We start from the raw sequence: 72089 nt of genomic DNA, 5'->3' as shown, positions 1-72089 counted from the left end.
TTGTGTGGGTAGGTCTAGCGCCCACAAAAGGAAATGGCCCAAAACACAACGTGGACACATCACATTTTTTCACAGAAAACAGAGGTGTTTTTTACAAAGTGCCTACCTGTGGATTTTGGCCTCTAGCTCAGCCGGCACCTGGGGAAACCTAGCAGACCAGCGCATTTTTGAAAACTAGACACCTAGGGGAATCCAAGATGGGGTGACTTGTGGGGCTCTTACCAGGTTCTGTTACCCAAAATCCTTTGCAAACCCTTAAAATTCGAACAAAAAAATATTTTTCCTCTCATTTCGGTGACAGAAAGTTCTGGAATCTGAGAGGAGCCACAAATTTCCTTCCACCCAGTGTTCCCCCAAGTCTCCCAACAAAAATGGTACCTCACTTGTGTAGGTAGGCCTAGCGCCCACAAAAGGAAATGGCCCAAAACACAACGTGGACACATCACATTTTTTCACAGAAAACAGAGGTGTTTTTTACAAAGTGCCTACCTGTGGATTTTGGCCTCTAGCTCAGCCGGCACCTGGGTAAACCTAGCAAACCAGTGCATTTTTTAAAACTAGACACCTAGGGGAATCCAAGATGGGGTGACTTGTGGGACTCTGACCACGTTCTGCTACCCAGAATCCTTTGGAAACCTCAAATTTTGACCAAAAAAACACTTTTTCCTCTCATTTCGGTGACAGAAAGTTCTGGAATCTGAGAGGAGCCACAAATTTCCTTCTACCCAGCGTTCCCCCAAGTCTCCCGATAAAAATAGTTCCTCACTTGTGTGGGTTGATCTAGCGCCCACGATAGGAAATGGTCCAAAAAACAACGTGGACACATCACATTTTTCCACAGAAAACAGAGGTGTTTTATACAACGTGCCTACCTGTGGATTTTGGCCTCTAGCTGAGCCGGCACCAAGGGAAACCTAGCAAACCAGTGCATTTTTTTAAACTAGACATCTAGGGGAATCCAAGATGGGGTGACTTGTGGGGCTCTGACCAGGTTCTGTTACCCCCCAGAATCCTTTGCAAACCTCAAAATTTGACCAAAAAATCACTTTTTCCTCTCATTTCGGTGAAATAAATTTCTGGAATGTGAGAGGAGCCACAAATGTCCTTCCACCCAGCGTTCCTCCAAGTCTCCCTATACAAAATGGTACCTCACTTGTGTGGGTAGGCCTAGCGCCCATGAAAGGAAATCGCCCATAACACAACGTGGACCCATCACATTTTTTCCCAGAAAACAGAGGTGTTTTTTACAAAGTGCCTACCTGTGGATTTTGGCCTCTAGCTCAGCTGGCACCTGGGTAAACCTAGCAAACCAGTGCATTTTGTAAAACTATACACCTAGGGGAATCCAAGCTGGGGTGACTTGTGGGGCTCTGACCAGGTTCTGTTACCCAGATTCCTTTGCAAACCTCAAAATGTGACCAAAAAACACCTTTTCCTCTCATTTCGGTGACAGAAAGTTCTGTAATCTGAGAGGAGCCACAAATGTCCTTCCACCCAGTGTTCCCCTACGTCTCCCGATAAAAATGGTACCTCACTTATATGGGTAGGCCTACCGCCCACGAAAGGAAATGGCTCAGAACACAACGTGGAGACATCACATTTTATCACAGAAAACAGTGCCTACCTGTGGATTTTGGCCTCTAGCTCAGCTGGCACCTGGGTAAACCTAGCAAACCAGTGCATTTGTTAAAACTAGACACCTAGGGGATTCCAAGATGGGGTGATTTGTGGGGCTCTGACCAGGTTCTGTTACCCAGAATCCTTTCCAAACCTCAAAATTTGACGAAAAAAAACCTTTTTCCGCTCATTTCGGTGACAGAAAGTTCTGGAATCTGAGAGGAGCCACAAATTTCCTTCCACCCAGCGTTCCCCCAAGTCTCCCAATAAAAATGTTACCTCACTTGTGTGGGTAGGCCTAGCGCCCATGAAAGGAAATGGCCCAAAACACAACTTGGACACATCACATTTTTTCACAGAAAACAGAGGTGTTTTTTACAAAGTGCCTACCTGTGGATTTTGGCCTCTAGCTCAGCCGGCCCCAGGGGGGGGCAGAAATGGGCTAAAATAAATTTGCCCCCGAACCCCCCGGGGAGCGACCCTTGCCTACGGGGTCGCTCCCCCTACGTGACATTGGCACATAAAAAAAGATCCCCGGTGCCTAGTGGTTTCTGCCCCCCTTGGGGCTGATTTACCTAAAATCGGCGATCTGCCCCCGAGGGGGGCAGAAATGGTCTAAATACAATTTGCCCCCCAGGGGAGCGACCCTTGCCTAACGGGTCGCTCCCCATCTCTAAAAAAACAAACAAACAAACAAAAAACACACCAAAAAATTTGCCCTGGCGCCAAGAGGTTTCTGCCCTTCCCTGGGGCAGAACGGCCTAATAACAATAGGCCGATCTGCCCCCAGGGGGGGGCAAAAAATGGCTTAAAATAAATTTGTGCACCTGCCTCCGTCACCCCCCCGGGGAGCGACCCTTGCCTACAGGGTCGCTCCCCTTGCGTGACATAGGCGCAAAAAAAAAGATCCCGGTGCCTAGTGGTTTCTGCCCCCCTTGGGGGAAGATTGACCTCAAATCTGCCGATCTGCCCCCGAGGGGGTCAGAAACGGTCTAAATACAATTTGCCCCCCAGGGGAGCGACCCTTGCCTAATGGGTCGCTCCCCATCTCTAAAAAAACAAACAAACAAACAAAAAACACAAAAAAAAAATTGCCCGGGCGCCAAGAGGTTTCTGCCCCCCCGGGGCAGATCGGCCTAATAACAATAGGCCAATCTGCCCCCGGGGTGGCAGAAATGGCCTAAAATAAATTTTTACCCCTCCCTCCCTCACCCCCGGGAGCGACCCTTGCCTATAGGGTCGCTCCCCTTGCGTGACATTGGCGCAAAAAAAAAAGATCCCCGGTGCCTAGTGGTTTCTGCCCCCCTTGGGGGCAGATTGACCTAAAATCTGCCGATCTGCCACAGAGGGGGGCAGAAATGGTCTAAATACAATTTGTCCCCCAAGGGAACGACCCTTGCCTAATGGGTCGCTCCCCATCTCTAAAAAAACAAACAAACAAAAAGAAAAAAAAATCGCCCTGGCGCCTAGAGGTTTCAGCCCCCCCTAGGGGCAGATCGGCCTAATAACAATAGGCCGATCTGCCCCCGGGGTGGCAGAAATGGCCTAAAATAAATTTGCTCCACCACCCCCCTGGGGAGCAACCCTTGCCTACGGGGTCGCTCCCCTTGCGTGACGGCACAAAAAAAAGATCCCTGGTGGCAGATTGACCTAAAATCGGCCGATCTGCCCCCAAAGCAGACAGAAATGGCCTAAATGCAATTTGCCCCTCCAGGGGAGGAACCCTTGCCTAAGGGGTCACTCCCCATCTGTAAAACAACAAAAAAAAATCCCCGGTGCCTAGTGGTTTCTGCCCCCCTTGGGGGAAGATCGGCCTAATTAAAATAGGCTGATCTGCCCCCCAAGGGGGCAGAAATGGCCTAAAATAAATTTGCCCCCCAGGGGAATGACCCTTGCCTAAGGGGTCGCTCCCCTTGCGTGAAATTCACGAAAAAATAAATGCTCCCTGGTGTCTAGTGGTTTCTGTCCCCCTCAGGGGCAGATTGGCCTCATAAAAATAGGCCAATCTGCCCCCAAGGGGGGTAGAAATGGCCTAAATATAATTTGCCTCCTATGGGAGTGACCCTTGCCTAAGGGGTCGCTCCCCACCTCTAAAATAAAAACCTAACAAAAAAAATGTATCCCTGGTGCCTAGAGGTTTCTGCCCCCCCCCCCCCCCGGGGCAGATCCGCCTAATAATAGGCCCATCTGCCCCCAGGGGGGGCAGAAAAGGCCTTAAAAAAAAATGCCCCCCTGGGAGCGACCCTTGCCCAAGGGGTCGCTCCCTTCATGCCAATTTCATTAAAAAAAAAAAATCCCTGGTGTCTAGTGGGCGTTTCAAAAGCCGGATTGCTTTACAATCCGGCTTTTGAAATGCAGAGAGAGACTTCAAAGAGAAGGAAATACATTTCCTTCCCTTTGAAGCCTCTCTGGGCCTCCTCCATGTGATTGGAAGAGAAATGCAAAGCATTTCTCTTACGATCGAAGGAGGAGGCCTCTGTGACAATCAGCGCATTGACGTCACGGGGGGGTCGGGGGTGGAAGGGGAAGGTCTTCCCCTTCCATCCCTGCCTTGTGGGGGTGGGGGGGAACCCCTCAGAGGGAGCGCTAGCGCTCCCTCTGGGCTCTGTGCACAGGACGTAATGGTTACGTCCTGGGCACACGAGCACTGTGCCTCAGGACGTAACCATTATTTCCTGGGCACAAAAGGGGTTAATCCTGCATCGCTCAGTGGTTGAGCCAAATCCATCCATGAGTGCATCCTTCAAATTTTTTTTGTTATTAGCATCACTTTCTCTGACAGTAAGGAGCCTATCCATACCCTTACCAGTGAAATATAGCCACAAGATAGCAGCCATCTGCATTTGAGGGACCAACTGTACCATACAGGTCCTCTCAAGTGCAGCAAACCACTTATTAATGTCGTCCCCCTCCTTGTGAGGGGAACTATCTTATGCAGGTTTCTGGAATCTTGCTCTCTAACAGGATTACTATCAAAAACACTGCTGCTGCCACCATAGGGAACTAACAGCAGCCTCTGCCTTTCCCTTTCCACATCCAGAGATTATCTGTCTAAGGCTAGCTGCTGCTGTTTAAGCTTCAGCCTGGCCTCTTCCAACCTCAACTTTCTGAGTTCCGTTTCCATTAAGTTATCCTCAGGGTGGGAGGCTTGAGAGTTGTGAGACACAGAAGTTATGTGGGAATTGGGAGAATTGGACCTGTCCCTAACTGACTGGACCCTAGTAACCTGGCCTTTAGCAGTGAAAGGTGCCCTACTAATGTGTGACCCCCCCTCCCACTACAAGTGTCACTAGGTGGCCTGCTAGCTGACAGGTCCTTGGAAGAACCTTCCCCAGCAACCTCAGGGGACTCCTCTGAGTCTGACTGGGTGGTACCCCCCACCTCTACCTTCTGATCCTGTGATGGGCAATACTGGTTCTGGTCACTTTGTAGGAGAAGGCTGAGGAGAAGATCTTTTGTAGGATTCTTTCCAATTGCTAAACCTCTTTCAATGCAGAGACCCCTCAAACATTTAAAGTTTAGATTCCCATATGTTGCCTGGACTGTGAGAGTAAGCTCTACTACAGACATGACAGAAAAGGTTTAGGACAGAGAGAGAAAAAAAGTTTTAGAACTTTAAAAAGAACAGGGAAAAACCTTTTCAAACTTTTGAAAACTTTTGAAAGTTTTCAGAAACTTTTAAGAAACTTTTTAGACGTTTTTAGAGAAGATAAGTTAAACTGTTTAGGTTACTGTGTATATTAAGTATTTGGAATATGTTTTTCCTATGAAAAGCACCAATGACAAAGTGGTAAAGCAGTTACAAGTACTTATCCCACCGCTGCACCACCAATGTAAGAGGACCTGAGGACCTGTAAAGTGTTACACCCTCTCCCTTTGGAAATAGGTGTGAAGGGCCTGAGAGGAGTAGCCTCTCCTGGCCTCTGAAAATACTTTGAAGGGCACAGATGGTGCCCTCCTTGCATAAGCCAGTCTACACCGGTTCAGGGATTCCCCCAGCCCTGCTCTGGCGCGAAACTGGGCAAAGGAAAGGGGAGTGACCACTCCCCTGACCAGCACCTCCCAAGGGGAGGTGCCCATAGCTCCTCCAGTGTGTCCCAGACCTCTGCCATCTTGGATGCAGAGGTGTGAGGGCACAATGGACACCTCTGAGTGGCCAGTGCCTGCAGGTGACATCAGAGACCCCTCCTGATAGGTGCTTACCTTTCTCTGTAGCCAATCTTCCTCTGAGGGCTATTTAGGGTCTCTCATGTGGGTATCTCACCAAATAATGAATGCAAGAGCTCACCAGAGTTCCTCTGCACTTCTCTATTTGACTTGTGCCTTGGATTAGGTGTGTGTGTGTCACCCTCGCTACCCGTTCCCATATGGTATGTTGTATGTTCATGGGTATATTGACATTTTACAACAGTGACAGGTAAGTGTGTATACTTATGGTTGTTGTCGTTGTCACCGGTTCCAAAGTCATTGAGCAAGCAAGAGCAGCAGGAAGATGTGTAGTTCAGGTTCCATGGTGGCTCCAAATGAGTATGGGCACCTGAAGGTGAGAGTCTCCTTTTATGCAGTTGGTTTTTGCCCAGATTTCTGTGGTGGTGTGACTGTGGCGGAAACCCTGGTGGAGTGCAACCTGCTGGGAACATGGTCTCAACCAGCGTGCAGGTGGGTACTGTCGTCCGTGGTGGCCTAACCGCACTGGTGGTGCAAAAGTGGTTTTGCTCTATTCTGTTTGGAATACCACCATAGTCATAATTTGGAGGACTTCTCCGCCAGCCTGTTGGCGGTAAGACTGCCAACATGGTGGTCCTCAGACCACCAAACTTGTAATGATCACCTTAGTGTCCAACACCTTCCTCAAATTGGTTTAGATTGGAGTGGGCATAGTAAATGTCAACACTCAAGTGTCTAACACCAACCCTAAATAGGGTTAGATTGGAGTGGGAATATTATAGCTTTCACCCCTGTAGTGTCCAATACCTTCCTCAAAGTAGAATAGATTGAAGTAGCAATAGTAAATGTCACTCCTTTACTATTCAGCACCTTCTACAAATTTGGTAAGATTGAAGTGTGAATAGTAAATGTTGCCTGTTTAGTGTCCAACACCTTCCCCCAGATGGGTTAGATTTGAGTGGAAACAGTAAATGAAACCCCTTTAGTGTCCAACGCCTTCACCAAATTGGTATAAATTGCAGTTGGAATAGTAAATGTCCCCACTTACTGTCCAGCACTTTTCTCAAATGTCACCCCTTTAGTGTTCAACATTTTCCCTGGTTGGTTTAGATTGGAGAGGGAGTTGTTAATGTCACCCTTTTCGTGATCAATACCTTCCCCAAATTTGTTTAGATTTATGTTGAAACGGTAAATGTCACCTCTTTAGTGTTCAACAACCTTCCCTAAAGTCATACATTTTTGGAGTTGAAATAGTAGATGTCTCCTCTTTACAGTGCAACACCTTCCACTAATTGCTTTAGATCTGATTGGGAATAGTAAATAGCACCCTGTTAGTGACAAACAACGTCCCCAAATTGGTTTAGATTAGAATGAGAATAAGAAATGTCACCCCCTTAGTGTCCACCACCTTCTCTAAACTGGTATAGAATTCAGTACAAATTGTATTTTTCACTCCTCTAATATCCAACACGTTCTCTGAATTGGTTTAGATTGAAGTGGGAATAGTAAATATCAACCTTATAGTTCCCAGCTCCTTCGAGCAAATTGCTTTAGATTGGTGTGGAAATAATAAACATCACCCATTATAGTCCAAAACTGTGAGCATCTGGCCTGGATTGTAGTGGGTACCAAAGGTACTTACACCTCATACCAGGTTCACTGATCCACCTTAGTGAAATGGAGGCAGTGTCTAGCAGCTTAGGCTGTCTAGAGGTTGCTGTAACAGAGCAGTCAAGGCTTAACTAAGAGACATGCAACGCTCTTGCAATACCACTATAGTCACACAGTACTTATACACAAGAAAGACAATACTCTGTGTTACCAAAAATAAATGTACTTTATTTTATTGATACAAGCCCAAAAATATCTTAGAGGCTATACTCCCTCTGGAGGGGAGTATTATACACAATATATACCCTAGTAACCAAAATCAGGTAAGTAAATAGTCATAAAATAGTGCAAACATTGAAAAACACAATAGGTTGCAACAGGACTAGGGACAACACAAACCGTATACTAAAATAGTGGAATGTGAATGTTGGTTTCTTCCCTAGGCAAGAGTAGTGTATAGAGGGATGCTGGAAGTGTAAGAAAACACCAACGTTAAGTAAAATACCCCACCCCAGAGTCCAGGAAAACAGGAGTAAAGTACAGCAACTTTCCTCAGAACACACTACAAGTCGTGGTAAAGGATTATGCAAAAAACAAGCAAGACTGCAAGAAACCAACAATGGATTCCTGGGCCTGAAGTCCTGTGGAGAGAGGAGTCCAAGTCCAGAAGTCAATGAAGAGTCCAGAAAGAACAGGAGCCCCTGCTAACGTGGATGAAGGTGCAAGGGTGGATGTTCCGGTTGGAAGTAAAAGTCAGAGATGCACCAAAGAAGACAGCTGCGGGTTCCTGCTTGGTGCAAGATATGTCCCACATCGAGTCGTTGGATGCAGGCTGGTTATCATCATTGGATTCCACCAACAAGCCTTGGCTCACACAAATGTTGTGGTTGACAGTAAAAGGCGCTACCTGGGCCCAGGAGGGACCTGGGGGTCTCAACGCAGACGGGGAAGTGAGGGGGGCTCTCAGAAAACCAGGCAGCACCCACAGGAGTCCCAATACACGGGGACAAAGGAGTTGAAAATGCAGTTGTTGCAGCACTACACAGAGGGATCCCACAACACCGGAGAACATCTCAGGGAGCTGAGCGTCACAGGATAGAGTGCTGGGGACCTGGGCTACCCTGTGCACAAAGGATTTCTGTACGAAGTGCACAGAAGCCCATGGAGCTGCAGAACACACGGTGTACATGGGTACTGCCTGGCACAGGGAGGCAAGCCCTTACCTCCACCAAATTTGGACAGCTGGACCTTTGGACAGTCAGGATCACTTTGGTCTACCACCTGTGTTCCAGGGATCATGCTTGTTGACAGGAGAGGAGTCCCAGAGTACCAGTTGTCATTGCAGAGAGATGTCTGCTGAAGCAGGGAAGTGACTCTGTCACTCCATGGGAGATTCCTTTGGTCCTTCTGGTGCTGAATATAAAACAGGCAGTACTCAGAGCATGCACAACCTTGAGATTGTTGCATTTGCTGGCAGGAACTGAAGTTGCAGTGTTGTAGTAGCCTTCTTGGATACTTTGTTGCAGTTACATTGATCCTGGAGCAGAAGCAGAGGATGCAGAGTCCTGGTGGAGTCCTGCAAACCAAATCTGAGGAAACACCCAAAGGAGAGACCCTAAATAGCCCTGAGAGGGGGATTGGCTAACTAACCAGGTTTGCACCTATCAGGAGGGGTCTCTGACGTCACCTGCTGGCACTGGCCACTCAGATGCTCCCAGAGGGTCCCCACACCCTGTAATCCAAGATGGCTAACCCCAGGGACACTCTGGAGGAGCTCTGGGTACCACCCCTGGGGTGGTAATGGACAGGGGAGTGGTCACTCCCCTTTCCGTTGACCAATTTCACACCAGAGCAGGGACTGAGGGTCCCTGAACTGGTGTAGACTGGATTATGCAAGGAGGACACCGTGTGTGCCCTTCAAAGCATTTCGAGAGGCTCTGGGAGGATACCCCTCCTATGCCTGTAACACCTATTTCCCATGGGAGAGGGTGTAACACCCCTCTCCAAAAGGAAATGCATTGTTCTGCCCTTCTGGGACTGAGCTGCTCAGTCCCCAGGGGGGCAGAAACCTGGCTGTGAGGTGGCAGCAACTGGGGCTGCAGTGGAAAGCTCAGAGAGCTGGTTTGGCAGTACTGGGGTCCATGGTGGAGCCCCCAGGGTGCATGGAATTGCCCCCCCATACCAGAAGTGGATTGGGGGTACAATTTCTCAGTTTTGACACCTCACATGGCCATATTCGGAGTTACCATTCTGAAGCTACATATATGTATTGACATATATGTAGTGCACGCTTTTAATGGTGTCCCACCACTCACAAAGTCTGGGAAATTGGTCCTGGACAACGTGAGGGCACCTTTGCTAGTGCAAGGGCACACTCACACACAGTAACCTTGCACCTAGCCTTCAGTAACTGAAGGTTTAGACATATAGGTGACTTATAAGTAACCTGGAAAGAGAAAATGGCTGTGAAATAGTGTTTTCACTATTTCAATCAGGCTACAGTGGCAGTTCTGAAGGAGTGTTTGCATGAGCTCCTTATGGGTGGCAAAAGAAATGCTGCGGCTCATAAGGATCTCCTGGAACCCCAATGCCCTGGGTACCTAGGTACCATATACTAGGAACTTATAAGGGGGGTCCAGTGTGCCAATCTGGATTGGAAGATGAAGTCACTAGGCTATAGTGACAAACTTGGAACAGCAAGAACATAAGCACTGGAGTTCTGGTTAGCAGGACTCCAGTGACACAGTCAAGCACACTGTCAACACAGAAAAACCTACTGTCATATAGGCCACAAACTATGAGCACTGGGGTCCTGACTAGAAGGATCCCAGTGAGACAGTAAAAACACATTGAGAAACAGGTGGAAATTGGGGGTAAGATGCCAACAAGGGTGGTACTTTCCTACAAAAACTTTCTTAAAAATCGTTCATGTTGAGGTGTAGTCATTTATTTTTATCATTTTAGTCCAAAATCCTTTGTTTAAAAGTTATTTGTACGTAGTAAATTGTTGTCTAATTTAATTAGTATTGTTGGTATTTAATATAATAAAAATTGTATTTTTGCTTGTAGTAGGATTGTTAAATATAAAGTATTTATAGAATTGTAATTTATAGAATAAAGACGTAACACATTTTGTTTCTTTTATTTATGTTATCGAAGTTTATTTAATGTATGTTTTACATTTGTAAATATATAGATTTTAGCTTATAAAATTGTTAAATAATAATTATAAATTATATTTAATTAGCATTGTATGGTGCGCATTTTCTAATTGTTTCCCATTGTTTAACATTTTTAAACATTTCTTAAATTGTTTTATACAAATATTTCTAACATCATTTTAACATAAGTTTATCTAATTCATATGTTACATTTATTTAACATTTATTGTACAACATTTTTTAGGTGTTTTACATCTTTAATAATTGTTTAATTTTTTTTATACATTTAAGGAACATGTTTAACTTACTTCCCATTCATTTCATTTAACTGCCTTTTTTTTTTACTTTGTAATAAATTTGTGTCATTTTTAGTCCATTTTCCTAGATCCAGGTTGCAGTAAAGTGCTGCTGATTGTCAGAACAGGTAATTCATTTTATAACAGTTGTGAGAGCAGGGGGGTAGGAGGGAAGCCTAAAAGTTTGTTTCATGCCCTCATCATGACTTCGGCAGTCTTTTCAAAAGACCGTCGAAACTGCTGGTGCCGAAATACCGCTAATCCTGGAGGTCTTGAGACTGCCCTACTATGTTTGATCTCCGACTTCTGCCTGAAATCGGGTGGAATTCTGAGACCCGTCGTGCTGGCCGTCAGCAGTACTGCCACTGGTGCCACCACTCCAAAAAGAGACCGCACACCAGATTCCAACCCGTAATATGGTGTCCAGATGGCGAGGCGCTGCCAGAGATGGAATCACCAGGACCTGTCCACTCCTGATGACCTCCTCGACGGACGAGGTAAGTAAATCATCCGACAGGAGAGGGGTGTGTGTGTGTGTGTGTGTGTGAGTGCGTGTGTAAATTTCATGAATGCAGGGGAGGGGATGTTTGTGGGTGTGTGTCTGCATGTGTTAGTGATTGTGGATGGGGTGAGGGGGTGAGTGAGTGTTTGTGGATGGGTGAGGGGGTGAGTGAGTGTTTGTGGATGGGGTGGGGGTGTGAGTGTTTGTGGATGGGGTGGGGGTGAGTGCATGAGTGCATGTGTGCGGGTGTGAGCGACTGAGTGTGTGAGTGTGATTGAGCAGATTGAGGGGTGAGTGTGTGTATGCATGTGCATGTGTATGTAAGTGAACGGGGAGGGGAGCACATGTTTGTGTGAGTGAATGGGGTTGGGGTGCATGTTTGTGGAGTGAACAGGGAAAGGAGTGTGTGTTTGTGTGAGTATTAATGGGGAGGGGTGCCTGTTTGTGTGAATGAAAGGGGAGAGTGAGTGCATGTGTGTCAGTGGATGGGGATAGCAGGTGAGTGCGTTTATGTGTTGCAGAGGGAGAGTGCGTGAATGTATGTATGTGTATGGGGGAGTGAATGCATGCATGCATGCAGTGCAGGGTGTGGAGGGGGAGTGAATGCATGCGTGTATGTTTTTTTTTTGTTTGTCAGTGTGAATGGGTGTGTATGTCACATTTGCGTGGGTGAGTGGGGGTGTGTTTGTGTGTAGAAGTGTGTGAGTGTACGTGTGTGGGTATGTGGATGTGTGTGTGAGTGTATCCTGGCAACAGGAATGCTTATTCCTGTCCCCAGGGTGCAAGACCGCCAGCTTTTTCTGGCGGTGCGACTGCCAGAAAAATGCTGGCGATCTCCCGGCTCGTGATACCGCTAGCCCTATCACGCCATCTGCCGGGCTCACCTCCAACCTGGCAGAACGCGGTAATGTTGGGGGACAGGTTGAGACTTGGATGTTTGGCTTCGTCCAAACTGACAAACTCCTAATTTGGTGATATTCACTGCTGGCCCGTTGACGGTTACACCGCCACAGATGCCCTGGCAGTCTTCGGACCGCTAGGGTTGTGATGAGGGCCTCAGTATTGTTTGTGTTTATTTTGTAGATTTAGTTCTATTATTTGTAGTTTTTTTCATTACATTATAATTTTTGGTTTTTGTTAGAAATTAAGTTTTTGGTTGGCAGTCAGGTTACCCTCTGTCCAAGCAAGAAACCTCACTCTAGTCAGGGTAAGTCATACACAGTCCAAATTATCCTGTGCCCACCCTCTGGTAGCTTGGCAAGAGCAGTCAGGCTTAACTTAGAAGGCAATGTGTAAAGCGTTTGTGCAATAAATCATACAATAACACAATATAGCACCACAAAAATACACCACACAGTGTTTAGAAAAATATATAATATTTATCTGGGTATTTGCAGGTCAAAACGATCAAAGATGCAATATGAATTTGTAAAGATATCACTGAAAAGTGATATTAAGTGTCTTAAGTCTTTTAAAAAGTAAACAAAGTCTCTTTCAAGCACAAAGTACCTGGTTTGTAGTGGAAAATCTCCACAGAGGGACTCAGAAGAGGAGATGCGTGGAAAAATGGTGTGTGCGTTGGTTACGCCCCTTCACACACGCAGTTGCCTCTTTATTTTTCACTCGGGGAAGACGTGCGTCGTTTTCCGGCATGCAGACCATCTCCTTCTGTGGATCGCAGGATTACCAGATGTCCCAGGGTCTGTGTGTGGATTCCTCTGCTTGTTATCCAGCTGCGCGTCGTTCCGGGGGGCTGTGCGTGGAATTTTCTTCGTCACGGCAGGCGTTGCGTAGATTTCCTCTCTGGAAGGCCGTTGTCCATGCGAGGCCGTGCGTCGAAGTTCCGGTTGCACCGCAGGTGTCGCGTTGAGTGGCATCTTTCTGGATCGGCGTGCAGTGATTTTCTCACCGCGGAGCAAGCTGTGCGTCGAAATTTTCAGCGCACGAGGAGTCCAAATGAAAAAGAGAAGTCTTTTTGGTCCTGAGACTTCAGGGAACAGGAAGCAAGCTCTATCCAAGCCCTTGGAGAGCAGTTTTGCAGCCAGACAAGAGTTCAGCAAGGCAGCAGGCCAACAGCAAGGCAGCAGCCCTTTGTAGAAAGCAGACAGGTGAGTCCTTTGAGCAGCCAGGCAGTTCTTCTTGGCAGGATGCAGGTTCTGGTTCAGGTTTCTTCTCCAGCAAGTGTCTGATGAGGTAGGGCAGAGGCCCTGTTTTATACTAAATTGTGCCTTTGAAGTGGGGGTGACTTCAAAGAGTGGCTAAGAAATGCACCAGGTCCCCTTTCAGTTCAATCCTGTCTGCCAGGGTCCCAGTAGGGGGCGTGGCAGTCCTTTGTGTGAGGGCAGGCCTTCCACCCTCCCAGCCCAGGAAGACCCATTCAAAATGCAGATGTATGCAAGTGAGGCTGAGTACCCTGTGTTTGGGGTGTGTCTGAGTGAATGCACAAGGAGCTGTCAACTAAACCTAGCCAGACGTGGGTTGTAAGGCACAGAAAGATTTAAGTGCAAAGAAATGCTCACTTGCTAAAAGTGGCATTTCTAGAATAGTAATATTAAATCCGACTTCACCAGTCAGCAGGATTTTGTATTACCATTCGGGCAATAATAAATATGACCTTCCTGCTCCTTTCAGATCAACAGCTGCCACTTCAACAATGTATGAGGGCAGCCCCAATGTTAGCCTACGAAGGGAGCAGGCCTCACAGTAGTGTAAAAACAAATTTAGGAGTTTTACACTCCCAGGACATATAAACTACACAGGTACATGTCCTGCCTTTTACCCACACAGCACCCTGCTCTAGGGGTTACCTAGGGCACACATTAGGGGTGACATACGTAGAAAAGGGGGAGTTTTAGGCTTGGAAAGTCCTTTTAAATGCCAAGTCGAAGTGGCAGTGAAACTGCACACACAGGCCTTGCAATGGCAGGCCTGAGACAAGGTGAAGTGGCTACTTAAGTGGGTGGCACAACCAGTGCTGCAGGCCCACTAGTAGCAGTTAATCTACAGGCCCTAGGCACACATAGTGCATTCTACTAGGGTCTTACAAGTAAATCAAATAGCCAATCATGGATAAACCAATCAACAGTACAATTTACACAGAGAGCATATGCACTTTAGCAATGGTTAGCAGTGGTAAAGTGCCCAGAGTTCAAAAGCCAACAACAACAGGTCAGAAAAAATAGGAGGAAGGAGGCAAAAAGTGTGAGGATGACCCTGTCAAAAAGCCAGGTCCAACAGTTTTCATATGCTATTTTGATGATGTATCATTGTGTTATGTTAAATTGTGTTATGTTACTTATATTTTGCCTGGTTGCAATAAGTGATGGTAAATGCTTGATGAATTTATGGATGTGCTATGTGTTGTTACTAAGATATTCAATGTCACAAAAGAATTTACTGATGAGTCACTTCCTGCCTTGCAAAATTGTTTTCAATAAATATTGGAAAGTAGTTTAACAACAAAGAAAGTATTAATCACTTATCTTTGCAAACACGCCTAAAAATGTATCCCGACCTCTAGACCAATCTTGTTTTGCACTATGTATTGAACCCAGGTCAGGTATGGGTGATTGGGTTTTCCTCTTCTATACACAATGGAAAAGGTGCAGCACCATTGTTCCGGACTCATAATAGAGCTGGCAGAAATGCTGCCGTGCCCAGGGTGCACCTGCACCCTTGAAATTCCACAGCAGTCACTGCTCATTTCAAAGGTGCTGAGCAGGGATACCCCTGCACTGCCTATGCCATTGTCATGGACAGTGCAGGGGCCCTCCTGTAGTCCCATGCACTTGTTCTCTGCCAGCTTTTTCATGGCAGGAGAACCACCTTGAAAAGGCTGGTGAAGAACAAGGTTGTAATCAGCACGGTGACACTGATTTCAGCGCCGTCGTGGCTGATTACAACCATGACCGCCGTCATAGCATCGGGATCACTGACCCTGATGGAGACAGTGGTCTTTTGGCGATCTAACTGCCAAAATAATAATTTAATGATCGTACTGTCAAAACCACGGCAGTCGGACCACCACCACAAGTTTGGCGGTCTTGTGACAGCTAGACTCATAATAAGGCCCTAAGTGTGATGTATACATATTTCTGAGAATGTTGTGTATTTTGCAGATGGGTTTTCTTGTTTACTTTACAGGGTATTGTCTACAAATGTGTTCCATGGGCAATGGGAGTTACATTTTTTTAAAGAGGAGATCACCTTTGGTTCATAATAAACCAATGCTTTTTACTATGATTTCCTTTTTTTCTGGTTTCCTAGAGTGCTTCTTTTATTAGAAACCTTTTTGGGTTTCTTATCCTCCCTAGATACTTTGAATTCCTTTGTGGGATTTCTATTAGATTCATTTTATTTTTCACATTTTTCTTTGTTTTTTTTGGACAATATTTCTCTCGTTTTTGGTGGATTATTATTTTTGATTAAGTGGATACAGAAGAAGATCTGCAGCTACAGTAATCTACTCCTTTGTTGTTTATGAAGAGTTTGACTTTAAATTGTAGCATGTCCTATATTCTTTTGGTTTGTTAGCTAGGTTTAGGTGCAATTTGGTTAACAGATGTGCAGATATTCGTAGCTTTGCTCTGCCTCGTGTGGGTTGGAAAGCATTGTGTCATCCTTCCACTGAGTTGCTTATCTTGGCTTGTTGTGCCAAAGTGCTGTAATCGACATTCCACCATGCTATGTTGAATTTTGGTTGTCATCTATATCCAGAGCAATGCAGTCTATTAACCCAAGTGTCTTAAAAACATCCAGTAGGGCTTTAGTTTGTATTCATTTTGTTGGTAGATTTGGCTTTCTATCAGTAAATTGTAGTGTTTAGAAAAGGCTCACACTATCATGTTTTTATTTCAAAGGCAATTTGCTGTCTGTAGAATATTCTACACTTACCTCTGATTTTTGGAGGTGTCGCCATATGCTTTGATTGAAATGACAGTACAGCCTTGTATGTCTGTGTAGGGGTAAACTTTTAAAATCAGTTGGACCACGGCTTGCTCAACGTCTATGATTATTATTTGTGGGCATTAGTTATTTGTTTTATGTTTAATAGGATTTAAACTTTCATAGTAAGTGCTGCTTTCTTCATTTGGTAGTAGGGCATATATAGAAGGGTCATTATTAGTGGAGAAGTGTGGCTCAATGGTTAGAGCGGCAGACCCTGAAGCAGAGATCTGGCTCAAGACCAGGGTTCAAGTCCCGCTTCGGCAGGTCTTGGGCTCAATTCCCCTTGACCAGATAATTCTCGCCTCGGTGCCTAATCTAATTCATGGGTCCCACTCTGCAACTCTGGGCAATAGCTTGCTTAATCTCCACAACGGCCCCAACAGCGCTTGGATGCCTGGCTTCACCCTGGGGGTGCTCAGGAGTGGGCGCCTCACAGGGAAAAGCCAGGAGGGGTTCCATAGCGGTATGAGTACAGCGCCTTGAGACCCTAACGGGTGAGTAGTGCGCTATACAAGTGCTAATTTACATTTACATTATTGTTTCAGTGTTCAACATGTATGGTATAGACCTGAGTGAATTTTTGGGGACTCATTTTGAAGGTCCAATCCATCATCCAGGTTGGACAATGGCTTAGTTTTACAAAGATATGTGCTATACGGACTGTTACAATTCATCTTTCTTTGTGTAGATTGTCAGAAAAAATGAAACGTTCCTCATTATGTTACATTATTAAATGTTCAGACATTTCTACATCTTGGAGTCTTCTAGGGCCAGAAGGAGTATCACAGGTGCCTTTTTTTAGGTTTGTGCAATTGAACATTTTAAAGTGGGTACTGGTGGTAGTTGGTCTCTGATGTGTCCAGGCACTGTGGACATTATTTCCTTTGGGATTTTGGTTGTGGGTTCCTGGGAGCCAGTTCTTGTCTTTCTTCTATAATGCAATACCACCCCTTTTTTCAGTAACATTTAGGGAGTGGTACTGTTCTCTTACATGAAACAACATCCTCTTTTGCATTTTACATTTTCTGTTGATGCACTTTCTTGGTTGTAGGTATAACCCATATAACTTAGGGCCAGATGTAGAAAGCTGTTTGCATGATGCAAACTGCGAAAATCGCAGTTTGCGCCATGCAAAAAGCCTTTTGCGAGTCACATTCACAATTTGCGAGTCGGTACCGACTCGCAAATTGTGAATGCGACTCGCAAATAGGAAGGGGTGTTCCCTCCCTATTTGCGACTCGCATCGCTATGCTAAATTGCTTTGTGACCGCGAATGTGGTCGCAAAGCAATTTGCAGTTACCACCAGTCTCACACTGGTGGTAACCCATTCGCAAAAGGGAAGGGGTCCCCATGGGACCCCTTCCCCTTTGTGAATGTTGCTAAAAAGGGTTTTTCAGAGCAGGCAGTGATCCAATGGACCACTGCCTACTCTGAAAAACCGAAACCAAAAGGTTTTGTTATTCTTTTTATTTTGCAGCTTGTTTTTAAGGAAAACGGGCTGCAAAATAAAAAATAAAAAAACTGCTTGACTTAAAAAGCAGTCACAGAAATGGAGGTCTGCTGACTTCAGCAGGCCACCATCCCTGTTAGTGCAGGGACTCGCAATGGGGTCACAAAATGCGACCCACCTCATTAATATTAATGAGGTGGGTCTTTGCGACCCCATAGCGAGTCACAGACTGTTTCTGAGACACCGTTCTGCAACCGATATTGTGACTTGGAAATTGCGAGTCGCACCGACTCGCAATTTCCGAATCGCAATATCGGAAATTTGTATATCTGGCCGTTAGTGCCTAAATATGAGTTTGGCAGTCCTAGGACTGCAAAACTCACAGTGGCTGTCAGACCACCACAGTCCTGGAAGTCCAACCACCTGATTGCGATTCTGGCAGTGGGATACCCAGGAGACCACTGCCTCTTCTTGGATCAGGGATCTGGACTAGTTGGCTGCAGTAAAAGTCCTTGTCAGCGAAGGGGGTGCTGAGTTCGGCACTGCTGTGCTGATCATGACTTTCCTTTCTGCCAGGCTTTTCATGGCGGGGTCCCTGCCATGAAAAGGCTGGTGGAAAGACAGAGTTGGGGGCCACGGGGGTGTTCTGAACTTCCCACAAGCCAAGACAAATGGTGCTGCACTGTTTTCACCGGGCTGGCAAGCAGAAATGTCCTAATACAAGGTTTCCATCAGTCAGCCTGGTGGACACATCGTAATATGACAGTGGTGAGGCTGCCGGCTAGACTTTCACCTCACCACCGCCATATTGGAGTTCAGGCAGTTCAACTGCTGAGCTCGTAATAATTGCCTTAGTTAGTGCTTTCCTTTCTGCAATGTTATATACTCAGCTCTCTCTGTCATTGTATTTGAAAGTAGTGTAACAGCATAAATAATATTTAAAACTTTGCATGTGTGTTACTTACATGCAAAATGTTTCAACTACTTATATTTTGTATACCTACATGAATGTTCTTTTTAGATGTTTCACTCCAGTTTGCTGCTTTTCTTTTAGGTGTGTTCTAATGTGGACCAGGTCCTTTCTTTTCTGTTGGATGAAAAAAACTCAGATTCATTTTTAAATGTTAATTCGATGGTAGTTTGTGGAGGTTGAGGTTGTTAGGTTTAGGGCGCGAGTTATAGTTATCTTAGGGCACAAGTTATAGTTGCTTGTAAGAATACTATCTATAACTGCAGAATTTCACTGGTTTTGCACAAGTATATTTAGAACCTAACTATAAAGTCACTATAACCTTTGGTTTTTCAGTGATATGTCTGTTTGGCATTGTTTGACGAATCTTCAATACATTTTCCAAAACAAGTGGCTCAGTGAATCTTGTTGGGCACAGGAAGTTCTGAGGTAATCCATCAAGTGGGGACCAAGAAAATGGGGGCTCAAAAAATATTGCTTTTCCCATGTTAATTCCCATATGACCTGTCAACACATCTACAGCCCGAACCACTGGATGGAATTACATAGAACTTAGCAGAAAGCTTGCTGCCAGTATGCAGACTGTGATTTTTGTTACTTGGTGTAAATGCATTCAGTAGTTTAGGAGACATTTATGGGCAAATAAATGTGGATACCTCTGGCCACAAATAATTCACAAAAGTTGTGATTTTTGGAAAATATGTGTGCGAAAAGAAGCGTTGCAATTTGCTGACTGCAACCTGACTAGAAAGTTGTGACCGTCATTTTATTTCACAGGACAGGGTCCCAGGGTGTGAACATTCAAATTGAAAGTGGCATAAGGGGTCAGGGTGAAGGTACCCTGACCTCAGGGGTGTTATAGAGGTGTGATATTGGGGCCCATTATGGATTCAAAATACCTTCATGTTACCATGTGCGGTGTTCGTGAAAATTCACAAATGTTTGCAAATTATTTGCAAAATATTTGCGAATGTGAAAAAAGTTTAAAACAAATACACTGACTCATTCATACACTAATTAATTCACTCATACATGCAATCAGAGACCCATGCACCCACTCACACATCCACTCAGACCCACTCATAGACTCACACCCACTTTCAGACCTACTCAGACACTCAAGCACCCACTCACAGATTCACTGACAGAGACAGGTCCTGTGGCCAACCTGTGCTGTGCAGGGCCAAAGGCCATGAGTAGCATGGGGTTGGGTGGTTATAAGGGCTTGGCTGCAAGGCCTGGTTGGCCGAAGGCCATGCACGGCTGGTCTTGGAATAACGTATAGTATTTAAAATTACTTTACATTAAAAAACCCATAGAAATTCACTGAAAAAATACAAATGTTCCAGGGACGTTATAGTTAGGTTCTGAATTTACTCGACAAAAGCATGGAAATTCACCATTTATAGGTATCTCAAATAACTATAACTTGTGCCCGAAAGTAACTATAACTCGCTCGCTCGCCATGCAGTGCTAACTACCCCACAATTTGGGGTACTCATGGCATGTCTGATAACATCATTGATAATATCAATGTAATATTTGCAGTGAATTTATATATGAAAAAACTGTGTACAGCTGACAGACATTGCCACATTAGACACACCTGCAAGGACACTAGAAAACACACCCCTCCACAGACCACAGTCCTTTGCATTTACACAAGACAATAAGGCCTGAGCACCTCATTTTGTAGAATACATAGATTAGGGACCCTTTTTTCACCATCCCACACACTTTTGTCTATTACACCTTATTGCACTTCCTCTGTTTAGTAAGTAACTGTCACCCTTTTTTGTTTGTTTCACCATGTCACATTAAAAAAATCCCAATTTTTCTGAAGATGAGTTAAGAGTCATGGTGGATGAAATTATAAGATTAGAGCCACAATTGTTTGGAGCAAAAGTCTAGGATACTACTCTCAGTAGGATAACGGAAATGTGGGACAGGATTGTTGACAAAGTAAATGCTGTAGATACCACCCTGTGCACAAGGGAAGATATCAGGAAGGGGTGGAATGACCTCAGGGGCAAGGTGCATTCTCTGGTCTCCAGGCCCCAGCTGCAGGCCAAGAAGACAGACAATGGTCCTACCAGTGCCCGATTACATCTCTTTCCCTGAGAGGAGACGGTATTGGCCATCCTGCATCCTGAGGGCTTTACTGGAATACCTGGGGGAGTGGAGTCTGGTTAGTCACAACACAAAAAATTTCACCAATATGTCATGCATGCTTATAGCTTACCTTTTGCCTCATTTACTGGTACTTCACTCACTACCCCAGTGTTCACGTGTCCAGAGACCTCTATTGGACACCTCACAATTGAAGTGTACTCATCTGAGGAGATGGCATTAGTATAGTGCATGTAGTACGTGCACTGACATGACTCCCACTCCAAGCAGGCACTGTTCCTTTAACTTCAATCACCAGAACAGTGTTCACTTGTCCAAATACCCCTGTTTGTTTAATATAAATTTAAGGGCACTCTTCCAATTACCAGCAGAGTGGTCATATGCCCCAAAACATCTGTTTCACAATTATCAATTGCAGTGTACTCACCCGGGGGGGGAGAACATTGGTCAAATGTGTGTAGTAGAGAGAATGACATGACTGCAACTCCCAGCAGACACTGTTTATATAACCCAAATAACCAGCTCAGTGTTCCCTTGTCCAAGACCCCTGTGTGTCAACTCCCAAATTAAACTTGCTCACCTGTGTAAACAACATTGGTCTGGTGTGTAAAGTAGGGGGAATAACCTGACTGCAACTTACAGGGGGCACAGTTTTTCCTGACTACAAACACCAGAACAGTGTTCATTCATTGAAGACCACTGTTTGGCAACTATTATTGTTGGTTTACTCAGCTGGGAGGATACCATTTGTTTAATGTGTCACCTGGGAGCGACCAAAACACAAATCATGCTTAACTCTGCAATGTGTATGGCTACCTAGCTCCATCTTGACCTGTTAATCCAAGATGAAACTATTGAGTATAGGAAGAACACTTACCAGTGTGCGAAATAATTCTCCCAAAGGCCTAAAGATGCATAAACAGAATGGTATTGGCAGCAGACACATTCACACTGCACTGACCACATGATGACTCTAGTCACAAATACAACAAACCCCTGGGTCTGCCTGCATCACAATCAACTAGGCCTCAATATGGCTTAGCCACTGTCTTGCATGCACTGGTGGCAAGATGGCATTCTCAGGCCATCCTCCCAAGGGCTAATGATCTGTACATTTCAGCAGCTGATTCAGTCAAAAAACTCTAGCAGGCAACACAAATGTCATGTCAATAAACCAATACCATGGGCATTTGCCACAGTAGGACTAACTGCAACTAAACTTTGTACAATGTCTCTACTTAGTGTAACACTAAACTGTTGGGGGGTAGATGTTATGATATAACCGGTAAAATTGTATCTTTCATATCAGCAGGTCAAACTGCCACAGGGCACACAGAGGCCATAGAAGAGACTGCCACTACCCCCTGGATGAAGCCTTCAGTGAAGAAGACACTCCTGGACATCTGGATGTGGAGGACAGTTCTGGCCCATCTGAGCAACCTGGTCAGACACCCACAGTGAGTCTCATTGTGTCCACATCAACATGTCCCAGCCCAGTTGCCTAAACATCACAGGCAACCAATTGTCCCTCAAACAGTGTACTAAGCACAGTGCCTACTATCCTGTGCCCCCTATCCCTGGATCCTGCAACACATCAGACAATGACGTTCCAGGACCCAGTGGGGAAGGACACCCTGTGGCAAGGTCATGGGGCCATGGGTGTACGGTGTGGGAGGAATGATGTGGGCCAGCGAGGTGAGGCCAATGGGGCTTCTCCTGTCAGGACACTATAACCTACATCTTGGGAGTCTATTAGGAGACCCAAGGTGTGATGGGATAGGTCTTGACCGAACTCCAGGAAATAAAGCAGCTACAGAGGGACATACACAGAGACATATAAGAACAGATGGAGGCCCACAATACTAGCATAGCATTCCTAACAGGGGTGATGTGGGACATACACACAGTCCTGAGCAGGGCTTTTGAAAACCAATCTTCCCCTTCCTTTGGCTCATCAACACCAGGCACATTAACATTGGTGCCAGCCACTGGAAGGGAGGCCGTGCCAGAGGGTGAAAAAGTCCCAGACATTATTGCTTCTGTAGCAGCAGATCCCACCACACGCAAGCAGAGACATCCAGCAAAGAATCCAGGCGGAGCAAATGGCAAGACACCTAAAACTGCCAGCAGTGACCTCTTCCTAAAGGAACTTCTTTGTGTGCCACATATTCATACTGTTGACTAATCGTCAACCATCGACCAGTTCCAATGGAAGGAGTGCTCTGGACTTTGGACTCCCAATCGTGTTGCATCTCCTCCAATTGTTTAATTCACCACGACTGACACCTCCACTTAACTTTTTTGTTCCTTTCTGTCCAAATTGTATTTCTTACATCAACAGTGTAATAAATTCACCCATCACAAACTCATTGTTTGCTTACTTAATTTTTAAATTTTGAAAAATTAGAGATGTAAGACCATGTGAACCTTATGATGAAGACACAAGCTACTTGTGCAAGGAGGAAAATAATATAGGTATACAGTGTCCTCCTTAGAATTACAATCATTACACGCAACAAATTAGTATGTGTCTGGTCACACCAAGCATTTTATTCCGGTGTACAGCACATAGGCTGCCTATATGTCTGGGCGTCTTGAAACACAAATGTGTGATTCATACTGAGTCAAAGTACACATTACAGGGAACAGCCCCCCAGACCACGGATGGAAGGGATTTGTCAGACATTGTCCTGTAGAACAAGCAAACATTGGAGTGGTTGATCTCAGCAGCTTGAGCCTTATCACATACCACAGCAAAGTAATTCAACATCACATAATCCAAGATACAGACAGATGGCAGTACAACAGTACCTGATCACAGGCCCTTCTTAATCCAATGACCATGCATCTGGTGGTATGATACAAGCATGGCATTGTCGTGATACAGGCACTGTGGCCTACAGGGATTAAACAAATCTATAGCTACATACAGGTCACACAAGAATAGTGTTTAGCCAATGTGAAGGGAAAATGACTTGTTCACAATCTATGACTACATATTTCATGCCCACATATTGACACACATGATGCAATTGGCCCACCACAGCACACAAAACAAGTCCATTGTGCACTTCTGACCTTCCATCCAAACACTGTTCGGGCTGTCTTGCACAGGTCTCATACACCCTAAATCTGTCACCTACTTTAACTAGGACAGTCCAATTTTGAAATGCCCACATGAGCATGTCATGGTAAAGGTTCTTGTACAAAGACAAATCAAGGAGTATAGGCTTGAAACAACACCTATTACACAAATCACATAGCAAGCACGTGGAAGTGAAATTACATTGCAAGGAAACTGAGCAAAATCATCAAGGTGGGGATATGTCAAGAGCTACCTCATCAAGCAGCCTTTGGCTAAATATTGCAGAGTATCGGCTCCCTAGTTGTTTCTAATACACTCAGCTCCACACATTCTCATAACTGCAATTCAATGTACAGTCACAGTCATAAAATCACATGACATAATTACACTCATGAAAAGTAGCCACAAGTCAGCTGATTTCTCTTCACCACTGTCATCCTCACTTGACATTTCAGTAGTCTCACCCAGTGGTACTGCAGGCTCACTCTCCTCTAGGATGTACGGGATATTCCTCCACAGGATGATGTTATAGAGCATGTAGCATAACATGGTGATCTGACACACCTTTCCAGGAGAGTGTAGGAGGGCTCTAACAGTCCTGTCCAGACACCAAAATCTGACCTTCAGATTCCTTAGTGGCATCAACAGCAAAGGTCAGTTTGGATATGCTGAGTCTCCTGTTAAGGAATGGGACATATGTGCAACAATGAGTCAATGACTTCATGGTTGCCTCACCTGACATGGCACACATACAATCAGGACAGATGAGACTTACCAACGAGCCAGGCCCTCTCTGGGTACAGTTTTGACATCTGCAGGGGTATGGTGCTGTTTTGCATTATGAAAGAATCATGAACTGAGCCCGGATAACAGGCACAGTAAGTGAAATGTAGAGATCTACCAAACAGACAACTTGAACTTTGATGGAATGGAAGTTTTTTCAGTTAACATAAATCTGTTTATTGGCCTGTGGTAGCACCAAGCCAACATGTGTGCCATCAATGGTTCCCACCACATGTGGAAGCTGCGCAAAACCATAAAAGTCAGCCTTCACATGGACAAAATCCTCACGTCAGAGAAACTGGATTTAGATGTCAAGGTGTTTCAACATTGCTGAGAAGACATCCTTCAACATTGGACTGAACATAGGTTGTGACATACCAGCAGATAGGGCCACTATGTGTCGGAAGGACCCTGTAACTAGGAGGTGTAATACTGACATGACTTGTACAATGGGTGGTACGCTCATTGGATAACTAATAGCTGGTATCAGATCTGGCTCCAACTAACAACATAAGTCCACTGGTGTTTGACTATCCAGGTGGCAGTACATGATGATGTGCCTTTGTTCCATTGTCTGAAGGTCTTGCACTGCACTGTAGACAGAAGGTTATTGAATCCTCCCTCTCACTGGGTACCTATGTATTGCAAGACATGCTTTCTAACATTAGTCAGTGTGTCCACAGCAACATACATGATGCATGTCAATGACACAATGTGACAAAGCATTTCTGACTGTATAGACACGACACACAGTGAACATGACACCTGCCAGCTACACAAGGGTCCCATGTGACCCCCATGGATTTTAGCACATGTGTCCACAACATGGATTTAGATGAAATTCAAAGATCTACTACACAATTGCCCCTCAAAATGTGACTGTATATCCCACCCACCAAAATGACCGCTGGCAGTGGTGTACTGTGCCCTGCTGTTAAATAACTTCTGCACCCTGCAGCATACTACAATGGTTTGTTGAGCAGTAGGACCTACATGACAAGACAGGATAAGGATGTTTGTGAGGTACAAAAAAGTGTTTTGTAGGTGTGATACATTTTATAAACTTCAATGCAGCATTTCAGGCTGCCAAAATGGTGGATGCCTGACATACTCCACTGGACATTAGGAACCACCCGCAACACCCATGGAAGTCATCATGGCAGTAGGCGGTTGCAACCGTGGCAGACACAGTCATAATTTAACGCTGTTGCCAGTGGCAGTCGCGGGCCAATGGCTGTATCTTCCAGTGGTGATAACCACATACGTGGCAGACGTGACAACCTTTTTCAGCAGATTCACTCACTTGACTCCTGACACTGCTGCCAGCAACACCTCTATTACCTGAGCTGCTGTCTGCTGCCTCTGGGAGAAATTATGCCACATCCAGAAGGTGATAGGGCCACTGCCTTATCTCCAGAGGAGCTGTAGAGGCTAGTTAATGAGATCCACCCATGTCTGAACAGCTCAGTGGCTCACCAGAGTAGCAGATAGGTACCTCATGTGCACCATTGTATATGTACTTCATCATCCTTTTCCCCCTCACAGGCTATATGTGCCCCTTTGTGCCAGTTAGGCTTCTTGTGTGCCTGTTGTCTGCTTGGCATCATTGGTATGTAGAATGGGCAGGTATTGATGGCCAGTGCCATATGTTAAGTTCAGTCACATTGTGTTTTGTGAGGTTTTAGGGGCCTAGATTGTTCTTGTGTTGGATGCACATAACTAGGTAAGGAGATATTACTGCCATCCCATTACATCTCTTTCCTCATGATTGTTGTAAATGTTGGACAAAATGTATGGGCATGACATCATTAGCTCTGTGTGTGCCTTGTATGAGTCATTTGAGTAATGTGTATAGTGCCAGAGATCTTTCAAACCACGTCTGGTGTTTGTAAACTGTTTTCTGGAAGGCATATCATGACTCACTGTGCCCTTCAGGTTGCCACAGACAACACATGTCAAAATGCTGATGGCCACATGATGTACTGTCACACATGGAAGTGATGGGAATGGAGAGTCATGTAGGTTCTGTATGATCAGCATGCAGAGACCAGGGCCTGTCAAATGCATCTCCCAGTATGGGACCTAGTTCAGGCTGTAGGAGTGTCACTGTGGCTATGCAACTGTGACACTTTGCCCGCTCCCTGTACCCCAGCAGATCCTTGCATGTGGCCAATATGATGCTCTAGTGCAAAACCTGCCCTGATTCCTTCATTCCTTTGACTAATTTAAGAATGTTTAAGAGGTAAATAATTAATCTAGTCCATATGTGCATTTTGCATTATTGTCAATGTGTGTCTTAGGCTCATGAAGGTCCCTTACTCCCAGAGCTCTGTTGTCACCTTCACACAGGTCATAGTTGTCCTGTACAGGCTTATTGTATAAATGACAGTCCCACAGTGCAGACAGTGTGTTGATTCCATATAATGTGACTCAGAAGCTTGGTCACATAGCAGAAACTGTACAATTCACATTGTTGTATGTTGGATGCCATCTCTGTTGTATAGACACTGCTATGTGGTAAAGGTGCATACTACAGAATTCACCCCTTGAAGTGCCATAAGTCTACATTTGTTATTCCACATGTCTACACATGGACAAGGACGAGAACACTTTCTGTTCCCACCATGCAAGCCCCTTGATTGTTACTCAAGTGTAATGAAGTTTATACTGTGGCAGTTGCTTGTAGGGACTGTATGCAGTGAGTCAATCTCACAGAGTGTGAGTGTGTTGGTCCAGTCAGGCCTAATGAGAGGAGAAGCCACACAGGCATATAGTGTTTCATTGTAACTCACAAAGCAGTACAACTTGCTGGAGGCGGTGCTACCTTGATGTCAGTAAGCTTGCTTAGTCATTGTAGGCCATGAGCAGGTTAGTGGATTAGTCTGCAGATGAAAATACATATGTCTGTAGTCATTTCCCTGTAGTTATGGGCTTGTGTGTTTCACAATTGTGGAGTGTTAACAAATGGAAAAGTTCTAGCTTGGTGTTTCTGACATGCATGTGACTCAACCATTTGTGACAAAAATAATGATTGTAATCTCTTGTTTTGTCGTTTTCATCCATGCTGGACAACACCCATCAAAGAAAGGAGCTATGGAGAGCCATCGCCAAGAACGTGCAGACCCTGGGGGTCCACAGGTCGGCAGAGCGCTCAATGTCACAAGAGGTGGGAGGAACTGAGATGCTGGACCCAGAAGATGGCTGAGGTCCAGCTGGGATGTCCTCTCAACGTGGGCGAGGTGCCCGTCGCACCATGACCCCACTAATGGCCCACATTCTGGTGGTGGCCTACCCAGACCTTGATGGACGTTTGAGGACACCACAGCAGATAGACGGGGTGAGTATAGGGCACATTCTTGCCTGTCGCATTGCCAAGCTGATGTGTTAGGTTTTGGTAGCTCCCCCTGATGATTAGGGATGTGACATGTGTAATGCAGTAGATGAGGCATTGTTTGTGTAGGCATGTCATGTGTTGTACACTGATGTGCCTTGCCAATTGGTCCAGGGACCTAGGACGCAGTTGTGTTCAATCCACAAACAACTTGTTCTCCATGTACAACCTATAGCTGTGATTAATCACGTTCTGTGTGTTGCTGTAGTGGGTGTAATATCTATGCAGTAGACCACTACTCCTCAGTGGTACAGGCCAAAACAAAGGTAGTGATGGATCACTGTCCTCAGCCATGTGTCTGGTAAAATGAGGATATTGGCCTCTGCCACCCAAAGGCTACTTTTCGTCATCAATTGACGGGTGCTGGTGCCTTGCTACTGTATGTAATGTGAAGATGGCCATCATACATCTGTCACTGCATACATTTTTTTGGGGTGCAGCTATAGATCACTACTTTCCCATGGTAACTGTAGAATGTCCATTGACATAAATGATGTGCCATCACTGTTGCCAACAGTCCTTGTGCCTACATGTCAGCATGAGTCCCTTTCTCTTTAGAAAAACATTTGTAAGCTGCTGTTTCACGTATGATCTACCTGTGTTGAGGGGATAATTTCAGTATGTGCATGCCAACATGTATGTGGGATAAGACATTTACAATGGGGGTACATTTCATGTTGTGCCACAGACAGAAGTGTATCACGACTGATCACTGACTGACACATACCCTCACCCATCAAAACATGACATTTGGCATGTAAAACTGCAGTACCAGTGAGGTACATGACAGGCAGGCCTAGAGATTTTTACCCACAATGTGCATTTCCATGTCATTGATGTAGAACCATGTATCAAAGTGATTTGCACATGTAAAATGGGGAAGGTTTGTAACCTGACTGTTGTCATGCATCCTGGAGTGACTTGCAGTTATGAAGGAAACACGTGTGATTGGGTACAAGCATTCATCCACATACATCTGGGTTAGCATGACCAAAATGGAGACATTGGTGCAGCTTCCAATTGGGCAATATGATGAGGGTCTTCTACAAGTACTTGCAAATCTCTGGGTATCTCCAACATTCAAGGGAGTAATGGTGTCGACTGATGCACTTAGAGTATGTCATTATAAGGGGTGCTAGACATTAGTGGTGATTTCCCTGGGACTTGCTGATTCATTGCGTTGTGGATTTTAGAGAGATATGTCCCTGACATTTTGCCCATTTTGTCTACAGTGTACATTTCCATGCCAAATGTATGGCATATCTGAGCAACATTAGTACTACCTCCAGGATTCCACTGGGACAAATATCACTTGGTGAAATGTGCTTTGCAGAACTGTTTCCAGTGTGACATGAGTATTTCCATGTCGCCTCCTCCAGGCTATTGTACTATTGTCAGCAACATGTTGCGGGAGCATCAGTTCTTATTGTTGTGTCATTGTTGTGTACGTGACAAATAGATGTGTGCATGATCTTGTGTGGGATTGTATGATGACAGGTAAGTGATGAATGCTCCATGAGGCAAAGCATTGAAGGCGATGAGGTCTCCTACTTGTTCAATGGTTACTTTGATTGCACAACTTCAGCCATGCCATTTTAGTTGTCTGAGATCCTGATTTTTCTATGGGCAACTGTTGACAGTCCAGATGGCATGCAAGTATATGGTATGGTACATGTATGGGCCACTTCAGTGGAGTTTGTTGCTGGGGACAACTTTATATCAGGGTAATGTCTGCCAATCAAAACTGCTGTTCAAGTGTGATCATGGACATCTGATGAACCTATTTCTCTTTGTCTTTGTGGCATCAGCCCAGGGAAGTGAACGAGACAGGACACAGCAGAGTGGGGAAGCATTATGCCACGGGACCTCGGGTCAAGACAACACCAACACAGAGGGACTCAGTGGTCTGAGGGTGAGGGGAGTGCCATGGGCAGACCATATATTCAGCCTCGTCATCATTGAATTCTTCCTCCAGTGGCCACTCCCTAGGGATGGTAGATCCATTGAGATGTCCCTGTGTACCATCTAGTGCTATCGCCACCCTCCCTGTTCCTCTCCACCCAGTTGGCTGTGCCCGTTCACCTAAGAGGGTGGGTGTCTCCTTTGCCCCAGGGAGTCAATAGCCCCAGGAGGCTATTGACTCCCTGAGAAGTATCTCTGTGGGTCAGACAGCCATTCTGAATGCCATCCAGGTGTTGTCCACCCAACTACAGTACACAAATGTATTCGTGGAAGGCATTCATAGTGCACAATCTGACCTACAGTGATCTTTCCAAGCTCAGGCCCCCACATTGATGGCAGCCAGTCATCCCCCACCTTCCATAATGTGTGGTCGGAGGAAACATAGGCTCCACCAGCCTGTTTGTGCTGCCTCGTGACCATGGCGTTCTGTGCTGCCTGGCAGTTCCCGGCAGGACTGAGGCAGTCTTTGCTCCATAGGCCTGCATGACTCATAATATGGCGGTCCCACTGCCAACCCGACAGCTGTCAAACCGCCAAAGCGGTCCACTGAACAGAAAACTTGTAATGAGGCCCCATATAACCGAGCCCCAGAGGTTTTGCAGCATTTAGCTTAAGAGGTGTAATCAGCATTGTGCTCCATTGCCAGCATCTCTCAGAAATTCCATTGTGATGTAATCACCTGTAGGTCTTCCTGTCTCCCCAGGTGAAACACAAGATAGCTTCTTGATTTGATCCATCTACGAGCCCACTCTGATATTATTTAATACAAGTTTGCAAACATTATAATAACATGCCAGCCCTAATAACTTCCAAATCAATTTATAATTGGAGTATGTAAAACCAACCAATGTTTTTTATTTATTTTTACTTACTGTCTTAAAATGTGAATAGTGCTTTATATTTCTGCTTCAGTTGCCTCATGGGTGAGACTATATGCATAGATGTAGCCTTGATGGATATAGTATTTATTAAATCATAAAACGGATTTCCCTTTTAACCTCTGTACATCCTAAATATATTATCCGTTTTCTAGCAGCGCAACCACATTCATCTGACATTTACAATCCAATGGCAGGATAGCGCCAGTTGCTCTGTAATTATTGAGGTTGACTTAATACCCACAACAGTATGATTAACATCCCTAACAAGAACAATTTAAACTTAGTTAAATGATTGACTACAACAGTGATGGTGCTAATATCTTCCTAAGCACTAACCAATGTAAAAATTATTGAAAATTTCATACGTAAATGTACAATCAATTATCGCTTGCCTGGCGGACATCTCTTTGCATTCATTTGAGCCTCTGCAGTTGCAGCAGTTCTAATGAAGCCACTCGTCCATTGGGGAATGCTTGCAATGTTAGAAACTCCTGCACAGCAAAGAATTGCGTTCTGCAAGGATAAACTTCTAAAGCACTATTTTTGGGGGATTTTAGACATACAGTGAGCTTTGTCTCTTTGTATGATTTCTCTAACACACTACCATATCTCACATGGAGGTCCTGTTTAGGGAAAAAAAGTACTGGTTGCCCGACACTAAAAAGAACGGGGTGATAGTCACTATGACCCTAACAGCCCTGTAGCACACCGGCCACCAGGTCACAGGTGTCCAAAGGCAGAGCCTGCTGTGCTGAGGATCCTGCATCAGAAACCCTGCCATTCCTCTTCCTCTGAATGGGGAGAGGTAACTTGTGATTTTCTTGAAGTGGCATTTACATTTGGCAGAAACGTTTTATAGAATATTTTTTTTTAAATGTATTTTTACAATCTTTTTTATATGTGGCCCAACGATAGTTATAGCCATCTCAACAGGCCTCATCCAATAGTAACAAATCATAAATGAAAATACATACCTAAATACATACCTAGATGGGCTTTGGTGTTATACTTCTTCATCCATTATTCCATTCCTTACATTCTTTGTCTTTGTCTCCACTTGCATGTTTAAACTATGTATTCAATCTAGAACAATTCAAAGTCAATAGAATCTTTTCTTTGCATCAAATCTTATTTTCCAGTAATGTGCATTAGTAATAAAAACAGTTTCTGTACCTTCTCTAAATTATATGAAATGGTTTAATCTTTGAAATTCAAAACAATGTAAGCATATGCTTGTCATGTTTAAGTAGTGGCTTTTTGGGCTCCTTTTTTGTTGTTTGGCATTTTTTTGCAATAAACAATATATAGTTAACTATTGCACCAGCTTGTCAACCTGACACATTGGCTTTGCCACTGATTGTTGTAACAATGTCAATGCATTTACCATGATGATTGCTTCACTCTGTTTTTTTTTTTATAAGAGATTGTCATAGATACTTTTCTTTCCCTTCACTTTTTTTAATTTCCGTGTCTTGTCGATGTTTCAAAATGTTTGGTCACTGATGTGACCCCCAAAATCCATTCCATTTGTCCAATCCCTTTTACTCTTCCAGGGTCTTCCCTCTTTTTTATTCTCATTTCTATCTTGTTTTTTGGAGGGGTATACCCTCAACTATCCTTCACCCTTTGTTTTTCAAAATTAGTGTATTTCTCACTCCCGTATATTTCACATTTCCAATTTTGTGGTCAAGCCCCTATGCAAACCAACCCTTTCCTACCTTGTTTTAATTAATATGACCTTGTCTTCTTACTTCTGTTTCCCTTTTTCCTAATAAATCTGTTCTGAGGTCATCATTTTTTAGCTTTCTATATATGTGTTTTTAATAAATGTACATTATTTTTTACCTGCCCTTCATTGTTTTTTCAATTGTTATGCTGTATTTAAATTATGTATTCTTTTACTTAGTCTGTGATTTTACATTCACATCTATATGAAACTGTATTCTAGCATTTCACCCATATTCTGTTCAAACACAAACAATTTTGGTTCAGCTCCCTGTAATTTCAACTGCCCTTCGTATAGGAGCCAATAAGGCTTTGTCCTTTATTGCTGGCTCTTTTCACTTTATATTACCAGCTCAAGCAACATCGCATGATTGGCTGTGTCTGACAAACACATTTTCAGTGGCAACAATCAGTGTTTTTTTCCTTCGCACTTCATCTCCCGTATTCTGGTAGTGTGTGGCCACCCACTCCATTATGAATAGCAATGAAAATGTAGAAATTACAATGTACAAATAGACAAATTATCTATTTTCAATTCCAACTGCAACCACACTCATTACTATGTGTATCTCTGTGTTCCTTGCTAACGCATGTCATTCACAGTCAACCAGGAACTTCACAGCTAATTTGGTGACTAAATCCAACATTCCTCTTTATTACGTACACAACAATAATCGTTATTTTCCAAATCCTCATAATTTACACTGCCTGTCAAAACCTTCATGCAACTTGCCCAATACATGGATCAGAACGTTAGTTTCGAAAATAATGTGACTACTCAAAAACCCTCATCCTTGACGGCCAATAGTGGTACTTATGACACTGGAAAATGTCTTTCATTTTATCACTTATGACCACTTTGACCTGTCCACAGCTATCAACATCTTGTACTGCTGATGGATGGGTTCTTGTGCAAATTAGATCCATTTTCAGATGCTTACCGTTGTTTTTCATGCTGTCCATTGCTTTTTTTGATTTCCATGTAGATTCAGATCCTTGGCTCTTGGGGTACCCCTACACTGAACCAGCCTTCATTTGTGTCTTAATACACATATCTGCCTCACTGCTTTTCAAAAGTGTCTTCAGTGCCTGCATAATAGACCAAGAACATCCAGGTATAGCTGTGTGGTGAAAGCTCTGAACATTCATACAAAACCATTTGATCTTTTGCAGATATCTAAATATTTAGTTCATACTAAATCACTGTCCCACTGCCCTCTCTTCTACAAACTTGTTGTATGTACTTAATCTACTGAGCCCCCCAAAATGTGGACTATGCATTGACATTTTGTACAGTTTCTTCTAGAGACACTGCCAGATACTAATACATCCTTAATCCAAATGCAAAAAAGTTACCCTAGCCTCTCATTTGTTTAGCATGGGGAATGTGATGTTGGAAGCAATACAAAAATGGCACAGAGATAAGAAATAAGATCTTTAAGGTTGGAAAGATATAACAAATTGAATTGTGATAATTCAATATTTCCTCTGTAAATTATTGAATATCTTTGAGAATAAGGGCCTGATTTAGATATTGGCAGATAGGTTACACCTTCACAGTGGTGACGGATATCCCTTCTGCCGAAAGCTAAATCCCATAGGAAATAATGGGATTTGGATTTCAGAGGACGGGATATGTATCACTGCTGTGATGGAGTAACCCCTCCGGCAATATTTAAGTCAGGCCATAAGTCTTCACAATTATAAATGTCGTTTGTGGCTTTTTTCTGGAATATGTTCACAGCATAGACCACATAAAAACACAGTATTTCAAATGATTGATATTTATTCTGATAATTTCATCCCTTCAGTGCTGCCATCAGCTAGTGGCCACTGCTGGAGCGTGTTTCAGGAGAAACTCTGGTGCAAGTAATGGAGGCTTTCTTCTACCTACTTCTTTGTGAGGGTCAAAGACGCATTGCTTCCTCTTCAGCCCTCAACCCCTCTCCTCTCTACCGGTGATGCCCACATGCAATGCAGCACACTGATATCATAGATGGGAAAGTGAAAATCCGTTTGTGCCAATAGTGACCACTGGTTTCACTTCCTGATTGGTGCTCGACAGCATAACTCTGCCTTCCCTTCACTAATCAGTGTGGCAATGATGGGAATGGGAGAATTACCCCCTTACTGCAGTCTCTCCCTAGCGGAACCCTGCTTGAGAGGGCTAACCCCAGCCAGAGATCCACTTTTCAGATGGGAGGCACAAAGCTCACTAGACAGCAAGGATTTCAAGATGGCACAGGGCATTATTTCCACCTCAGAATGTGCAGTGGTTGTCTGCCCCTTTTGGAGATAGGTATGCCAAAATGGGTTGTTTGCCCCTAATCTGATCCTCAGTGAGTAGAAAGTGAACTAGTCACCAGAGAAATGTGGTTTACAAAAGGTGTAGGGGGCTGACTGTGTTCCCACCCCAGAATGAGCCCAACAGTCTTTCTGCCCCACTGTAGTTTGATTAGGGATTCACCACATTCCTGCAAAAAGCACATTGTACACTATGGATACCTTTTTTTTTAGGAGAAACAAATTGGGGTGAGGGTGGGCAGCCCTGTAGATTCTGGGCCTATTCATCACCTTTCCCCCACCCTTAAAGACTTTCTACTCATCTGTGGTGCAGATCATCCCCATCTCGATGGCAAGTGAGAGGTAATTTTGAATATTATGAGTGTAGTTTTGACATATGGGCCAGCAAAGTGAGGGTGAATCCAAACTTCTTTGTAATTGCCATGTGGAATGACTGCACTATTCAGATCCATGCTGTCTATGTTGCATTTTAGAGCTCTTCCTGCTGCAGATGGTTGGCACACCCACACCAGTGGGGAATTATTTGGTAGGAACTTTGTGCATCTAAATAGATTCTAGAACATCATTTCGCAGAAATGTAAGGAAAATATATGTTTTACCAAAGTTTGTTGTTTGGGCACTGTGGCCAATAAAAGAGGGATCTATGTGAATCCTAGACACTCCTGGATGCATAGTTTTCAGAAAGCAACAGAGCCAAGGCCCAAACTCCACAAGTACCAGATTGCCTTAAAATAATTTCAGTGAAGCTTTTTGATCTGTTAATGCTGTGTTTTAAGGCCTTTCCTATCATGGAGCTTAGCCCAGCCACACAAGGTGGGGTACTCCTTTTATTGAGAGAATTGTGGACTGCTGGGTGGGAGGGATTAGGTGGATCCCTGCAGCCTCTGGAACTTTCTCTCACAGAAGTGTGAGTGAGATGTGTGTTTTTAGCCAACGTTTGTGGTTTCCAATCCCAAATGGGTAAGAAAACATCATGTCTTGTCATGAGTCACACCACCTAAACTACCATAGTTTTTCAGAAATGTGTGAGCTTGGTAGGTTTCTCCAGGTGGTGGGTGAGATAGCTCCTAGGTTCTGCAGCTATCAACATTGAGAAAACAAATGTAATTTTACTGGGTAAAATATGATGTATTAAGGTTACTTTTTGAGATATTTTTTCAGAGGCATTAAGCCCAGCCACATAAGTGGGGTACCATTTTTATTGGACGATATGTGGGAACATAGAATAGTATTTGTTATTAACAATTCTCATCATTTTTGTTTTCCAAATTTTACCTAGGTTGCAGAAAATAAGATATTTTGCAAAATTGAATAAATGTTAATATTGGTAAAGCCACATTTAAAGTTTTTCAAATGGTCACTGTCCCATTGGTGATTTGTGCTTGTTGGTGGTCTGTTCCTCTTAGAACTTCAAACACATTTTTGATTTCTGTGTCATTTTGTTTGTTAAAGTTTACTTTCGTTTTCAAATTTGGTTTGGGATTTTTTATGTTAACTTTTTTTTACTGTTTTGGTACTGCATAAATACTGTACACATTGCCCTAAGTTAAGTCTGTCTGCCATAGCTACCAGGAGGTTGAACTTAGGTTCCTTTGGCACATTAGGATTCAACCCAACAATGGTTGTGATTGTTGCTTTATTTTTGCAGTCACTCACTCTTCACAATAATCCAATTTTACACTTAGGTGTCAGCAAACACATCAGAGCTCTTGTTCACAAGAACGTACGTTACCCCTTGGAACTGGGACAGGAACATTTGGGCTGCCAAAGTGCAGGTTTTGGGATGAAGCTGTCAGGAAATGCTGACATTCAGTCTCATTGCTGCACTTAAGTGTCTAGCTCCAAACCTATAAAGGAAGGAAATCCAGTTCTGGCCTTGTCAGAGGTGAGAAAACTTGCTACTCCAGCTGTTGGAGGTGAGAGACATTTTATGGTATAGCTACTGGGATGTTTTACAGTGAAACCACAGAGGAAGTGCTAAAAATTGACATGGCATGGATTGAGGATTAGGAATTATCCAATCACTGGCTACTGTACAGGATGAGACTGTCACCTCACCGCCACCATTCCTTGACCTGGGAGAAAACCTCTGGAAGAAAGGAAGACTCCAGACTTCTGCAGGCATCAAGGGGATTTTGCTCTTTTGGCTCAAGTTGTTGGACGTCTGGTGTTGCTACAGGGGCATAAAAGCAGAATTGTCCTGAAGAAGGCCAAGTTAATACCTGATACTGAACTCTGAGAGGGCACTGCCTGGGGCGATACCTGGTGCCTGCAAAACAACTCTATGGAATATGGTGCTGAGAGAACAGGAGTAGTTTTTAAAGAAACATTTCAGATTATTGGTATAGCAGGAAGCAAAGGCTCAGAGACCCCCTTCACACAAGGATCTGGGTCTGTGGGCCCTCAGAAGACCATCAAGAAAATTGGAATCTACCAGGGTGGAAGATTACTGCCTTTGTCACTAATTCTGGGCCTCTGTAAGGCAGGACAGTTTGATGGTAAATGTTCCTTATTTTCAGTTCTGGTGCAAGAGCAGTCTGTGTTTGTCTTTTTCTGACAATGTACATAGACTGAAACCGAACTTTTATTGTCTGTTGTTCCAATTGGCACATTTTGACCATTTCCCTTAAAAAAATCCATATTTCTGGTTCTCCTTACCCTATTTTGATTGCTTTTGTGTCCTTTTTAAGCTTTATTGTGTTGTTTTCTTGAATGTAAGATGTCAGTTCTGCTTGATCTTTATACACATTTGTTTTGGAGATTGCCAGCTACATCTGCCACAGATACCAGGGTTGAGCAGAGTTTTCCTGGAACCTGTTGAAACCTAACTAGGACATGTTTGTTAAATTGGTATGGGTACTTTGTTCCAAGATTAATAACTTACTTTCTGAAATATTGCTTTGCCCCCTTAGTAGCTTTGTAATGCTTTCTTTTCCATCTACAATGACGTTTAATTCTATTATTTATGATATCAAGCTATTTCCCAGAATTTTTATATTATATGCATTAATACACAACATGATCCACAGATTAAATGTTCTGTTTCTGTCCTCATCAAAAATTTTTATTTGTCTCTGTTTTTTCTTCGCTATTCCCTCCTTCGTTCATAAAAACAGAAAATGCTCAAATTATTTTAAATGTGACATATTATTAGCTGAGTTGTGTTTGGTATAATATCGACCTTTAAATGCTGAACTTTTAAAGAGCCTAAAAATATGGTGATTAATTGAAGACATGTCCTGCGGTCATGCATGTCACAAGATTTACTATTGATTGCCAAACGTGGACACATATGGGCCTTCATCAATAAATAATTATGCTGCAGGCTTCAAGCTGGCTGTCTTGCATTCTATTTGTAAAAGTTACAATTTTAAAGGAAGAAGCATTTGTGAAAAAACGTTTTTTAAATGTCCTAAATTGCAATGTTCACATTATCAGAGAAGTGGCAGTCCAACCACCACATCTGAGCTGGCAGAAAGGGAGGGATATAAGCCTGAAAGTCACCTGTATTCAGCTTCACACATCCTGTGCTCCCATGGAGCCAATCGTACTCTCACTTCTGAGGCTTGTGCTGTTCGATTATGCCCAAAATGGACACCATCATGGATGCAACCAGTGGTAAGCTAAACACCCATTTCCATCAGTTACACAGCAAATAGATGCCCGCCACGGACCTGGTATGGTTTTTGGAGCCTGTGGGCCAAACATATTTTGTAGGCTCCTGTTCGGAGTTGAACTCAATGTATGACCCCATCACAGCTCTTTGGCCAGGTCACTGACACTGCACAGCCACACTCTACAAAAGTTGATATCTGTGTACATCCCATAATTAGGGAAAGCGATGTGTTTATTACATTGTGTCACAAAACAGCAACTCCTCATCAATATCAATTAATCTAAATGGCATTTTCTCATTACTCGCACATCACTGCCTGTTGTGCTACAAAAGATAAATCTGTATTGATGTGTCATTGAACTGAAACACACCTTCTCTGCTAAATCTCTGTAATGGACTTCCACATAACACCCACATGTCAAAATAATGTAAGGTAACTGGGATGCAAAATAATTATTGTCAGAAACAAAGATCACAATCCATAAAAAACCCTGCAGAATAAATATGCCTCTACGAGGTGCACACCAAGAAGGCTGGTCTCCTGGGCCTCATTCAACTTTGCAAATGCTTCAAAGCCACTATTTGCATAGGAAATGTGGCTTAATGTATTTCAGGGACAACCTATAGTATAACCAAGTGTCATGCGTATGCTTGAAAGGGGTAAGTGGAAGTCATGAAAGCAAATACAGCAGTAACAGCCTGTGTCACACATTTAGATAAATGTACACAAAGATATGACAATTGAACATCTCCCTTGTATGGAGAAACAAATCTTTAGCTTGCACACATTAAACAAATGTCCAACCTACATCACGGGGAGAAAAGTAACCCAATAGATGTTGACATTGGCCAAGATGACATAATCACCATATGAAACACCATTCAATGCAATGTCAGCCCGGACTGGATTACATCCCACATATCCATCCATTGAACATTTCCCCTTGTCCTGGGTGACTCCAGCACTTTTTCCACGGTCAGATCAAACCAACTACCAATTACATAAAATGGATCATCAATCATGGTTAAACAAACACAACTGTAGCCATACATCCCAAAGTATCTATGAACACCAAAATAGTAGAAAAGTAATGGCAGGACCAATGTCTATGAAAACTAACTACTTCTTTTTGATTGAAAAATAAACACATATAGTCAAGGCCAATGGCCAGTCCAATAATCTAAATGTAATTCAGCACACTGATGTGCCACTAAACATGTCTCAGAGAACACTGCCATGGGAACCTCCATAGGAAGGACCATCTAGTGGGCAGTCCAGGCACCTCAATGATGCCCTTCAGGGGCTGGGATCATTTTAGGGATGGGTGGATTTAGGTTTTTGTTTGGAGGGGGGATGGTCCTGACTCTGAGAAGGGTGTCATTTCTTTCTTTAATTGGGGTATGGCAGGGTTCAGTGGGGGGATCAGGTTTCACAAGGAATGCTAGAAATGGGGTCTTTGGTTGGCAGTCAGGTTACCCCCTGTCCAAGCAAGGTCCCTCAATCTAGTCAGTGTAAGTCACACACAATCCAAGTTATCCTGCACCCACCCTCTGGTAGCTTGGCACTGAGCAGTCAGGCTTAACTTAGAAGGCGATGTGTAAAGTATTTGTGCAATAAATCATGCAATAACACAGTATAACACCACAAAAATACAATAAACAATGTTAAGAAAAATATATGATATGTATCTGGTTAAATGCAGGTCAAAACGATTAAGATTTGATAAGTACACTTTGAATTATCACTGTTGGAAATGATAAAAGAAGTCTTTAGTCTTTAAAAAGCAACAAATGTCTCTTGCAAGATCAAAGCACCTGGTTTGCGTACACATTCTCCGTAAGGGGCCGCTGAGGAGTTGTGTGGAAAACAGGGAGGTGTGCGTCGATTTTTCTGGTGCACACAGACGATGCATCGTTGAGTTTTCACGCAGGGCAGGCTTTGCGTCAATTTCCGGCATGTAGACTGTGATCCTCTTAGAGTTATGGGGTTTTCAGACACCCCGGTGATGATGCATTGAAATCCTGGGCATGCTGGACGAAGTGTGGAAATTTCTGCTGCACGGCTGGTGATGCGTCGATTCCGCTCAGGAAGTCGGGCTGCGTCGTTCCGGCTCAGCTTTGCGTCAATTCCGTGAGCCTTGCGTCGAAGTTCCATCGCAATGCTGGTGCTGCGTCGATCTCCACTTCAGGGAGACGGGCTGAATTGTTCCGGTTCGGCGTGCAGTGATTTTCTCACCGCGATGCAGGCTGTGCATCGTTTCTTGCAGGCTGTGCAATGTTCACCGGACTAGGAGTTCTTTTGCAGGATGAAGTCTTTTTGGTCCTGAGACTTCAAGGAACAGGAGAAAAGCTTTATCCAACCTACTTCCAAGTACTTCTCAGCAGAGCCAGAGGGCAGCAAGGCAGCAGTCCTTAGCAGAAAAACAGTCATGTGAGTCCTTTGGGCAGCCAGGGAGTTCCTCTTGGCAGGTTGCAGATTCTGGTTCAGGGATTCTTCTCCAGTGGTATCTTGTCCAGAAGTGTCTGAGTTGGTAGTGAACTTGACTAGGTTCCTCTTTGCAGGTTGCAGATTCTGGTTCAGAGATTCTTCTCCAGTGGTATCTTGTCCAGAAGTGTCTGAGTTGGTAGGGGTGACATGTGTAGAAAAAGGGGAGTTTAAGGCTTAGCAAGTACTTTTAAATGCCAAGTCGAAGTGGCAGTGAAACTGCACACACAGGCCCTGCAATGGCAGGCCTGAGGCATGGTTAAGGGGCTACTTATATGGGTGGCACAACCAGTGCTGCAGCCCACTAGTAGCATTTCATTTACTGGCCCGGGGCACATGAAGTGCACTTGACTAGGGACTTACACGTAAATTGAATAAGCCAATTGGGTATGAGCCAAGGTCACCATGTTTTAAGGAGAGAGCATATGCACTTTAGCACTGAATAGCAGTGGTAAAGTGAGCAGAGTCCTAAAGCCAGCAGAAATGAGGTCAGAAAAAAGAAGAAGGAAGGCAAAAAGTTTGGGGGTGACCCTGCAGAAAGGCCATTTCCAACAAGGAAGGAATTGGATGTGGAAGCAGAGGGTTGGGGTGTGGACAAAGTCTCTTTGGCTTTGGGGTGTCTTTGACAGTGGTAAGAGCAAACAATAAACTTTCTTTTGGAAAATGGGTAGGGTGTCCAGGAGTGATTAGGGGTTGTGAGGTTGAGGAAATTTAATTGTCAGGTGTGGGGGTGTGTATTGTTGGTGCTGCTGTCTTTGTCTTTGTGCTGTCTTTGTGTCTGAAATATGAGGTTTGTGTTTTGTAGGTGTTGGTTGTGTGGGTGAGTGTGGGCATTTGCCTTTTTAGTGGTGTGTGATGTGGATGTGTTGGGTATGCTAGGAGTGGTGGATGGGTCTATTGGTGTAGGTGTGGTGACTTGGGAGTGGAGAAGTGTGGCACAATGGTTAGTGCAGCAGACCCTGATGCAGAGACCTAGCCCAGGACCATGGTTCAAGTCCCGCCTCGGCAGGTCTTGGGCTCAATTCCCTTGAACCAGATAATTCTCACCTCAGTGCCTAATCTAATTGATGGGTGTAACTCTGGGCAATAGCTTGCTTAATCGCCCCAACAGCGCTTGGATGCCTGGCTTTACCCTGGGGGTGCCCAGGAGTGGGCACCTCACAGGGAAAAGCCAGGAGGGGTTCCATAGCGATATGCGTACAGCGCCTTGAGACCCTAACGGGTGAGTAGTGCGCTATACAAGTGCGACGTTTACAGTTTGGGGTATTTTGTGGTGGTCGATGGATCTGTGGTTGTGGTGTCTGGGGGTACGGTGGGGTAGATGGGTCTGTGTTTATAGGTGTGGCATTTGAGGGTATGGTGGGGTGGTGAATGGGTCTGTGGGGGTGGTATTGGAGGGTATAGTAGGGTGGTGGATGGGTCTGTGGGCTTGGGTGCAGTATCTGGGGGTATGGTGGGGTGGTGATGATTGTAAGAGGGTGGGTTTATGGTGAGTGGTTGCACACTTGTGTCTTTTGTGGTGTTGTGTTTTCATGTGCTGCTTGGGGCTGCTGAGGTGTGTGCCTGCTTGTGTGTGAGTGTGATTGGGACAGGTATGGGAAAAAGGAAATAGGATGGGGAAGACTCAGGTGGTGGGGTTGAAGTTTGGGATGGGTGAAACTTCCATCCAGAGCCTGAGTCTGAAAAGTTCTCTGTAAGTCAGGCGTAGAACTGTAGATACCTTCCAGGTAGGCCACCATCTGTTGCTGATGGCTGTCCTGCACCTGGAAGGTTCTCAGGAGGTCAATAGCCTCCTCACTCAGGACAGCACGGGGAACAGGGGCGGGGGTAAGGTGCCTGGAGCGAAGGAGATGGCTCCTATTGGGTAAGTGGGCCCAGCCAACTAAGTGGGCAACAACAGGGAGGGTACAGATGGTAGTGTGATTGGCGGAGAAGGTATTGTAGGGACTGGTCCTGTATGTCCCACCACCACTAGGGAGTGTCCACTGGAGCTTGATTCGGTTGACGACAATGTAGAGTCTGTGTCCTCCATGGCACTCCCCTCACCTTCTGGGCCACTAGGTCCTCTGTGTCTGTAGTGTCACAACCGGAGGTACCAAGGCCCGCTACTTCAGGGTCATTGAAAGTGCCAGTACATACTTGACCAACAGCTTGGATCACAGAACCTTACTGTAATGTACAGTAGACCCCAGCTATAAGGTCCACTAAAGTGGATCCAACATCAGCAAGGTCACATGCATGCATACTACATGACCTGTAAATAGTTGCCCTACAGTTAAGTCAGAATCACAGACAACTCCAATTGCATGACTGAAGTTGTGCAATCACAATACCCATGCATCAAATAGGCAATCTTGTCACCATGAATGGATTGTCTCTTGCGCCATACCTCATTAACCTGATGTCATTAAATTGTATGGCAATTCCAAATGTATTCCTACAGATTCCACGTAAGGCTATGCAAATAACAAATGTTCAGATACCTACTATCTCATCATGATGAAGCAATGGTCAACTAATACAGCTACGTCATAGCAAGATGTGCAGTACCCGGAAGAAGGTGACATGGAAAAACTCATGTCAGACTGTGGAAACTTCCCAATGGTAACTTCCTAATATGTCTATCGTCAGAATAGTCTCTAAGACGTTCTACTAATGTAACTGTGCTATATAACACATGTTGCTCAGAAACGTTCACTGGAGACAATGTGGGCAAAATATCTGGGAGATTTGTCTACAAATAGCCGAAGCACAATAAATCAGCTAGGCCTAGGGAAATCTCCAGTATCGATTGATACTGGTGGGAACACCATTCTAATATTGCATAGCTAAAACCCAATAGTTCATTGAATGTTGTTGAGGCTCGGTGAATCTCCATTACCTGAAGAGGTGGTTTAATGTGTTTCTCAATGGTAAGGCACATCACTGTACCTTATTTCATGTAAATGCAATTCCACTGTATTACTGAGTGTATACACTCACATATTATTTCTACATATTTGCATGTCACTCCCTGATGCATGTCAACAGTCAGTTAATGAACCCTCACCAATAAATATGTGCACATCACTTAGCTTAATAATTCTGCATCAATGGCATGGAAATGCACATTGTAAGAAATTATTGCAGGCCTACCTGTCATGTCCTTCATTGGTTGAGCAGTTGGACATGACTAATAACACTGAGTAATGGCTTAGGGTATGTGTGACACACTCCTGTCTGTCTCAACACATGAACTGTATACCCATCACATATAGCTATTTTAAAATACATTTTAGTATGCACACATATGTGATAGAATCAGACTTCATCCTATGAAAGCAGGTTGATCATGTTTGAAACAGTAGTGTAAATGATACTACAAAAGTGAAAGGCTCACATACCAACATGTAGGCACAAATACTGATGGCAACAGTGATGTTAGCCAACTCATGTAACTGTACATTCCCCATTTACCAAAGGAAAGTATTGCTCAGTGACTGCACTCAAAGTGCACTGAATGCTATGTCAGATGTATGAGGGCCACCATCACATGAGAGACAGTAGTTAGAAATCAGCACCCAATACAGTGAAGACAAGTTGCCTGTTGGGTACAAATGCCAATATACTCTCTTGAGCAGACACATGGCTGAGTACAGTGATCAATCAGCTCATGTTGTTTAATGTTGTGCGTGACATAATGAAGACAAGTGGCCTGTTGAGTACAAATATGTCTAGTAAAGATAGTTTATTGGTATTGGACTGTATTCAGTTATGTCTTCAGTTGTGTCCCTGGTCATTAGGACAATAGGCAAAGCCCATCAGCATGCACCTACTACCACACCTACACAAACAATAACTCTTCTTGTGCATAGCACATGGGCCACCTTAAATATTAATTGGGAGATCGCTGCCTCTAACACACAAAGGGGGTCATTCTGACCCCGGCGGGCGGCGGGAGCCGCCCGCCTGGAGGGAACCGCCAGAATACCGCTGCACGGTCAAAAGACCGCCGCGGGTATTCTGGGTTTCCCACTGGGCTGGCGGGCGACCGCCAAAAGGCCGCCCGCCAGCCCAGTGGGAAACACCCCTCCATGAGGATGCCGGCTCCGAATGAAGCCGGCGGAGTGGAGGATGTGCGACGGGTGCAGTGGCACCCGTCACGTATTTCAGTGTCTGCAAAGCAGACACTGAAATACAAAGTGGGGCCCTCTTACGGGGGCCCCTGCAGTGCCCATGCCATTGGCATGGGCACTGCAGGGGCCCCCCGGGGCCCCACGACACCCCTCACCGCCATCCTGTTCCTGGCGGTCGGAACCGCCAGGAACAGGATGGCGGTGAGGGGGTCGGAATCCCCCATGGCGGCGCAGCAAGCTGCGCCGCCATGGGGGATTCCCAGGGCAGCGGAAAACTGGCGGGAGACCGCCGGTTTTCCTCTGCTGACCGCGGCCAAACCGCCGTGGTCAGAATGCCCTGCGGGGCACCGCCAGCCTGTTGGCGGTGCTCCCGCCAACCCCGGCCCCGACGGTCCTTGACCGCCAGGGTCGGAATGACCCCCAAAGTCAGCAAAGTAACATGTATGAGTCTGCCCAGGACTCACCCCTTGTAGCTACTGTGATTCCCTCAACTGCCCATCAGCTCTGGGTAGGCCATCGCCAGTATCAGGGCCATTAGGGGTGACTGGGTCTGACGCATGCCCCGTCCAAGTTTGGAGGACAGCCCCAGCTGGACGTCCGTGATCTTCCAGGTCCAGCTTCTCATGTCCTCCCATCTTTGCTGGCATTGGCCACTGCACCGGTGATAGACCCCCAGGAACCACACCTTCTGAGCGATAGCTCTCCAAATAGTGTGCACATATATGTTGTAGACACATGTGTAGACAACAATGGTGATTATAGCTGGATCTTGGATAGTAGACAATTGAAACGTGAAATATGTGTAATGTTTTTTCAGCCAGTAATGTTTTGTTACATGACTTTTGTCTTACTCATCATATACGTTGCTCTGGATACTGTGACTAAGGCTCCAATTTATTTGATTCCACACATAGGTACCCTGGGGGAGGGAGGAGATGGCAACATCCAGTGTACCATACATTTCCAGACCTTCAGACCATGGAAGTAAGGGATGTTATTAAAAAGTTTTGTCTGAATAGGCAGACAACACTAAATTTATGTTGTAAGTTGGAGCCAGATCTTATGCCACAAAACACTAATACAACATGTATGCCACTTGAGGAACCAGGAAAGATTAGACCCCCACCCGGGGTCTCCTTAGCAGCGATGGAGGGACACGCTTTATTTCCTCAGGGTCAATTTAGCAGAGAGTTCACAAATCAGACGGAGTCACCAACTGGAGGAATAATGAGAAGTTTATTACATGGATTATAGCTCGAGCTAATACAGAGTCCCAGGACAGTCAAGTGACTATCCTACGGAGGCTGCCCCTTCACTCTGGGGCCCCCAACCTTAAATACACACACAAAACTGCTTAGTCAGAGGACAACTCCACCCCTATCGTATTCAAGGTCCTCTGCGGTCTTCAGAATATTTCAAGGATACACGTGTGGTGGGAGAAGGTACAGATGCAGCTGGCAGGAGGTGGCAACGACCTGTACAAACTTGTTCTGGCAGTTACTGATTAAGCACGACTATTCTCGGAACTGTAATTGGAAAAAGTAATATGGCAGCGATAAGCAGATTGCAGCCCAAGGCTGCGAGCACAAGGTCAATCATCAAAGTTCAGGAGGTTTGTTGAGCACATGGCAACATAATAAAGATAAACAGATGCCTAGCAGCTATGGTGTATGATTAACTTTATGTACATTTTCTCACACTTATTGTGAGACTCATAACAATATTACACTTTCTGACCACAGGGCACTTTCGATATACAGTGGCTCTATCTGGTGGTATGTCACAACCTATGTTCATTGGTGTTTTAAAAGACGTGCTATCAACAGTGATGAAACATATTGACAGCTATATCAGGTTCCCCAGATGTGAGGATTTAGCCAACGTGAAGGCAGACGTCTATGGATTTGGTTGCCTGCCGCATGTGGCGGGTGTCATTGACAGCCCCATATTGCATTAATATCACTGCATGCCAGTGAACAAGTCTATTGAAACAGGAAGCACTTCCATTCTATCAACGTGTAAGTTGTCTGCTTGCCAGATGTGTATATCATAAACGTATGTACCCGGATCCAGGTACATCCAATGATTCTTTTGTAATGCGGAACAGCACCATACCTGAGCTAATGACACAAATACAACTGAAGAGGGCCTGGCCCTGGCTTCTCAGTAAGTAACATCTGTCCTAATGTATGTGCAATGTCATGTGCCTTAATCACTAAGTGCGTGATTCATTGTAGCACTTATGTCTCATTACAAAAGAGGAGACTTAGCATACCCCAACCGTCCTTTGTTAACACCACTGAGGAATCCAACTACACCAGGGGAAATTTGCTTCAGTGAGGCCCATGAAAGATAACAGCGGCCAGTGGAGCGGGCTTTTAGGCTCCTGAAGGCCAGATCTTGCTGTCTGCAGAAGACTGGGGGAACCTTCCTCTACTCACCAAGGAACGTGTGTCCAATCACTGTGGCCTTCTGCATGCTCCATAACATCGCCCTGCAAAGGAACATATCTAACATCGCAGAGGAGGGAGAGCCTGAGGTGCCACTTGGTGAGAATCCTGAAATACCAAATAATGATGATAGTGGTGAAGAAGAAGGAGCTGACTTGCAACAAAATTTCATTGCCAGCTTCTTAGTATAAGCATATCATGCAATATCATGACTTTGACTGTACAATTAACTCTTGTTGTGATGATGTGAGGAGTATAGTTGTTGAAAATGTTAGGAAGCTGAAGCTCCAGCAAAATGTGGCAAAGGGTTTTAGGTGTGGAAGGTTTTCAGATATTCACATTTTGTTAATGTTGCTTTGTTTATTTAGGATTTTTGTCATGGACTGCATTCTCCAGATGTTTTCTATGTGAATTGTGTCATATATATGGTTTCATAACTATCCTCCTTTTTGTGTTTTTTTAGGTACCTTCACCATCTCATCTTCAGTTGGACATTTCATAGTTGTGACATTAGCAGGAATATGATCCTGCTGGGACATACAAAATGGACATGGATTGTTCCTGGGAATGTATGTCACAGACTTTGGGTATACAATATCCGTGCCAAGACAGTTTGCACAGTGATAGGATGACAGTTAAGGAGACTCCTTTCGACTTGTTCCTTGTTGTGTAAAGGCCATGATGCATTATGTGTGTCATCATGTGGTCAGAAAATATGTAGTTGCAGGCTGAGTTCATGCTAGTTTCCCTTCACATTGGTTAAGCACTTCTTTTGTATGAACAGTATGTAGCTGTTGATGTGTTTCATCATTGTAGGCCAAATTGACTGTAGCACATCACTAACATTTGTATGTGTCATACTACTAGATGCAAAAACACTAGACTGTAATGACCGTATGATCAGGAACTGTTGTAATGTCTGAATCTGGTATTATCTTTTGTGAGGTAGGCGATGTGGCTTCAGCTGATGATATCAACCAATGTCATTTTTGCCTATTTGACAGGGCAATGTCTGATATGTGCCTTCCTTCCATGTTCTGGAGGTCTGTACTTGTAAAGTTGATCACTTACACAGTATGATTCAATCATGCAAGATTTTCTATGTTTCTGGCATTGTGACAGCCTATGACTGAACAATGCAATAAAAATGTTCTTGAACAAGACACTTGTATATATGTGTTGGTATGGCATGGTTGTGATCCTTAGCTAAACATCGTGCACATGCAACATATCCATGCTTACACAAAAAGCTTATTTTGTTATTGCTTAGTTCACATCGTATTACATAGCTACATTGCTAAATGCAAAATTTGCTACAGCAGACAATGGTAAATATGAAGACATATTTTGTGCAAAAACAAACATACATGAAAAGTAAAGTAGTCAGTCATGGTGAATAAAACCATAGTTGCAGATGCCAAATTATCTAAAAAAACAAAGTCCAGATTACTGCTCCCATCAGAAATGGAATAGTCTCCAGAATAAGTCCATCAGAGTGAATGTGTGATTCACAAAGGAGGAAATCAGAGTTGAGGTTTCTTGCTGGCAGTGGTTGGTATCTTGTCATATGCTCCTCTTGGAAATTTGCATGGATGTCCCCACTTGTGAGGGCAGGGGGTTCAGCTGCTGCAAAAGCAGGGGTGTCTGACAGTGCTTTTGGTCCATCATCCACATCCAAATATTCAGGAGTATTGTCATTCCTGAGGGCTTCATCCATGGGTGGTTTGGGAGTCTGCTTGGTGGACAATCTCTGCCCAGGTGCTGTGGCAGTTCAACTTGTTGTGAAATAGAGTACATTGTTATTGGTGGAAGTGTGGAATCTACATTCAAATGTTTTGTGCCACAGTAAGTAGATACCTCAGAAAATGTTAATAGGTAGAGTTTCCTATTGATATATATTTCCATGGTATTAAACTTATTGATAAGACATTTGTAGAGGTTGTAAAAATGTATTTGAATTGAACAGCTACTTTGATGTGCTGATAAGTTGGATTTTAGATGAATGAATGAGCATGACATCTAACAAACAGTGGAGACGTAACATGTGTATTTGACCTTTCCAAGGTCTAGTTGTGTAAGATACAGGTAAACACACAACTTGGTTGCATATGTAGCAATAGACATCATGTGAGCAGTGCCGAGTCTTTTTTTTTATATCTTTATTGACATTTTCCACATATTAACAATTATTCTGTAATGAAGTTTTGGTTATAGGAGGTATAGCAGGTGGTCATAAGTATGCATTAATTAAACTTTTGCAGAAGATATATGTTGGGCCTGCAAACCGAAATATGCTCCAGAACCCACATCTGACATTTAGTAAAGTGTCCTCCTAAGCAAATCACAGGCCCTGGCATGGGCCAATGATTGTTGCTGCCTTTGAGAAATGTTTACTTGAGCCAATGCTTGTTTTAGAAATCACGTAGAAAGCTGGAGCAGGTGTCAACTTGATGCCTGAGGTTGTGACATCCTCATGACTCAGACTGGGTGTGGCCAGTTGCAGCAGGTATTTAAAGCCACACCAGTTTTGACCCGATTGCTTTCTGTCAGAGGTCTTCAGATGCAGAGTGGGATTCTCTGCTCTTCCGCACTTGTTCCTGGATCATCTATTCCACATCCCAGCACCATGGATGCTCATCCTAGAAGAGAAGAGATCAAGAAGATTAGCTTCATAAAAGGTGATAATGCATTGCACGCGCTTGAAAGGCTTCTTACCAGTTACCGTTGATAGTTGATTGCCAGATGTTTAGACGGGCAGCGTGCACTATAAGGGGATGTTATCATTGTCCTTGATTACTTGAATACTTGCTGTCTACCGAATAATAACACTCATTGTTGTTAACTTGCAATGACATTAGAGATTTAAACGTGTGTTGGGCAATTGTTATCTTAACAATGTACTATGAACATGGTTGTTGTATTTGAGTTTTATGTAGCATTATTGTGATATCAATCATTGCCTATGATAAAGAACACTCAGTGCTTGGCACATGCTAGTTTCAAAATGTGAGTCAAAGGTCTATTATTTTCATGTTCAATTGTCAATGTGATGTAATAGTGATGATAACAATTACTTATGAAAGTGAGCTTTAGTATATTAACCCTATGCTCTCAGTGTGGTTAAAACACTGAACTGTGTTCTTTCCAAAACTGACATGCTGCACTGATTAATCCCTGAATATTTGAGAAATCTAAATACTTAAGAACGGATTTTCATTCTTTATCGCCTGTTATATGTCTATGATTTTGAGTGTGACTGTGTTTTAGAAAGTCTCATCAAGACCCAACGAGCAAGATGTACACTGAATTTCTGGAGCACTTTAGGTAGGTCTTCTAGTGGGGCCACATTGACTTGGGAACAAGGCGAAGAGTAGTTTTAGTACATCTGTTACATGAAAAGTGTTATTTGACTAAACGTTTAATTCATCCTAGGCGATATCTGCTCTAGGTAGACGACCTCTAGCCATCCTTATCCGGCTAGATGATGTCTGTGTTTCTCTCTCTGTTTCATCCATTCCCTTTTCCCCGGAACGTTTCCATCCGATCACCTAAAGGTAAGTGGGTGGTACACAACGTCTAGGTGGAGTTTGGGAACAAGCAACTTGTGTCAGCATTGTGTCTCTGTGGAACAAACAGGTAAGTGCTTGACAATATACAGATGAGGTATAACAAGGATAACAGACAGGTGTAATTACAATCCACTAAGTTTAGCTTGTTTGGACCCCTTATTTGTGACGACAACATCAATAAGTGTGTTTATTATAGTCGTTTCCCATTTCGAACATCCCTATGAATGGGGAGTACAAAGCTCTCTATTAGGAAAGGGAACCTTGGTACCAGTGACAAAGCCATTGTGACTGAATCAAATTGTAAGGAGCAGAAAATCAAAACTAAATAGTGTTAGAGTTAACCTTAGAGTCCCTGGCATCTGGAAATTAAGTAACACTATGGTAGCGGACAGGCAACTTTTCTCAGGAGGCGTCATATATTTGGAGTGTTTTGAGTTGGACTAAATGGGTGTCATATTTGGTTCCCTGTCCAGAGAAGGAGTCTGTGGGTGGGTCGGACCATTAGTGGAAATGTCTTTTGAGGGGAATATGTGTGTAGCTCCTTTTTCTCACTGTCATGTCTGAGCCTGGGCTCTTGTACCAGGTATCCCTGTGGTGTAAGTGCTCTGCATCATCATCAGTTCTTTGTTCTGAGTCAGTAGTATTAACAGGGTTTAACCAGGCACCCAGTACCTCACTCAACAGATGAGCCATATGGTGCCGTCATGTCCTCCTTTTGTCTTCAGTTTGGAACACCCCCTCTTCTGCCTCTGTCCACCTTATGACATCTTGCACCCAGTCGTCATATAGAGGACCAGCACTTGATTTCCAGACCATTGCAATATGGCATTTGGCAAGGGCCAGCACCAGGTCCAGGAACTTAGATCCCACCCTACGCTTCTTCGGTCTCGGGATGGCACCCGGTAGGCAGGTCTCTATACCTTGTCGTATAATTTGTCCCAGTATGAGGTACATCCTATGCAGAACCTCTGTCTAGAACACCCAGAGAACTGGGCAGTTCCAGCTCATATGGCAGAAGTCTAAGTCTAGTTGTCTGCACTTCGGGCACCCCTCTGTATCAGTTCCATATAATACTCAGAGCCTATGTGGAGTGAGGTGAGTCATGAGGAGAAAGTTAAACTGAGTGTACTTGAGCCTTGTGTTGCGGGAGACCCTCTGGGGATATGCTATTAATTCGTTCCAATCCCTGTCTGTGAAGTTTTTCCCACATATATTATCCCACTTGGCCCTCAGCGTATTCAGAGGTTGGCACTCCATGTTGCTTAATGCTTTATAGAACCAGGTGACCTGTTGGCGAGAAGTGCCCAGTGTCAGTAATAACCGCAGGGTATCATGTGTTCTGGGTTCTTCCCTTGGGCACTGCCATACAGCTGCAAACATTCTACGTAAGGCTTTGTAATGCAAGAATTAGTCCCCAGGAAGCAGACACTGCTCCATACCATCCCCCAGGGGCATAAGCATCCCCATTTGGAAGCAATCGCCTAATGATTCTAGCCATACATTCTACTAAGCAGTCAGATCACTGTGTGGTAGACCCACCAGGGGGATCCCCAGGGCATATTGAATTGCCCTGTGGTTTCTCACTTGGCAGTGCTTTCAGGTGTATAATGCCACCTTAGATTGAATGGTGGGGTGTGGGATCCTAACATCCTGTCTAAGGCTCTTTCAGAGGAGGAGGTTTTTGTGAGAGGCAAGACCCTTGTGATCCAAAGGGCTGCGATTGAAGTCATCAAACCATTTTGAGATCCACTGCAATTGTGATGCCAAGTAATATAGTTCATAGTTTGGCAACCTGAGTCCACCCACATCCAGTGGGAGCTCTAAGGTCCACAGCGAAACCATATGTCTGCCCTAATCCCAGATCAGATCTACGAGCAGCACATCCACTTGTTTAAGCCAAGTAACAGGGATACTTTTTGATAGATTAACAAAATAATACAGGAAACGTGGAAGAACCATCATTTTAGATATAGCAATGCGTACCATCAGGGATAGTACAAAGTGTCAGTGATCTCCCAAAGGAAACATTACCCTTAAGGAACCAATATACTTTCCCTAAATTTCCTTTGCATAGGTTGTCCACTGAGTCGTAGACATGTATGCCCAAGTATTTAAAGGAAAAGGCCTCCGATCTGAGACCCTCTGGCTTGTCTTGGGGGGATGGAACACCAGCAGCACAGGGGAATAGGCAGGTCTTGGATCAGTTTAGTTGTAGGCCTAAGACTTCCACAAACTCCTTAAGGTGCGCCACTGCTTTGTTTGCCCCCCTCATGCCATTACTACATACACTAGAAGGTTATCAGCATAAAGTGATATGATTTGCTGGAAGCCGTCTACAACTATGCCCTCCCCGTCTCCTGGGCAAGACATGGCTGCTAGGAGTTCTATGGTCAGGGCAAACACCAGGGGCAATAGAGGGCAGCCCTGTCTTGTACCGCTATAAATGTCATATTTGGAGGAGATCATATTCCTTGTCCATGCCCTTGCGGTTGGGTCTGTGTAGAGTAGCGTGACCCACCTAATCCATCCCTCCTTGAGGTCCATCTTTTGCATGACCTTGGTTAAGAAGTCCCATCTGATGGAGTTGAATATAAGGTCTGCCGACATGAATACAGCATAGGTTTGGGTTTGCATGTCTGCGTGATATAAGACATGGAACAGCCTGCGTAAATTAAGGGGCATACTTCTGTTTGGATTCAATCCTTTCTGACATTCATGCACCATTTTCTGCATATAGGGTAGGATTCTATATGCCAAAATTGTGCTGAGAATTTTTAAATCCATGTTAAGCTTGTATAGAGGCCGAAATGCAGTAGTTGGCATACCTGAGATTTTGGTCTTGGGAAGCGGCACTACCAGAGCATCACTGGTTGATTCAGGCAAGCACCCCTCATGTAGTGCAGTCGTACATGGAAATACTAACTTTGGGGACAGTAGGTTTATGTAGGCTCAGAAGAGTTCAGCTGGGAGGCCATCTGGGCCTGGTGTTTTGCCAGAGGCCATCTCTTTGGCTGCTTGTTTTATCTCCTGTAATGTGATGGGCCCAACCTGTGTTTCTTTAGCCACAGGGGCCAGCTGCGGTAAGTGGATATGTGCAAAAAAACTAGATCGTGCCTGGGCAGGTAGGGTGTCAGGACATCCGTACAGGGTCTCATAATAGTCCTGGAACTCATTGTTATTGGGCCCTGGAACATTAATATGTGACCCTGTGGCAGTGGTCAAATGGATAATAAGTGCACGTCAGGATTTTGGGTGCAACAACTATGCTAGGAGACATACTGACTTACCTTCCTCATCATGTGCCCTGGTTATGTCAGTTTTGTAATCAATACACTTCAGTCTGTACAAAATGTCATTGTGTTGTTTGTGGGCCTCACTGAGATTTAAGCCAATGGTGGGGTCTGCGCACTTGCTTGTTTTAAAGGTGTGAATGGAAGTCTCCAACATATGTAGTTCTTTGAGTAGCTCACAGCAAACGCCTACAGTGTGATTCAGGCATTGTCCTCTAAACACAAACTTGAAGGCCTACCATTTCACAAACAAGAGCGGACGAGACGGGCCCTTGAAAGTACTCAGCTATTGTTTTGCACAGCAGTTCTCTATAGCTATTATCTTCAAGTGAGGTGGGTTGGAGTCGCCACTGTGGGGTCGCGGGTCTATCAGCTAGGGGATGGAAGGCCATGAGAAGAGGACTTTTATCTGAGAGGGTATGTCTCAGATATACAGTGAGCTTCAAATAATCACAAAGCCTCCCAGAACACAATAATCCATCTATTCTATTGTGCAGATCATGTATGTGCGAGTAATAAGAAAAATTGTGCTCCTGGCCATGTTAGATCCACCACATGTCCGTAATCGCCCAGTGGCATATCCACTCCCTAAATGCCACCAAAACTTATGGGCTGTGGCCCCTCTGAGTGGTGGAGTGGAGTGGCCCATGGTAACATTTCACACACAGTTAAAATCGCCCCACAGTAGAAGATCCCCATCATCAAGCCCAGTGGTGCCAACAGGGAGTGAAGGAATGTCAGCTCATCCTAATTAGGGGCATAAATGGATCAAAGGATCACCTCTGTATCCATTAATTTGCCATGAGGCAGGACATATCTCCCATCCCTGTCAACCAGTTCCCTATTGTGTTCAAAAGGGGTACTGGTCCTAACCCAAATCAGTACCCCTTGTGCATATGCTGAATAGGAGGTAGCATTTATTTGCCCACACCACCTCCATCTGAGATGCCCAATTTCTACCCCCATGATATGAGTTTCTTGCAACATCACTATGTGGACCCCCCCATGTTGTAAAAAAACTGTAGATCTTGTAGCGTTTCATAAAAGACCCCATCCCCGTGCATTCCTCATGATACAGTGTATACCTTGCGGCAGACCCACCATCTAGTTATAAGTGCCTTTGATCTCCATCTCATGGATGCCACAGCCACCAAGCATGTTAAGATAGCACATATCTAATTATCCAGTGCCCAGAGAGATCTAAGAATGAAAATAAACAAAAAAGAGAAATCCCCAACTGTAAACTCCCTCTCCGCAGGGCCGAATGGCAATGGCAACTGCTCAAACATCTTAAGTTCCAAAAAGAAAACAAAGTCAAGCACACCCTAGTGGTAAGTGTGGTAGTGGGGGGGTGGTATGCATGGTCTCTGATCATGGTGTCAATTTTGCCCAGTAAATGTAATTGTAGCCAGAGTATGGGATGTCCATGGCATCAAAGTCCATATTTATTTCCACATGCCTTCCGGCCTCAGCCATACGGCATCCCACTCGCTTCCCATTTCAGGGTAGAGGCACAGAGTGTATCTGTCTTGGGGTACCTGACTGCAAGTGCCTCATCTGTAAGGTTGGGTTATGTTTGGACCAATGAGCAGGATGGCACCACAGCAGAAGGTCAATCCCTGCCAGGGACAGCGTGGAAGAGGATGTCAATTCAGGTTGTCAACTGTTTATGGGGTTACCACTGGTAGGTCATATTCCTTCAGGGCGGATCCTTCCAGGTCTGAATCTAATGCCATTTCTTTAGTGTCCATTCCCAACTCATGACCTGAGTCATGGTGGGTGACAAGGTCCGCTGATGCCCCAATTGCTGCTTCTATCTCCTCATCTTCTTGTTCCGTAGTTAGCTTCCTTAGCTTGTTTTCGCCCTTAAGCATTCATGGTTTCTTGTTGGGGTGGTGATGTTTTCCTCTTGATTTGAGTTGCCGTCTATTCCGTGGGGTCTCCGCTTTATACCTTTCGAACTAGTCCCATTGGTCTTGAGGAGTTTCACAGAAGTGTGTCTTCTCGTCAACGATAATTTTCAGTGTGGCAGGGAACAGTAGTGACTATTGAATACCATTGTCCCTGAGTGTCATTTTAACTTCAGTATACGAGGGCCATTTTGTCTGGACAGCCATTGTGTAATCAGGGAACATAATCACCTTACTATTCCCCACTTGGTTGGGTCCCGTCAGTCCAGCATTTCATAGCGGAGTGTCCTTGTCTCAGAAGTAGAGCAACTTGGCAACTGCTGTGCGTGGTTGTTTACCAAGTGCAGGTGGCCTGGCAGGTACTCTGTAGGCCCTTTCTATTGGGAAGAAGGGAGTGAGGTGAGTCATCCGCATGACCAATCTGATCCAATTCTCAAGATATGCCACCATATCTGCCCCTTCAAGACCTTAGGGAAGCCCCACTATGCAGATGCTTTTTTATTTATTGCACCCTTCAGCGTCCTCAGCACAACACTCAAAAATGTGTACTCTGTCTGCTAGGGAGTCGATCTAGTGCACAAGGTCTTCCTGTGCCGGGCAGACATCCTCGTATCCCCTTTCCACCTATCACCAGTTTTTGATGTTCAGCATGCAGCTGACCCAGGCCCACAGACACCGCGCTGAAATCCTGCTGGATGGCAGTTTTGGAGTCCATTATAGCTGCCAGTATTTTACCAAATATCAAAACTGCCCTTCTGGCAGTTCCGATTCATGTGTCTGCAGGTCTTGAATTCCTTGTGGGGACTGATGTTATTTGGTTCCGGACTCCTCCATGTTCACTATTGTTCAGTATTTCTTTGTGGAGGTGTGCACCAGTCTATGTGTTTATGTAAGGATCGCTATCCAGGGCCCTCTGGGGAGATGTGGAGGATCTACTATAAGCACTGCATATGGACCTGTGGTTACTGTGTAGTTGCTTGTGCCAGACCCTCAGTAAGCCTTGTATCCACTAATGGCCAGGTTCGTAGTTGGCCAGGTTTGTGGTCGGCCCATCCAGTGCTGTTCCCAGGCCGAGGTGTCCAGTCTTCCAAAGTACTACTTTGAGCATAAATTTTGGGGCAGGCTCCAATGATGCGCTGTCATAGTCAGGGTATATCATTTGTAACTGTCTGGGTCGCGGTCCCCAAGCCAGCAGGATTGTAGTCTGAGGCATTATGACATTCCTCTGGGTCCTTTTCTCCAGCCCTCTGTGCTGTTAAATGGTGGTGCAATCTATGAGGGGGTAGTCCCTCTGGGGGCCACCCCCCTTGTTTGTTGCTTTCACTGCTACCCCCTGTTCTGCAAAAGCAGCCAGCACTTGGTTGCACTGGTCCTCTTTAGGGGTATAATCAGGAGGAGACAACCTGCCGGTGCTAGTTTCTATTGTGTACCAAGCAGCAACTAGGCCTGGAGGATCACTGTCTCGCTGGAGATATTCACAGCCCAGCAGGGAGGTGGGCAGCGAGCCCTCCCCTACACTGCACCTGCAGTTCTGGCCATGCATTGGGCTCACAGTGGGCCCCAGAAGTCGAGGTCCAGTCCAGACAAGCACCAGGTGAGCTCCCTCGTACCGCAAGCCCAGGCACCAACTGTATCCCCTGCCGGTCGTACCGCTCTCCAAGACCAGGCCGGAGGTAAAAGATGGGAGGGGGTAGGTATCCCCCAAGATGGACTTAGTCACCAGAGCAGAGAGGGTAGTTGTTCAAGGGTTCCCCCCTTAGGTGTTTTCCACACTGCAGCCCCCAGTCCACTAGAGCAGGCAGCACATGGTTGCGCCGCTCCCCCACCAGGATTACAATGACCAGAAGCCGGCCCAGTGATGGCAATCTCCCACATAGGTCCAACAGCCCCAGAGCTGGCTAGCTTACTGCAAATCTGCAGGTTTCTCTGGCTCCAGGAGCGCAGCAGGAAGAGCGCCTTCTTCCCATGCTCTGCTGACAGTCTCAGTACCACGCTCAACTTGTGTCGGCCCCGTATGGCTACGACTCAATTGGAGAAATATGTTCAGTGAGCGGCCATGTGCCGCAGGCCCAGGTGTCGCTGACCGCCCTCTCTGGCTGCCTCAGTCTTGCAGTCCAAACCGGGGGCTGCGGATGGGTAATCTCTGATCCTTCTGTGGCACCGTTTGACCCTGACAGCACTCTGTAAAGCATTGAAATCCCCGGGCCAGAGGAGCGCATTGCAATAATGCATCCGCCATATGCACTAGTTTAGCAACAGCCCCGTGAGCAGTGCAGGGTCAATGGGTTACCTGCCATTTCCATTCGGGTGAAGCAGCTTTACATCTTCCTAATACTTGATGTACACACTTGGTACGGTGTCATTCATGGCATCATTAGTTTAATTTGGGGATACCAGGACAACAACTAGCTAGGTAGGCAGACATATCTCTGATTTAAGCATTATATATAGATTGCTCAGTCCATGATGAGTGAATAACAGTTGTGATATGGGAAGCAAATGAATATCGGCAAGAGCACAATGACCTCTTGTTTTGAGTTACAGAAACAGGGCCTCATGGTAGCTGTAGTCATGTCATTTCCGACTCCCAACAGTAGACAAAAGGTAAACTCCATGATGAATGTACATCAGTTGTGACATGGCAAACAAGTGAATATGGGAAAGAGTGCAATTACCTCTTGTTTTGAGTTACAGACACAGGGCCTCATGGTAGACACTATCTCTACTTCCCAACACTTGACAAATGGTTAGTCTTCGATACCTGTTGACACATTGCAATTAGGTTGGACCATACATTTACATTTTGACACATATAATAGGTCCTGGGATGATATTTTGAACACTTACAGATCCCATTCCAGTATATACAATGTAGTGGAGATTGATACATGTGATGTTATGTACGACAATACACATTGACAATCTAATATCTCTGATACTTTGGGTATTGCATGTTAGGAAAGTAGATGGACAACACAATGGCAAAAGTTGAGATATGAGCATACAGGGCATTGAAGTTTTGTGACAGTTTTTGTGGTGTAAATTACCAGACTCCACTCCCCCAGCTTATTCCTGTCAAGCCCTCAGGATGCAGGGTAACCGAGACCTTCTCCTCCCAGGGAAAGAGTTGTAATGGAGAGCTGGGAGGACCACCACCAGTTTTCTGGGACGACATGTGTTGTCTGGAGGCCGGAGAATGCACCTTCTCCCTCGGGACATTCCACATCTTCCTAATATACTTCTTTGTGTGCAAGGTAGTGCCTTCAGCTTTCAATCTGTTGACTATTCTTTGCCACATTTCCATTTTCCTACTGAGAGGGGTATAATGGACTTTGGCTCCAAACAACTTTGGTTCTACTCTTATGATTTCAGCCACCATGAATCTTTACTCATCCTCCGAAAAATTTGAATATTTAGAACATGACTTGACATGACTGTAAATCAAAGTGGGTGACAAGGACTAACAAAACAAGACAAGTGATACTGGTAAAAAATGAGAAGTGTGTAAGGTGTTAAATGGGATGTGGAGAAGGGCTGCCTTAGCTCACAAAAATGAAAAAGGTGCATTCTCTCTGTCTTGCTGTGCTGCAGTGGAGAGACTAAGGATCATGACCTGGGATGGGGTGTGTCTTATGGTGTGATTTGCAGGTGTGGGCACTTGGCTAATGGATGTCAGCTATGTTGTTTTTGAATCCATCCAATGGGCACTAGAGCTTTGCTGAGAACATTCAGCAACGGACGATCACCGTCTGTTAACCGCCTCAAGGGGGCCACCATGACAACTGTGTTTGTAATAGGCTCTGCGGTTGGCCGTGGCCATGTCAGTGATGGAGTATGCACTGCTAACATTGCAGCCCCCCCATGCTTCTGGCAAGCAGCAATATGTTGCATGGTCGGGGTTCAGCATGCATACATCATAATGCGGTCAGTTGGCTACTAGATATGGCAGATGTAGGCATAATGACATCTATATGGTCATATCCCCTCCTGTACCGTTGCTTTGTAATCGGTGCCTGTGTGATGGACGGTAGGTATCATGGCGGTGGAAGGCAACTGCCTGCCTCCATCAGAGGCAACTGCCTGCCTCCATCAGCCTCTAAAGTGAGCCTAGGTCACATTACAGTACATTCTTTCATACGATGTCAAATGACCATATACAAGCCTTCACATCCCGTCTGACTTCTATTCAGTTCTTGACTCATGGCATTTACAATAGAGGTGTACAACGTTATGTTTTTTTACAAGAATGTTGTTCATCAAAGAGTGAACATTCATAAAGCATAGGTATGTTAACTTCCACGTGGTTGGCAGGGAATGTGGTGCTTTTCAACGAAAGCCAAATGTGAGCAAAACATTTAAAATTTTCATAAATTATGCAAGAAATCTGCGAAGTTCATAAGAAAAGCTCCTCTCGCGCGTAACTGCTTTTGGAAATACACCATAGCTGCTTCTTTGATATTGTCATTCTTAGAGACTTTACATGCTTTGCATTTTGCCTGTCAATTTCTCGTAATTACGCGCAATGTACACACCCTCCACGTAGGTAAAATACAGATTAATTTTTCGTTGATTATTGATCTTTAAGGAGAAATATTGATTACAGTAATCAATTACACATATCATGCACTAAACAGGCTGCACCTTGAGAGTGCTGAAAAAAGAATTCGCCATGATTTCCACATCTCAGTTCTGCCCAACTCCACATTACTAATCTAGTGAAAATCTAAATTGCTTCGGATCAACTTGGCAACTTGTAGTTCTGAAAAGATCAAACAAATCCAACCCAGCCTCTAGGGAGGCATCACAGTTTAGTGGCTATTGTCTGGATAACGATCTAATTATATTTCCTATTAACTTGAGTTTCATTTTTTGATAGGAAGTTATTTTCACTGAAAGGAAGAAACGCTCTTCCTTGGCAAGTAAGTTTTATGTAAAATGTAAAAGTTATTCACATAATTGGTGGGATAATTCACCATCAAAGCTTGCGGCGGTTCTTTTAAGACCGCATTTAAGATATTTTTATACCACCATAAGACAGTGAACGTTTAGGTATGCTCTAGGGTCATTAAAATTCTTGCCGCTCTATTCTATAGGAAGGTTTCTTTAAAAATTGACTGCTAGGAATAGTGGTAATATTGTTCAACTAGACTATTCGAAATGGCATCCATTTTGTAAAGCTTGACGAGGTTACAAAACGGCAACTGGGTCCGGGGGATTTATGTTGTTTTTTTTGTAAATCAACAGTCAGATGCACAAATCTTCTCTGTAGTCACAATCCGTTTTCTAGTTTTCAGTGACAAGAATGTTTTGTAGTGTACTAAACACATTTTAGGAGTCTGTAACCTTTTTCTGACCCTTAAAGTGGGTTTAGCAATGGATAAGGAATTACTATTTGGAAGAAGCATGTTGTCGGCATCACTTTCAAATAGCGATTTCTATCTATATGTATCAATGGTTCAGGACTGCAATAGTAGTGTAAAACATTGAATAGTTACCAACCCCCAAGATGGGGTGGTAACCCATTCGAGAAAGCGAAGGGGTCACCTTGAGACCCCTTCAACTTTGTGATTGTAAAGATAAGTGTGTTGGGAAGTAGGCAGCATGCCAGGAGGACACATGTTTACTCTTACGTAAACTTTTAAAAAGTTGAAAACCTTTTTTTTAAATGCAGCCCTGTCGTTAAAAAAAACGAGCTACATTTTAAAGTACAAACATGTAAAAAGCAATCACAGACGTTGATGATGCATAAGAGGCAAACGGATGCTGATCCACGAGTGTCCGCATGCACTGAAAGGTAAGCTGTTTTGATGTAAACAAACAAAATGACAGGTCTATTGCTTTGCCTGCTTTAACCCCATTGGTGCGGGTCACGACCAGTGCCCAACACCAGGAAGGATTTTTTATTTTTTTTTACCCGGGAGATGCAGAAGAACATTTGCATCTCCCCAGCAAGGCACGCTGACGTCACACTTTTTCCCCACCAGATGATTGAGGAGCAGGTGAGTGTCCTCTACCCACTCCTGTGGGGAAAAAAACACCAAAGCGGCCTCCCCAGATGCCAGGGAGGCATCGACGGAAAAGGGAAAGGCTTAAAAAGCAGGTCATGAAAATTAAATTTATGGGCAGTTTTGCGTTAAAAAGTTTAGCGTCAACTAGCACCATTATTTAATGCCACCCGTGCGTCATATTTATACTAAGACGCTGGGTGGCACTAAACATAATTTAGAGTCATTGTTCTCAATTGTAACCATTGCGCCTTGTCGTAAGGCAAAATTATGTTAATGCTGTAAAAATTACTCTAATCCATTTTACGACATGTAAACATGTCGCAAAACGGAAATGCACCATTTTTGCCCGCAATAGCGTCAATACAGACTTTAACAGAAAAAACAGTGCAAAGGAGAGGCAAAATGGGCCCAGGAAGCCAGAGGAGACCCCAGGGGCATCTTAATAAACCAAGAACCAGCCAGGAGGACACAGACAAGACCCAGGGGAGGGGGAAGAAGAATAGAAAGTGTCATTTCAGTGTGGAAGAGCATGAAATACTGGTGAGAGCGATAATGAAGCATCAAAATCAACTCTAAGTCACCTCAAAATTGCCAATTGGAAGGCGAGAGGCAATTTGGCAGCAGATAGTAGACAAGATTAGCAGTGTGGCAGAGGTCAGGAGAACCGTAACAGAGTGCAAGAAACGCTGGCATGACTGCAGGCAAAGGACAGAGGAAAAAATGGCAAGGAACAAGAAGGCAGCACTGCAAACTGGAGGTGGGAGTACAGCAACCACAAGAGGACTTGGATGAGATGGAGGAGATGGTTGCAGCGCTCATCCCAGAGGGAATCATCACAGGAATCGCAAGACAGGACAGCACAGACTACCAGGAAACACCACAAATGCAGGGTAAGTTACATGGGGGAATTTTATGTTAAAATGTCAAGTGAAAGAAGGGGAGGCACACATGACACACACAATGCATGTCAAACGAGCACAGAGGGACACATTGCACATGAAGCAAGCTGCACCATGCTGACTGAAGCTACACATGTACCTACACCTTGGGAGTGCCATGCACCATAGCACATACACAACCTGTACATATGTTGATCACCAGGCCTAAATACCTACATGTACATATGCAGCACATGGGATGGATGGCATGTATTATCACGTGCCTCTGGTTGTGTCATCACAACCTCCCTTGCATATGAACATATCAATTCTTACTAACATGAACAAGACTTTAGAGACTAGGTAGCTACTCAACACCATTCCTGGGGTAACATCATGGTGGTGTCCCTTTCAGGAACACCTTGCAACTGCCTTGCCTCATTGTACAATAACATGTGTGCTGCATCTCACAGCACAAAGTAATTGCAACTGGCCCAACAGTACCCAGACGTGCCGGTAGCACCACCACCCTGCACATTGACAACACATCCACATAAGGCTGCCACCACTCCATCATGCAGTCAGAAAGCCCCCTGGATTCAGGGAACAATGAACTGAATAGGTGCTGGGGGAGTAGCATGCTGGTCCTGTATCATTTGTAACATGCCACTACCCAGACAAACTAAACTGCTGTAGTGTTGAACCACACATCTTGATGCTGAACTGAAATGTGCCACCACAGAAAATATGTACCACTGATAGCAAACAGTAGGTCACAACAGTCACAGGCTGAGCCTACAATTACTCTGACACAACCATGTGGGACACATATGAATGGGCAAATAAACACACACATACGACACATGGGGTATGATTGTGAACATAATGGCGCATAATTCCGCATCAAAGGGTGGGGGATGGTGCATGGGCAGTTCTGGTGTTGGTAAGACTGCCAATGTGGTGTACCCTTTGTGGTTGACAGTATGAGACATACGTTGGGATGACGGCTTGAAATCTGTCTGCTCATGATAGCTCTGTGGGTTACTTAGCACAACATTGTTGATGGATCAAATAGAGTCAGTGCCAGTCTTGGGGTGCACTGGGTGTGACAAGACACGCCGAACTTAACCAAATCAGGCAGCAGAAAGTGCAAAGGTCCAAGGCAATGGACCCCCTGCACTGCCCGTGCCAGGTGCATGGGCTGTGCATGGGCACCCAGGAGCACACCACACCACATCACCACCAACCTTTGCATGTGGGTTTCACCACCATGCAAAGGCTAGTGGAAATGTGGAAACAGACCTGGAGTTTAGCATTGAATGCAAACAGTCTGGTCTGGTGTCACAGGACAGCTAGCATTGGCATTCTGTAAGCTGCTGGAAACCTGCCAGTGCTAGGCCATTGGTCCATGTGGCATTCCCCATTGACAACAGTTGCCACTATCACCTGTGCTGTAGGGGCTGGGCAAACAGACAATGGCAGTCAGGTGCCCATAGGATTGACGCATTTGAAATGAGGGACCAGTATGTCTACCTGCACAATCACCAAACTAGATTCAGGCCCTGACCTGAGTTCAACTCCTGTTAACTTGTTTTGTACATAGACTCATTTACTATCAGGCACTGTCACATGCATAATGACGTACAGAGCAGAAATCTTATACCCATGCTGGCCATCCCTGGGTCAACCCCTGTGCCTGTGTCAAATTAGCTGCACTGCCACCATGCTGCATCTCATGTATAATAGTGCAAGGAGGGCTGCATTGAGGGGGAGGACATAGGTGTGTTGGAAGGCAAACCCGCCTGCACAGACTGAAGATGAAATTGAACTCTGCTAGGTCCATGGGTGCTATGCAATGTAGCACACATACACAAACATCAACATGAGGAGCTATCAGTGGTAAGAGCATAGTGTCCTGGTAATTCCATCCCTGGGGTGGTGCAAGGTCTCAGCACCGCATGTGTGTAAGTGAAACATATAAGACTGGGACAGGGGAATATTACCATGGTGTGCTGCTGTGGCCTGAGCACAGCAACACCCATTGCAAGGCCTCACCATGCAAATGGATGCATAGGTAGGGTTGACAACGACACAATGGTGTCAAGCCACAAAAACGGATATGCATCACACTTAGAAGATATGACACAGCCAATTGCGCCAACTGGGCTTCCATTCATGTGCACGCAGGTGGGGCATAGGGCTTGATAAATGCAACCATTATGTACAGGAACAGTGTTTGGGTACAAATATGACAATGAGCCTCCAGAAGCAAGACAGGCGTGTGACATATCAATTGCCACAACGCTGATTTTACACCATGACATTGCAGAGGATGATGGCTCTCCTGAGGATCTGCCTGTCCTGGAGTACCCCGATGACCTAAATGACCAGATGACAACCATCAGCCAAGAGACCTTCCAGAAAGTCCTCGTATCCCTCCAGACACCACCTCCAGTCGCAAGGAGGAATATTAATGTAGCAGCCATCCCAAAGGCCCCACCCAACACCCCGATAGAACGACCTGCCAGCACCAACACAGCTGAGGACTTCGAGGACCCAGGGACCAGCTTTGAGAGGACAGTGGTAGGAGTCCAGTGGGAGCTGGCCAAGGGGGTGGGGATTCAAACTATGGCAGCCAGCCTAAAGGGTATGCGCATGTTAATCATTACGGCCACTGAACAGACAGCAGCCAAACAAGGCACACAGTCCCCAATGCATGGAGTCCAGCGGTGTCTGAGGGACATAGCTGCTGCCATGAGGAAGTGGCCACAACAACTGCCCTCCCAAACTGGCAGCAGCGGGATTGAGGACACGCTGGACTCCGTGCACCGGGAAGCAGACATGGCTGCCTACCACAGGAATGTTGCTGCTATCCTCAAAAATCAGCAGCTCCTCCTTGCTCCAGTGATGCCATATATAGTTCCACAGATGGCAGCTGCCAGGATTTGTGAGTCCACATCTCCAACCACTGAAGTGTGTGTGGCCCACTCTAACTCCCCAACACCAACATCAAGGGCAGAGGAGACACCACACACTTCGGAGGATGAAGATGTGGAACAGATTATCTCCACCCAAAGGAGTTCCCGGTAGCACCAGACCATGCCACATGGGCAGTGATTTTCCTTTGTCCTGTGCTTGACATCATGCCAGTGTTAGCACAGTTGGAGATATGCACTTTTCTGCGACACACTGTTGACCTTTCTGCTATGGACTGCAATTGTCTCTCACTTTTCAATTGACAATTTATGTTCCCCTGCACGGAACAACACTTTACCCAAGCATGTCCCATGACATGTCCCCAACCCTGGACTTGTGTCACAATTGGATGGATTTCATTGATGGGGGTCACAGACCTGGACATTGTAAAAATTGCACTAGGACACCACCTACACAGCCAGCATGTCTTTGTATATTGTGACACATCTACTATGCTTAGGAATTGTGATGTGTGTAACATGTCTTTAGTCACAGAGGCCCTCGTTACAACCCTGGCAGGTGGTGTTAAAGTGGCAGTAATGCCGCCAACAGGCCGGAAGTAATTACTGCCAAATTATGACCATGGCAGAAAGATCTCTGATAGACAGCCAATGTACCACACCAACCGCCAGGGCGGAAACAACAGCCACCACAGCAGTAGCCACCTGCAGCCAGACGGAAGTCAATGTTCTGTCTACCATGTTAAGACACAGGAAACTGCCACCTTTTCCTGAGCGGTACCAACAACATCAAAAGCCTGGTGGAAACAGAGCTCAGAAGGGAAAGGACTCACCATTGAAGATACAGAGAACAACCACACCTCCATGGAGCCTGAGCTGCATGTCTTCCCCATTATCTTCAACGTGCTGCTCCACCACGAACATCAACACCAGCGAAGACAACAACAGTGAGTACAGACGCCTAGCAGACAAGGGAGGGAGGGAGGAAAACGACAGTGGCACACACAGGTACCACACATAAACCATACACACACTCCCAACACCATGCACACAATCAGCTGCATCACAAAAACATTTTTACCCCGTAATTCAGATGAATAATGCAAGGACAAAACGATTTTGAAAAAGCAAAAGTAATGAGAGCAACACATCAAGATAAATAACTTAGGCAAGATAATAGATATGCACATATGTACACAAAAAGGGACACAGCCCAGTCCACAATGTTCGTAGGCTAAATGACCACAGGCCAAAGTCCAAGGCCACACATGTCACCTGTGTCAATACAGAGAGAACACTGCAGGGGCATCAGCTGGTAAATAGCCAGGCACCTCAGGTGGACAGGGGACAGGGGTCACCTCAGCCGGGAGATGGAACAACATCACGTGTTCTGGAGGGGGCTCCATGGGGAGTCCTGGGGAGTGTAAGGCCACACTCTCTCAAGTGAGTGTCTTTCCCACTGGTTCTGGAGGGGGCACCAAGCCCTGTGTTCTTGATCCTGAAGTTTTGGCGATGTGGGTGTCATACCCACTGGTTCTCGAGGGGGCATTGTGCCTGTGCTTTTGAACCTGGGGAATACAAGGTCACAGTATCTCAGGTGGGTGTAATACCCACTGGATTTGCAGGGGCCGGCTGCACAGCAGGACATGGAGGCAGGATTACATACTGTCCATGGGCGGGGACGGCTGCTCAGTGGTGGTGCTGCTGCTGGTGGGGGGAGGCTCCTGCCCATCCCCTGCAACCTCGGACCGTTGCCCACTGGAAGTGGTGGTGCTGCTGGTGGGGGGAGGCTCCTGCCAATCCCCTGCAACCTTAGACAGCTGCAAAAACAAGGTTGGTGGGGGGGCTCTGCAGCAATTCCTGCCCTAGGCCCCTTGCTTGTCCTGCCTCCTGTCCCAGGCCCCTAGTTCTTCCTGCCTCCTGCCCCAGGCCCCTTGCTCTTCCTGCTTGCTGGTGCAGGCTCCTTGGTCTTTCTGGCAGCAGGGGCAGGCTCCTTTGTCTTGAGGCTCCCTGGTGCAGGCGCCTTCACCTTCAGGACATGTGACCTGGATCATTTTCCACCACAAGTGGGTGGGGTGACGACTGGGCCTGTTGACTGGGTGGCTGAGGTGCTTGGCTGGGTTCTCCCTACCTTGGCCATCCATGCAGGATGGGGATGAGGGGTAAGCAAGAGGTCAATGGTGGATAGGAACAGTTTTTTGGGGACAGTGGGACAGGAAGAGGGAGAAGGAATGGGAGTGGAGGAAGAGGGAGTGGTTGTTGGAGGTGTTTGTCTGCTGATTTTGGGTGCATGTGCATTGGCTGGATGCTGTTGTGAGGTGGATGGCTGTTGGGTGTCTGAGTGCTTGCGTTTGTGTACTTTAGGAGGGGGGACAGACACAGTGGGAGAGGACACACGGGATGTGTGCATGGCTGCTGTTGTGTTGTCTGCCAGTGAGGTGTGTGTTCTGCTTCGTGTGATAATGATGCTGGTAGTGGATGATGATGTAGTGCAGCGGGTGTGAGTGTAGACGGAACTGGGAGGGAGATGGAGGAGGAGACGGAGGCGGGAGACAGTGGAAATAGAGGATGTTGTTGTTTCTGCATCTGGATTGTGTTCGCGTGAGTGCCTGTGAGATGAAGTGAGGTACTTTTGTTTGCCTGAATCACTCTTCTGTATTGTTTTGTGTCCATGCTCATCTGCCTCTGTTCTTGGGATCCGTTGGGGTTGAGGAGAATGGGACTGGGAAAAGGAAGTTGGAGGGGGGAGTGTAGAAACAGGGACAATGGCTGCCATCAGAGAGGAGGTCAGAGCCTAAATCGATCTGTGTTGGGTCGCCAAGCCAGTGTGAATGCCCTCCAGGAATGAATTAGTCTGTTGCATCTGGGCTTCCAGCCCCAGGATGGCATTCACAATGGTTGACTGCCCTACAGAGATGGATCTCAAGAGGTCAATAGTCTCCTCACTCAGGACAGGAGGGCTCACTGGGGCAGGGCCTGAGGTGCCTGGGGCGAAGGAGATACACACCCTCCTGGGTGAGTGGGCACATGCAACTCGATGAGGGGCTGCTGGGAGGGCGGTGCTGGTCTGGGGGTGATGGCTGTACCTGTACCTGGGTTGGTCACAGAGGTGTCCACCACCACCAGGGAGCTTCCTTTGGAGGAGGTACCTGTTTCAGAACTGTCCCCTCCAGTCTCCGCCTTGGTGCTCCCCTCGCCCTCCATCCCATTAGTGCCCTCAGCGTCGGTGGACTCTGCCTCCTGAGTCCCCTGGGATGCAGCTCCCTCTGTCGCGGTACTTCTGCTTCTCCGCCAGATGATGCTAATGAACATAAGGACAGAATGACAAAACAAAAAGGGGGGAAGAGACAAAGGATACACTTGGTCAGTGGCTGCACCAACACCACCGTTGGCGTACACAGCACCCTCACACACAGGGAACAGCCATAGGCAATATGCCATAGCATTGGTAGAGTATTAGTTAGCAGTCAAGCCATGGGGAGGGGCACACACCGCCAATTGCAGCACACCTGGGACCCACCCAGCCCTGAGCAGTTGTGGATGCCTACGAGCTAGGAAGCAAGATTCTTCCCCTCTGATCCCTAGCCCTCAGGGGACATATGCTGCAATGTCAGGCCTGGGCTAGTGGCACCCACTGACACACATCCCACACCTGGATACCACCTTACCATGTGCAAGTTGAAATGATGGGCAGTGTACTCACCCCCTTGTGGCTGCTGTGTTGCCCATCCAGCTCAGGATAGGCCACCGCCAGTATGCGGGCCATCAGGGGGGGCAGGGTTTGACGGGCACCCCTTCCTCATTGGAAGGCCATTCCCAGCTGGGCCTCCGCTGTCTTCCTTGCCCAGCGTCTCAGGTCCTCCCACCATTTCTGACAGTGGGTGCTCCACCTGCCATAGACCCCCAGGGTCTGCACATCCTTGGCGATGGCACGCCATATACCCTTCTTTTGATGGGCGTTGACCTGCAGAGGCAGTTCACACAGGGAAATGGAATTAGTCAAGCAGTCCTGCATGTTACACGTATGACCCACCATACCCCTTCACATCACCATTTACACACACATGGCACAGCACACAACCAATACACCGCCCAGAGGACATCCACCCACCCCCCTACACAGGACATCCACCCACCCCCTTACACAAGGCCTTCACACACGCCACTCCATGCATTCATGCCACATGCATTGTCCCCACAGTGTACTCACCTGTTGGTCTGGAGGCCCATACAGCAGTCCATACTGAGTAGGACCCCATCCACCAGTCTCTCCAACTCTGCCGAAGTGAAGGCTGGGGCCCTTTCCCCAGTCACACAGGCCATGGCAGGTTCCAGACACAGGTCACAGCAGCACATGCAGTGTAGGTCCTCTCCTGTTGAAGATCAGGTAGCAAGTGAGGGATCAGATAGAAAATGGTGGTACCATCCACAGCGGTGCACACCCTCACCGCTGGCGTAGATCACCATTGGCCACTGTATCATATAGGGCCCAATGTTAACCAATGAGGAGTTGCACAGCTGTTCCCAACCACCTCCCTCAATGGTGCACAAAGTCAGCGGAATTACCTCACTTCCACCTGTCCCTCCACACAGGACAGGTGGACGCCATTTCAGAGTGGGGGGTCAGGCCCTAGATAATTGCTGAATCACAGGTGAGATTAGGATAATCTGTACAAATCACACTGACCCATTACAAGTTAACAGCATGCAAAGTTCTGTTGTAGTCCCATTGTTCAGTTTTTGACTGGCTCCTTGCTCTTTGTCCCACAGATTGCTACCACTGAGAACGAATGGGAAATGGAGACATACCCCCGTTTACAGACCCCTGGTGGACTTGGCAACAATGGAGGACAGGCACATTATCCTCACCTATAAACTGGACAAGGCTGCAATCACAGAGCTGTGCGCCCAATTGGAGCCTGACCCCGTTATCTGCTGACAGTGGGCTTGGCAGCAGGAATGTCACAGCCAATTTTCTCAATAGTGCTAACAAGAGTGTTGTCTGCCCTGATTAAACACATGTCCAGCTACATTGTATTTCCCCAGGTTGAAGATTTGCCCACAGTGAAGGCCGAGTTCTATGCAATTGGGACACATCCCCAACATGATTGGGGTGATTGATGGAACACATATTGCATTTGTCCCCCCCCCCCTATCAGAATGAACAGGTGTTCAGAAATCGGAAAGGTTTCCATTCTATGAATGTACAGATGGTCTGCTTGGTGGACCACTACATCTCCCACGTCAATGCTAAGTATTCTGGGTCGGTGCATGATGCCTTTGTCCTGAGGAATAGCAGCATCCCAAATGTGATGGACCAACTACAGAGGCACAGTGTGTGGCTAATAGGTGAGCCCTGGTTCCCACCCAGGAGAGGTTGGGGTATGGGTATGATGTGGGCCATATGGGATAGTGTGAGGCTAAATGTTGTCCCTCAAAATTTGCAGGTGACTCTGGTTACCCCAACCTATCGGGGCTGCTGACCCCTGTGAGGAATGCCAGGACAAGGGCAGAAGAACGTTATAATGAGGCAGATGGCTGAACCAGAAGGATAATTGAAAGAACCTTCGGCCTCCTGAAGGCCAGGTTCAGATGCCTCCATCTGACAGGTGGATCCCTGTGCTACTCACCCAAGAAGGTCTGCCAGATAGTAGTGTCATGCTGCATGTTGCACAACCTTGCCCTCAGATGCCATGTGCCTTTTCTGCAGGAGAGGATGATGGAGTACCCCTGTGGCAACAGTGGACCTTGTGGACAGTGAGGATGAGGAGGCAGAGGATGAGGACAACAGAACATCAGTGATCATACAATACTTCCAATGACACACAGGTAAGACAGTGTTACTTCAG

The sequence above is a fragment of the Pleurodeles waltl genome, chromosome 8, assembly GCF_031143425.1.
Source record: "Pleurodeles waltl isolate 20211129_DDA chromosome 8, aPleWal1.hap1.20221129, whole genome shotgun sequence".
Lineage (NCBI taxonomy): Eukaryota > Metazoa > Chordata > Amphibia > Caudata > Salamandridae > Pleurodeles > Pleurodeles waltl.
The sequence above is the reverse complement of the archived record's forward strand: the minus strand, read 5'-3'. Positions refer to the sequence as shown.